Here is a 72,089-nt window from a genome sequence, read left to right as displayed (position 1 = left end):
ATGAATGGCTCCTGAGCTGAGGGCTCTGCCCTGGACATTCTAGTAGTAAGAACACGTGAGGTTCTGTATAAATCTCTCTGCTGGTGGGGGTCCCCTCATGTCAGTCAGAATCCTAACCTTGACTTCTATTAGTTCCTGGGTCTCTACCTCTGCAGAACTGGGGCCACCCCAATTAGACCAAAGCCCTCCTCTCCCTGTAATGCTCCAGGTGGAAATGGGGATGCTCCTCGACATGACAACTCTCCTGTGAGCTTCCCAAGTTACTAGCAGGGGTGATGGTATTGTTTGGAGATTTGTGGGTCCTACTATGTTCTGGAGTGAGTGGTTTTCTCACTCCTCATTCACCATTCTCACCTTGACACCTGAGCATTTTAGTGTCAGTCTCAATCTTGGGCTGCCACTCTCAGCTGCTCCCCTTAGATCAAGATCCTCACCTTCCTGGGACCACCAACTTGGAAGTCAGTGTGAGAGAGCCATCCACAACTGTTCTAAATATGCAAGAGCAGACAACCAGGGTAGGACTCTATAGGACCCCATTGTTCTGGCTGGGTTCTTCCCTCATTCCGGATACTCCCTTTGAAGTCTATCAGAGGCTCACACTCCTCCCTCTATTGACCTTAAGTCAACCTTCTTAGAACAAGGCTGTGTTCCCGAGAACCCTGAAGAACAAATGGATGAGCAGCCTACCTGGAGACCTACAGGTCTGAGGGCAGCTGTGGGTTTGTCTCTTGAAACCATCTATATTCTAAGGTGTTGATTTCATTAGTCCTCCTACATAGGGATCCACTTTTTGGCTCCTGCTTACATTAAAGGCTCCCTGGGAAATGTTATATTATTGCAAGCTCAAGAAGTTTTCCTGCTGCAAGCATTGCAGATAGGATTGGTGTCACAGGAATGATGCCAGATGGGGAAGCTATAGTTCAAGACAAGAGAAAAAGTTAGCTGATCTCTTCCTTCTCTTCACCAATCAGGTTTAGCCTCGTACATAACTTTGGTTCTAATAGATTGATTTTTTTCTACAGGGCAGAGGGGGAGACCCATGATTTTGTGAGTCCCTATCTTTTCAGATGATCTGACATTGCACATGTAGGTGACAATATTGTCATCAAATGTCTTTCTCTTTCTTTCTTTATACCACCCATTTATTTATTTTTTTTTAATTTTAAATATTTTTATTGAGGTATTATATGTGTACATATCTTACCATTACCCCCCCCCACCCCACACCCACACATGCCCTCCCCCCCCAGAGTTTTGCGTCCATTGTCTATGCTTATATGCATGCATACAAGTCCTTCGTTTGATTTCATAACTCCCCCACCTTTCCCAAACTTTCCCCCTGTACTTTGAAAGTCTGTTTGATGCTTTACTGTCTCTGTATCTATCTTTTTGATCACCACTTTATAATGTTCTTTACTATCCCTAAATGAGTGAGATCATGTGGTATTTTTCTTTCATTGACTGGCTTATTTCACTTAGCATAATGTTCTCCAATTCCATCCAGGTTGCTGCAAATGATGAGAATTCCTTCTTTTTTATGGCAGCATAGTATTCCATTGTGTAGATGTACCACAGTTTTCCAATCCACTCATCTGCTGACGGGCACCTAGGCTGTTTCCAAATCTTAGCTATTGTAAATTGTGCTGCTATGAACATAGGGGTGCATATATCCTTTCTGATTGGTGTTTCTAGTTTCTTCGGATATATTCCCAGGAGTGGGATTACTGGGTCAAATGGGAGTTCCATTTTCAGTTTTTTGAGGAAACTCCATACTGTTCTCCACAGTGGCTGCACCAGTCTGCATTCCCACCAGCAGTGCACGAGGGTTCCTTTTTCTCCGCATCCTCGCCAACACTTGTTGTTTGTTGATTTGTTGATGATAGCCATTCTGACAGGTGTGAGATGGTACCTCATTGTTGTTTTGATTTGCATCTCTCGGATAATAAGTGACTTTGAACATGTTTTCATGTGTCTCTTGGCCTTCCTTCTGTCTTCTTTTGAAAATATTCTGTTTAGGTCTGTTGCCCATTTTTTTATTGGATCATTTATCTTCCTCTTATTGAGTTGCATAAGCTGCCTGTAGATGTTGGAGATTAAACCTTTATCAGTGATAGCATTTGCAAATATGTTTTCCCATGCAGTGGGCTTTCTTGTTGTTTTGTTGATGGTTTCTTTTGCTGTAAAAAAGCTTTTTATTTTGATGTAGTCCCATTTGTTAATTTTCTCTTTAGCTTCCATTGCCCTAGGGGCAGTGTCAGTGAAGAAGTTCTTGTGGCATATGTCTGAGATTTTGTTGCCTGTGGATTCCTCTAGTATTTTTATGGTTTCCCGTCTTATGTTTAAGTCCTGTATCCATTTTGAGTTTATTTTTGTGTATGGTGTAAGTTGGTGATCTAGTTTCATTTTTTTGCATGTATCTGTCCAGTTTTCCCAACACCATTTATTGAAGAGACTGTCTTGACTCCATTGTATGTTCATACCTCCTTTGTCAAATATTAATTGAGCATAGTGGTTTGGGTCGATATCTGGGTTCTCTATTCTGTTCCATTGATCAATATGTCTGTTCTTGTGCCAGTACCAGGCTGTTTTGAGAACAGTGGCTTTGTAATACAGCCTGAAATCTGGTATTGAGATCCCACCTACTTTATTCTTCTTTCTGAGGATTGCTGAGGCTAGACGGGGTCTTTTTTTATTCCAGATGAATTTTTGGAGAGTTCTTTCTAGGTCTGTGAAATATGCTGTTGGTATTTTGATGGGGAGTGCATTGAATCTGTAGATTGCTTTGGGTAGTATGGACATTTTAATGATGTTGATTCTACCAATCCAGGAACATGGTATGTTCTTCCATCTGTTTACGTCTTCCTCTATCTCTTTTTTCAGTGTCCTGTAGTTTTCTGCGTATAGGTCTTTTACCTCCTTAGTTAAGTTTATTCCTAGGTATCTTAATTTTTTTGGTGCGATGGTAAATGGGATTGCTTTTTTAGTCTCTCTTTCTGTAAGTTCATTATTGGTGTATAGAAAAGCCATAGATTTCTTGGCGTTAATTTTGTATCCCGCTACATTGCCGAATTCATTTATTAAGTCTATTAGTTTTTTGATGGAATCTTTTGGGTTTTTTATGTACAATATCATGTCATCTGCAAATAAGGACAGCTTCACTTCTTCTTTTCCAATTTGGATGCCTCTTATTTCTTCTTCTTGCCTAATTGCGATAGCTAATACTTCCAGTACTATGTCAAATAGAAGTGGTGAGAGTGGGCATCCCTGTCTTGTTCCTGTTCTTAGGGGAAATGGTTTTAGTTTTTGCCCATTGAGTATGATGTTTGCTGTGGGTTTATCATAAATAGCTTTTATTATGTTGAGGTATGAGCCTTCTATTCCCACCTTGTTGAGAGTTTTTATCAAGAAAGGGTGTTGGATTTTGTCAAATGCTTTTTCTGCATCTATTGATATGACTATGTGATTTTTATCTCTCAATTTGTTTATGTGATGTATCACGTTTATTGATTTGCGGATATTGTACCATCCTTGCATTCCTGGAATAAATCCTACTTGGTCATGGTGTATGATCTTTCTGATGTACTGCTGGAGCCGATTTGCTAGAATTTTGTTGAGGATTTTGGCATCAATGTTCATGAGGGATATTGGCCTGTAATTCTCTTTCATTGAGTTGTCTTTATCTGGTTTTGGTATTAGGGTGATGCTGGCTTCATAGAAGGAGCTTGGAAGTGTTCCTTCCTCTTGAATTTTTTGGAATAGTCTGAAGAGGATAGGTTTTAGTTCTTCCTTGAAAGTTTGATAAAACTCTCCTGTGAAGCCATCTGGCCCCGGGCTTTTGTTTGCCGGAAGCTTTTTGATGACTGCTTCAATTTCTTCCATAGTTACTGGCATGTTGAGCTGTTTAGAATCTTCCTGATTGAGTTTTGGAAGGTTGTATTTTTCTAGGAATATGTCGATTTCCTCTAGGTTGTCCAGTTTGTTGGAATAGAGTTGTTCGTAGTATTTTGTAACAATCCTTTGTATTTCGGTGGGGTCTGTTGTTATTTCACCTCTTTCATTTCTGATTTTGTTTATTTGGGTCCTCTCTCTTTGCTTCTTGGTGAGCCTGGCTAGAGGTCCATCAATCTTGTTTATCCTTTCAAAGAACCAGCTCTTGGTTTTGTTGATCTTTTGTATTGTTTCTTTGGTCTCTATGTCGTTTATCTCCGCTCTGATCTTTATTATTTCTTTCCTTCTGCTTACACTGGGCTTATCTTGTTGCTCTCTCTCTAACTCTTTGAGTTGTTGGGTTAGGTAATTTATTACCATTGTTTCTTGTTTTTTGAAGTAGGCTTGTAGAGCTATGAACTTCCCTCTCAGGACTGCTTTCATTGTGTCCCATAGATTTTGGATTGTGGTGTTTTCATTGTCGTTTGTTGCCATGATGTTTTTTATTTCTTCCTTGATGTCTTTGGTAACCCAGTCATGGTTTAATAACATGCTGTTTAGTCTCCAAGTGTTTGATTTCTTTGGGTTGTTTTTATTGTAGTTGATTTCCAGTTTTATGCCACTGTGATCTGAGAAGATACTTGATATGATTTCTATCTTCTTGAATTTGGAGAGACTTTGCCTATGTCCTAACATATGGTCTATCTTTGAAAATGACCCATGTGCACTTGAGAAGAATGTATATTCTGTGGCTTTGGGGTGAAATGTTCTGAAGATGTCGATTAATTCCATCTGTTCTAGTGAGTCATTTAGGATTGATGTTTCTTTGCTGATTTTTTGTTTAGAGGATTTGTCCAATGGTGATAGTGGGGTATTGAAGTCTCCTACTATGATTGTATTACTGTCAATCTCTCCTTTGATATCTTCCAGGAGTTTTTTAATGTATCTTGGTGCTCCTGTATTGGGTGCATATATGTTTACCAGAGTTATTTCTTCTTGTTGGATTTCTCCCTTTAGTATTATGAAGTGGCCTTCATTATCTCTTGTTATGTCCTTCACTTTGAGATCTAATTTGTCAGATATAAGTATTGCAACCCCAGCTTTTTTTTCATTTCCATTTGCCTGGAAAACCTTTTTCCATCCCTTTACTCTCAGTCTGTATGCATCCTTTTTTTTGAGGTGGGTTTCCTGTAGACAGCAGATATCTGGGTTTTGTTTTCTTATCCAGTCTGTTAGCCTGTGTCTTTTGATTGGGGCATTCAATCCATTTACATTTAAAGTTATTATTGATAGGTACTTATTTGACGCCATTTTTATTCTATACCCCTGTGTACCTTCTTTGCTTCCTATTTCTTTCTTTTTTTTACAGCAGACCCTTTAGCATTTCTTTCATTGCTGGTTTGGTGGTGATAAACTCCCTTAGTCCTTTTTTGTCTCTGAAGCTCCTGATTTCACCTTCAATTTTGATTGATAGCCTTGCTGGGTACAGTATTCTTGGATTTAGACCCTTCCTTTGCATGACTTGGTATATTTCATTCCATTCCCTTCTGGCCTGATGAGTTTCTGTTGAGAAATCAGTTGCTAGTCTGATGGGGGTTCCTTTGTATGTAACTGTCTGTCTCTCTCTGGCCGCTTGTAAGATTCTTACTTTGTCGTTGGTGTTTGCCAACTTAACTATAATGTGCCTTGGCGTTGGTCTTTTGGGGTTCATTTTGCTTGGAACTCTGTGAGCTTCTTGGATTTGTGTGGGTTTTTTCTTCCCTATATCAGGGAAGTTTTCTGTTATTATTTCTTCAAACAGGTTTTCTATTCCTTGCTCAGTTTCCTTTCCTTCTGGCACCCCTATTATCCTGATGTTGTTTTGTTTTGTATTGTCCCGAAGTTCCCTTACGCTCTCCTCAATCTTTCTAATTTTTGTTTCTAGAAGCTGTTGTAATTGGGTATTTTTTTCCATCTTGTCTTCTAGCTCACTTATGCGGTCCTCTGCTTCATCTAGTCTACTCTTGATGCTTTCTATTGAGTTCTTTACAGCAGCGATGTCACTTTTCATTTCTTCTTGGTTCTTCTTCATTTCTTCTTGGTTCTTACTCATATTGTCGAATTTGTCTTCCATCCTTTTCAGCCACTTTATGACCATTTCTCTGAATTCTTTCTCTGATAGGTTGTTTGCCTCTAAATCGTTTACTTCCTTTTCTGGTGATGCCTGTTTCTCTTTCCTGTGGGGGCTGTTTCTTTGTCTCCCCATGGTCTCTCTTCTCCGGATGTCTGGTTATATAGATTTCTCTCTCTGGCGTTGATTTAAAGGTATAAAATACAACACAACCAGGCACAACAGACAAGGCACTGAACAGAATTGTATTCACGATATTAATAACCTCCAATAAAGGTAACCACCAGAGAAAGACAAATTAGGGAATAGGAGTGGAAGAGGGAGAGTAAAAAGAAAGAACAACAACAAAGAAAAAAACAACAACAAAGAGTGTGAATCTGAACTTGGGAAAAGAGCAGAAAGAAAGAAAAGAAATAACAGAAAAGAAAAAGAAAAGAAAAAAAAAGTAAGAGAGACAAGAATGATACTAAGAGAGAAAAGGGGAACAAACTATATATATGGGGAGTAAACTCCACTAGAACAACCACTATTCCCAGCAAATTCCAGCAACACGAGCCTGGAGATTAATACAAACTGCAACAGCAGCTAATATCAAGTGAGGCAAGGGAAAACAAAAGTAAAAAACAAACAAAAACAAAGCAAACAAAAGAACCAACCAAACCAACAAAAAGAATAATCTAAACAATCTCATAAAAAAGCATAAAAATTCAATCTAATCAACATTCAAGCAAACAACAACAAAAGGCCCGAGAGAAAAATAATTTTTTAAAGGTAGCGTAGAGAGAGGTTTGTATGAATTTGGAGCAGGGGGTTGGGAATTAGATATATAAGTAGGGTGAAGTTTTAGCAGGGAGTAAACTGAAAAAGTAGGGAAAATCTAAAGCCAGAAAGGGTTAAGATAAACTGGGACCAAAAGGGGAAAGGTTAGGAGAGTGATGGCATAATGTTAGCTTTGAGATAGGGTAAAGCGATTGTAAGGGAAAGATGCAAATCGAATGTAGGACACTAATCCAAAAATAAAAGAAAGAGAAAATCAAATGACATTAAAAAAAAAAAAAAAGTAAAATAATAGTAATAATAGTGCTGATTGAAAATAAAAATGTAATAATTAAAAAGGTGAAAATCAAGTGAGGAAAAAGAAAAAAATATTAGTTTCTTAAGTAAAAGATGCAAAAAATGAAAATAAAAAAATATGAGAATAAAAAATTTAAAAAATTGAAAAAAGAATTGAAAATTAAAAAATAGGAAGACTAAAATGTGCAGTAGCGGCTGTCATTCACTTCCTCTATTATTCTGTTTGGTACGCCTTTTTCCCAGTCTGGGCGGTATTTCAGTTCAGCTTCATTCCAGGGCTCCTCAGTGTTGGAAGCCAGTCCTGCTTTTTAAGCCAGCCCTATCTTAATTTCTCGTATTTATTTTTGATTACACCAGAGACAATTAGCGTTTCAGCCCCTGGGTGGCAGTGTTTCTGAATTGACTTCCGGGCCTCTCTAGCTCTTTTTTCTTTTTTTTTTTTTTCCCCTTCTATGGCACTCACTACCGGTTTGTGGAGATGTGCGCCTCAGAGCTGCCTCTCTGATGGTCACACGCAGCTCTGGCCCCAGGTTCCGAAAAAAACACCTTCCCCCTGCAGTCTTTCAGGGTTTCCACCTGGGTTTGCCTCTGTATTGGGCTTAGCAATCAGAGTCGGAAAGAGCCCAGGTGTGCGGACCGTGGGTCTGTGCACCAGGCTAAGGAGCCTGCACTCCTTTGAAAATTCTTAGTCTGACCCTCCTCGTCAGATTAAAATGAGTTGCTTTCAAGAGGTCACTTCTGTTAGCAGCTCAGAAGACCCCCCTCCTCATTCACGGATCAGGGCAGTTCCAACTGCCGCTGATTTTTCTAGGCACAGACCTCCCGGCTCCTGCCGGTCCTGCGGCTGCCGCGCTTCCCTCACCCAGCGCCTCCCTCACCCACCGCGGGGATCAGAAACCGCAGCTTATTTCAGACAAAATCTGACCTTTCCGTGGTGCAGTGAAGAGTTTCTTTGAATCCAAATGTTTGCGCTGATAGGGGACCGGTGGTCTGGTGCTCCCAGCAGTTCAGTGTTTGCAGTTGTCTCGGAAAGTCAGGTTTCCACTAAAATCCTCCTTTCCTTGCAAGATGGCCAGGCGCCCGGCGAGCCCGCAGCTCCAGGAGGGGACCCAGCCCCTGTGGGTGCTGCGCGGTCAGAGGAACACTGCCCAGCACTCCCCCGCCTTCTCCTGGAGTTTAGCTGTCCCTTGGCTTGCCCACATACACTCCCTCTGCGAGCCTCTGCTGCTCCGACTCTCCGCCCCAGGAACAGACTCCAAACCCGACTCTATTCCGTCGCCATTTTCCCTCAACTTCACCACCCATTTATTTTGATATTTTCATTGTTCTGGCTGTGTATTCCAAACAAGTAGTTAGTGCAGAGCCCTCTTTTTATTGCCTGAGAAACATCCCAAGTAGTAAAAGGACATATGAATTATGACATACAATGTCTGCATCAGGCTGGGAGAAGTGGGGTAGTGTGGGCTCTAAATGAGTACAGACCACAGGTTTAGTACTGGCTCTGCCACTTACCAGCCATGTGAACTCAGGCACATTAGCAGTCCATGACCTTCAGGTTCTTCATGTGTGAAGCAAGTTTGCTAGGTCCTGAATTTTAGGACTTGCGGGTGTATGGAATGCATGTTGCGAATAGCACAGTGTCTGGCAGGTATTGAGATTTAAAAAAAAAAAAGGTAGTTATTACCATGATTATTTTGACATCAGATGATACCACGTACCACACTGGAATTTTCTTTTTCTAATTGCGGATGGGCCAGAGAATATGCAATGTTCTAAGACTACCCCCCGCCCCCCCCGCAAATCAGCTGCTTAGTAAATAAAACTAATTAATATTTCCCCATTATGATCAGTCATTTGATGTGGGCATGAGGTAGACTTCCCCAGTTAAATGCACTGTGAAGCTACTAAAGGTATGCAAAGGACCAACAACCTTCCTCCCCCACACCTGCCCTTGCATTTCACCCATCTCCATTTTCATTCATTCCACCACCACCAAAGATCTAGACCTCGCTTAGAGTTTGCCACATCACATAGAAGAGTGTCATATTTAGGCTCCCTTTTAATGGAATTGTCTAGGTCCCCCTCTCCCCCACCCCCCACCTCCAGGCCCGGACAAAGTGGGCCAACCCAGTGACTGCTGAATATCAACCTTACTTTCAGAAACTCTGGACACAAAGTACATAAAACACACAGTTAGCGCACTGTATCCACCTGCACGGGAACAGAGCACAGGAGTCCTTCTAATCCTGCCCCGGGTGAGTGAGGGTTTCTCTTGGGTTCACCACGTCCCTGAAGAACCGTGAAGACCAGTTTTCTAGTACAGGCATAGTCTCTCCACTCAGACCCACCATCTGAGAGAGCTGAGAGCCTGGCCCTTCTCACCATTTTAACAACCTCATCTCACCTCCGGTGCAGCCAAAGTTAAAATTCCCCCCATGGAGGTCTGGCAGTTTTCTACCTTCCCAGCCTGCCTTGTATTGGGGCGTTTATGCTGGACTGCTCTTGTCTGGAACCTCCTCCCTCCTTATCCCTTCTGCTTATTGTCCTTCAGGGCTGAGTGTGGATCACATCATGCTCCTTACATGACAGCTCCCCCTGGGCTCTACAATGTTATTGGCAGGGACTAAGCCTTCTTTGTCCACACATCCCCAGAACTAGCGTGACACCTTCCAAAGAGCAGACACTCAATTCATGTTTGTGGAACAAAAGAGACAGTGCACCAGATTGCTAATTTATGATGATTTAATTTCTCCCATACTCTTGAATAAATTAAACAGTACAGGTATATGTATCTTTTAATTTCACCAGAAGAAAGAATAAAAACAATGAGGAAAATGAATTAACCACCTTTTACTTTTATTTTTCACCATATCATTACCCCAGCTATTTAACTGTGGGGTTCTTTCACATTTTCAAGAAAATGCCTATCCAATGCGCTGTGTCCTGGTACTGGACCACAATAAAAGATGCCAGGATTTTTCAAAATACAAAACTATTACTCTCAAACAGCAATAAATGTGTGAGCCATATTATTCTAACCTTAGATTATGAATCTAAATAAGCCTTTTTTAAGGGAACACATTGGAAAAACAAGGAAAGGTAAATCTGTAAGTTTATTATGAAAACAGAACACAAAGAAGGACACACCGTGCTCTCTCGAGCTCCACCTTGCCCCCACTACTTAGAAGACTGACAGCCCTTTTCAACTTCAAGGTGAAGACTCTGCCTCAGACTTCACTAGCGCTGCTGGCAGGAGCTGGTCATGGCTCTGGAGTGGGCCCTCGCTGCTGCTCTGGCTCGGGCTCTCTCTTCCCCATCTCTCAAAGCTTCCTCATACTGGGTCTGGAAGGTGGTGGGGATGGTATTATTGATTTTAGCCCAAAACTCTAAGACTTTCATCTTGCTGGTTTCAGCGTAGGCTTTTGGGCCCCACAGGAATTCGTAGCGTGGAGGATCACTGTGGGGCACCTGACGGTACTCCAGGAACTTTTGCTGCACAAAATCTACGGTGATGAGCTTCCTGGGCTCCCCGAAGATGAAGTGCCTCCTCCCAGCATAGACCCCCATCGTATTCAGGAATTCCCACATCTCTTCTTCAGTGGCACGATTGCCATTCAAGAAGATCACACCCAGGAGAGGCATCAGGAGGCCATTCTTGGGAAGGTTCCTGCCACCATCACTCGGACTCTTTTCGTTGTGAAGATCCATTTGGCTGACAAGGATATAACAATGACGACTGGGGTCAACTTCTTTCAGGTCGAGGCCAAAGGTCAGCTCCATGCGCTCAGAGACTCTCTGGAGGATTTCAGGAAAGTGAGCCTTATACCTCTTGTTGATAATCTTCAGCATTTCTTCCTTTGTAATAGGCTCTTTCATTTCATACTTGTGCAACAGAGCCCTCACTAACATGCCTACTTTACTGGCCAGAAGATCTTCCCAAGCGCTCCCTGAGGAGGGCGGGGCCTGGGAGGAACTTGGCCTTTCCTTCTTTTGGCTCTTGGCACCTTCACCAGAACTCGCACAGGAAACGGTTGCAGCAGGAGAATTGGAGGCCGGGCCGCTCTGAGACTGCTGGGGAGTGCCTGCAGCAGGGGAGCTGGGAGGACTACCCTCCACCGTAAGTGAGGGGGATGAGGGTGACTCTTCTTCCCCTGCTGCGGTGGTGTGAGCAATCCCATGACCCTGGTCTTCACTTTGGGCCTGGCGGTGGCGTTTCTCACGGGCACGATGCTTACTCTTCTTACCACGAGGCATGGCTGTGGTTAGGGACAGAAGGCAGGAGCGTGACAGGCAGTTACGTCACACAATCACCTGGAGGAGGAGGATAAGAGGGTGTGAGTACCTTCCACAGGGAGATGCCACGATGGCTTTACGAATGCCCCTCTGGAATAGCCTGTGGAAAGGTGTGGTAAGGAAGAAACTGAAAGCTCTTTCTAACGGGAACATAGTGAGTGAGGCAGAAAGGTCAGGAAGAGAAATGAGGCTGGAGGGGTCACTGGGGGCCAAACCACAAGGGATTTGGGGTAAGTTAAGGAATTTTGATTTTTCTCTAAGCTCTAAGGATACTTGAGAACCAGAAGAAATTTTGAGCAGGACATCCTATAAAGATTAGAGAATTAGGGAAATGAATCAGGTGACTGTCATTATAATCCAGGCAATGGACAATTTTTGACCAGCAAAGAGGAGTGCCAGTGGCATTTCTCCTGGGAGGTAGGACTTTGAGATCATTAGGGGGAGGGAGGAACCCACCCGCGATGACATTTGGGAAAACTGAGCAAATGATAGTCATCTAAGAATTGAAAAGAGCAAGAGAATTACCTAGGTGATGTGTATAATTTACAGAAAATTATGAAAACAGCAAAAGACCACCACCACTAATAATAATAATAATAATAATAATAATAATAATAATAGCTCTAGCTGGTGGTGGATAGAGCGTTGGCCTATGGACTGAAGGGTTCTGGGTTGATTCTGGTCAAGGGCACATGCCTGACTGCAAGCTGATCCCCAGGAGGAGGTGTGCAGGAGGCAGCCGATCAATGATTCTCTCATCATTGATGTTTATAACTCTCTCTCCCTCTCCCTTCCTCTCTGAAATCAATAAAAATACATTTTTTTTAAAAAAAGGAAGAATGTAAGGGGGAGAGATTAACCAAAAGACTTGTATGCATGCATATAAGCATAACCAATAGACAGAGACAGCGGGGGTGGTGGTGAGGGCATTTACGGGAGTGGGGTGGGAGGCATTGGGGGGATAGGGGCACATATGTAATACCTTAATCAATAAAAAAAGAAAAAAGAAAGAAAATGAATGTTGCAGGGGGCAGGGTCAAGTTAGAAGGGGTCAATGGGGAAAAAGGGGGAAATCTGTAACACTTTCAACAATAAAGATACATTTTATTTATATTTTTCCCATTTTTTATTAAGGTATTATATGTGAGCATATCTTACCATTGCCCCCCCACCCCACTCCCATATATGCCCTCACCCCCCACCCCAGTGTCTTGCATCCATTGGTTATGCTTATATGCATGCATACAAGTCCTTGGGTTGATCTCTTATCTCCCCCACCTTTCCCTAACCTTCCCGCTGTAATTTGACAGTCTGTTTGATGCTTTACTGCCTCTGTATCTGTCTTTTTGTTCATCAGTTTATAATGTTCTTTATTATCCACAAATGAGTGAGATCATGTAGTATTTTAAAAAATCAATAAAAAAATAAAAAAGAAAGAAAATGAATGTTGCAGGGGGTGGGGGCGAGTTAGAAGGGGTCAATGGGGGAAAAGGGGGAAATCTGTAACACTTTCAACAATAAAGATACATTTTAAAAAGTAAAAAAAAAAAAAAAAAAAAGAAGTATGCCCCTTTGTAGGTGTCCTGTTTGTCACTGTTATAGGACTTCACAGGACTCCTGTTCTCCTGGCCATCCTGTCTCCTGAGGACCCTATGGAGGAGTCAGAGTGCACCTCAGGCTGGAAACTTACAAGCAGAAGTCAGTCCCACAGCTCTGCTGGGATTTCTCAGAGCTGGAAAGAGGGGAGCCCTGGGTGGTTCTGTGTCAGCTCATATTCGGAGTCTCCCCCTTTACACTTGACTAGTCCTAGAAGTCCACCGTCAACTGACTGGATTTGTGCCCCACAGACCAAGATCGTCACCTTCTGGGTGAGTAAGTCAGATCCTGGCCAAGACTGCACAGGACCTCCAACGGCTAACTGCCGGCTAACTGCCGAGGCTGTATAGGGTCTGAAGTTCTAGCATCAGAGGCGGGACTGTTTGGGACCCCACTGACATATATCAAAGCGTGGGACTCCTCCTTTTATTGATCTGGCTTCGTCAGCCTCAAACCGGAACTCTTCTTTCAGTCACTAGAGAAGAAATACGGGAACACTACCTTTGGCGATCCCTGCCTCCTACTCTCAGTCCTGGTCACCCCTTCTTTTGGAGGAGAGGGACCCTCCTTAACACTCAGGGTCTCCTCACCCGGAGTCCAGGTTTCCTTCTTCAACAGAACTATAGCCGCCCCAGTTAGATTAAAGCCCTCCCCTCCATGATGCCGTCCCCACAAAAGCGAAATAATTGTTCTGGGGACTCGTTAACGGTAGGGCAGGGTTTTGAGGAGCTCACTTGGTGACGGGCAGGATTGTCACTTCAGTTCACATTCAGGGTTCTTATCTTGATACTGACCAGTCCTCGAATACCACTCTCCACCAACCAGAGGTTATGTCTGTCAGAGCAAGCGCGCGGGCTTCGGGAAATTTCCAAGGCGGAAGTCAGCGAGCCACATCCGGGTCAAGGTTGCTAGGTGTCTCGAGGGCTGTTAGGGGGCGTGGTTCTACGGAAGCTCAAAGGTAACAATCCAAGCTAGAGTTCGCTGATCTCACACCCTCTCTGAGTCCCTAGAAGGGAAAGACAGGGCTCATTATATCTGACTACTCCTGCATCAGCCTCCCACGCCTGATAGCAGGGGTGGGACTCTGAGCCACCTACTCTTCCAGTGGTCGACAAACTCGTTAATCAACAGAGCGGCAAACCGCGGCTCGCCAGCCGCAGTTTGCCGACCACTGCAGCCGAGAGGTCTTCTCTTTAGTATTATGAGTCCTCACCTGAAAGCCAGTTAGGGCTTGAACTCCTCCCTCTGCATAACTGGATTGGTCTCTTTCTAATCAGGCCCTCGATTACTAAGACCCTCCAGGCAGAAATGAGGGGCCCCTGAGCGGAGTACTCTGTTTGTCTTAGACTAATCACAGAGCGCAGGGAATGTGTGAACCTCTCTGCTGGTGGAGTTCCTTCATGTCACTGGTTCTCCCCATTGAAGAATTGGGGCCCACACCCACTACACCAAGGCTTTCCTCTCCCTGAAACCCTAGTGGTGGAAATGAGGGGGCTCCTCAACCTGACAACTGTGCCTGGACCTCCCAGATCAAGAGGAGGGGGCAGAACTTTGTGGCGCCTGCTCTGATTATTGGTAATTTCCTCATTCTTCCCTAAAAATTCATCACCTTTTCACCTGACTGGTACCAGGATTCCACTCTCGGAGGACCTGAGGCTACACCCCTCAGATCAATGTCCTCACCCCCTACTACAGAATGAAAAGTCAGTGTGAGCCGGATAGAGCCACAACTGTTCCATACACCCATTGGTGGACAGCCCAGGCAGGACGCTATAGGACCCCATTGTTCTGGCTGGGTCCTTCCCCCATTCTTTTTTTTTTTTTTTTTTTTTTGGCTAAAACAGAGATTTTGTTTTCTCACAATTCTGGAGACTAGAAGTCCAAGATCAGGGTGCCACTCTGGTTCTGTTCTGATGAGAGCCTTCTCTGTCCTCACATGGTGGAGAGAGGGAGTCTGATGTCGCTTCCTCTTCTTACCCTTCTTATAAGGGCACTAATTTCATCAGGAGGGCCCCACCATCCTGACTTCATTATCTAAATCTAATCACCTCCCCAAAGGCTTCATCCAGCTCCACTGGGGTTAGGGTTTGGGGAAAAACATTCATTCCAGAACACCATTTAAACAGGTTATCATCTGGATTACATTTCTCCCTCTTGACCTTAAGGCTGTGAGAGTCTTCATTAAGTCTTCATTAACTTTGGTTCTAATAGATTGATTTTCTACTGGGTAGGAGTGGAGACCCATGATTTTTTGAGTCCCTATCTTTTCAGGTGATTTGACATTGCATATGTAGGTGATCATGTGCTTACCAAATATTATTATTTTTCTTTATTCATACTCCTCGTTTATATTGGTATTCATGTTGCTCTATTACTGGATGTATTCCAATCCAGTAATTAATATCCAGTTTTTCTTCTTACTGCTTGAGATACATTTTAGAATACAGAGAAGAAAAATGAATTAAGAGATACAAGGCTGGGATGAGTGGGATAGAGAGAGTAGTTTTGCTTTAAATAAACCATTTTGGGAACTGTGCATGAGAAAGTTTACTTTGTGCCTGCATGTCTTTTTTAAAAAAAATCTTTATTGTTGATATTATTACAGATGTCCCTCTTCCTCGCCCCCTCCCCCCATTGCCTTCTTCCACCTGGTTCCCACCCTGCCCCAGTCCTTCACCACCCTATTGTCTGTGTCCTTAGGTAATGCATATATGCATATAAGATCTTTGTTTAATCTCTTCCCACCTCCCTATCCCCTTCTCTCTGAGAATTGTCAGTCTGTTTCATTTCCATGCCTCTGATTCTATTTTATTCACGTTTATTTTGTTCATTAGACTTCTTATTCATTTATTTTGATTTTTAGATCCAATTGTTGATAGGTATGTATTTGTTGCCATTCTGTTGTTCATATTTTTTCTTTATCTTTTTCTTCTTCCTCTTCTTAAAGAATACCCTTCAACATATATAATACTAGTTTGGTGGTGATAAACTCCTTTAGCTTTTTCTTATCTGTGAAGCTCTTTATCTGACCTTCAATTCTAAATGATAGCTTTGCTGGGTAGAGTAATCTTGGTTGTAGGTCCTTGCTATTCATCACTTTGGATAGTTCTTGCCACTCCCTTCTGGCTTGCATAGTTTCTGTTGAGAAATCAGCTGACAGTCATATGGGCATTCCCTTTTAGGTAACTAACTGCTTTTCTCTTGCTGCTTTTAAGATTCTCTCTTTGTCTTTTGCCCTTGGCATTTTAATTATGATGTGTCTTGGTGTGGTCCTCTTTAGGTTCCTCTTGTTTGGGACTCTCTGTGCTTCCTGGACTTGTAAGTCTATTTCTTTCACCAGGTAGGGGACGTTTTCTTTGCTATTTCTTCAAATAGGTTTTCAATATCTTGCTCTCTCTCTTTTGACACCCCCATAAAGGAATGTTGGTATGCTTGAAGTTGTCCTGGCTCCTTACATTATCTTCATATTTTTGGATTCTTTTTTTCTTTTTGCTTTTCTAGTTGGGTGTTTTTTGCTTTCTCATATTTCAAATCTTTGATTTGATTCTCAGAATCCTCTGCTCTACTGTTGAATTCCTGTATATTATTCTCTATTTCAGTCAGTGTATGCTTAATTTCTGACGGGTCCTTTTCCATGTGTTTGTCATTCTCACTAAAATCCTTGAAAATCTCACTAAATCCCTTGGAGGGTTCTAGAAGATTCTTGAGTAACCTTATAACTGTGTTTTGAACTCTATATCCAGTAGTTTGCTTTCTTTCATTTGTAACATGTTTTTTGTTGTGTTTTTTTGTCTCTGCATTTTGGCTGCTTCCCTGTGTCTTTTTCTATGTATTGGGTAGAGCTACTATGTCTCTTTGAGTTGATAGAGTGGCCTTGTGTAGTAGGTGTCCTATAGGGCCCAGTGGCTCAGCCTTCCCAGTCACCTGAGCTGGGAACTCTAGGTGCACCCCTTTGTGGGCTGTGAGCACAGTTTTGTTGTAGTTGAGACTTGATTGCTGTTGGTGTCACTGGGAGGACTTGACCTCCAGGCCAATTGGCTGTGAGGATCAGCTGTGACTACAGTGGGAGAGCTGCTGTGCAAGAGATACCCCTATGGAGCAGGACTTGCTTCAGTGAGACTTTAGTGCTCATTGATTCTGCCCCTTGAATGTGTCACTTATGGATGTGTAGAGTTGTAATCTGGTATGGTCTGACACTGACCACTGGTTTACATTGGCTCTTGGGTTTCCAGGGAGGTGCAAAGTCAGCCACTGCCTGGAGCCACCCAGCAGGAGCTACAGAGAGATCTGCAGATTCCTCCTCTTTGTGTTGGGTTTGGAAGTGCCCAGATGAGGCCCAGCTTTGAAGCAAGGCAGGCTGGTGCTGGTGTTGGGTCTTGGGCCTTTTATTGATAGGTTTGGGGCTCCCTGAGCCAGCTGCAGCTTGTTTGAGATTTTCAAGGACAGGCCATTCATATGCAAAATCCACTGCAGGAAGCCTGGTTGGGGTTGCAAATTGGATGAGGCGGGGTCTCAGGGAATCACCAGGGCAGAGCAAACAGAAATGGCTGCCAATCAGCCCTGCAACCAGGGAGGTCCCAGCATAGGAACAATGATCCCTGAGAGCACCTCCCTCTGGGAGAAAGCCACCCCCAGTTCCTGCCCTTATGCCAAACAAATATGTCATCAAGAGCCTGGACCTTGTGCTGGAGCTTAGAGGAAGCAGGACCTTGTAAGTTCAGTTTGTGGTGCTGGCCTTTTAAGAGGAACAGCTGGGTCTCCAGCAGCCTCTGTTTCACTGAGCTCCAATCTGCACTAATTTTTACAGCCCATAGTTAAGGAAACTTCTTTTCTCAGCTCTGGGACCCTGGGCTGGGGGTCTGGTGTGGGGCTGGGACCCCTTCCTCCTCTGGGTGGCCCCCACAGAGATGATCTCCCTCCCCATTAAAAAAGCAGCACATGTGGGTACCAGACCAGCCTGTTCCATGACTCTGCATCTCCTACTAGTCTCTGCATGCTTTCTTCTTTACTTCTCTAGTTGTAGGACTTCCATTCAGCTAGCTTTCCAGCAGTTCTGGATGGTGGTTGTTCTGTATTTTAGTTGTAATTTTGATGTGGTTGTGGGAGGCGATGAGTACAGGTGTTTACCTACGCCACCATCTTCTGTGGCTGCATGTCTTTTAAAAAATATGTTTTTATTGATTTTTAGAGAGAGAGATAGGAACAGTGGTGAGAAAGATACATCACTGATCCACTGCCTCCTGCATGCCCACCACTGGAGATCAACCCCACCACCAGGAATGTGCCCCAACCAGGAATCGAACCATGGTTTCTGGGTCAATGCTCAACCACTGAGCCACACTGGCTCGGCTCTGTATGTCATTTGCCAGCATATTCCCTACTTAAAATGAACCCTTATGCCACAGACTGAATGTTTGTGCCCTCCCTCCCTTATTCATATGTTGAAATCCTAGCTCCCAAGGTGGTGGGGCTTTTGGGAGATAATTAGTTCCTGAGGGTGGGGTCCTCATGAATGGGATTAATGTCCTTATGAAAACAGCCCCAAAAAGCTTCCTAGCCCTTTCTACTCTGTGAGACAGAGTGAGAAGGTGCCATCTCTGAACCAGGAAGTGGTCTCTTACAGATACCAAATCTGCCTGTATCTTAATCTTGGACTTCCCAGCATCCAGAAATGTGAGAAATAAATATTTTTGTTCATAAACTACCCAGTTGATGGTATTTTTGTTATACTAGCCTCAATAGACTAAGACACCTTAAATGAAGTTTGACCACCCACAGTAATGGATGTACATTAAGGAGGTCTCAGAAGGCTCACCTGTCTGTGATTATAGGTCGGGAAGCCATGTCTTTCATTCATGTCTGGAGAAGACATACTTTTAAAATAATGGTGAATGATGTCAACATTAGCCGGTGCTGCTAGTCAGGGTGAGAAAGCAGTTTGGGTTTGCAAAGTGGACAGCTGCCTCTTACAGAAACTGACCTCTATTCAGATGCTTGCACCTTATAAATCTTCCCAAGATGCTCACCAGCCCACATCATTGTAGAAGGGAATGCATTTCCAGTTGGAAAATTAGTGCTGGCACAGAATGCATTTTCATTGTTGGTGAGTGACCCTGTGTACTACAAATGGAAATTGTTTGACAATTCTATTCAGAATGACAAGTAAGGTAAATATTAATAGATGCCTAAAAGGCAGAATTGATAACTTGTCACTGAATACCTTTCTATGCTTTCAGTTTTGAACCATGAGGATGGCTCACTTATTCAAAAGTTAAATACATATTTTTAAAGTTTAATTAAACAAAACTAGTGTTCTAAGGAATCACCTGAGGTGCTTATTTTAAAATGCAGATTTTTAGGCCACACCCTCCAGATGTTCCAAGTCAATAAGGAATTGGGAAATCTGCATTTTGCAATAAGCAGCCTGGGTGATTCTGATGTAGATGGTTTCAGAACCAAGGAACTGTAGGGCAAATGACCACAGACTACATTTATGCAACAGATATATCTTTATTGAACACTGAATTCATGCATCTGTCCATTTCATAAATTATGCTTTATTATATTAAAATATAAAACACGTTTTCCGTCTTCTATGACTTGAATATTGAGCTTACTACACTGGATTTGACTTAATGTCGACAAACCATGTACAATGTGATAGAAACATTGGAAACATTTCTTGAAAACTAAGAATACAATTTGTGAGCACACTTCACAGATAGAATTTTAGATGGTCACAGAGTTAAGTTCGCATATTTCAAAGGATCTGAATCATTCATATTAATATTGTGAATTTCTTATAAATTATTCATTAGTGTAAGCTGTCTAGGCAAAGCCAAGCCATGACATTATTTATACTAAGTACCACACCTGGAACTTGTTCTGAGTTATTTAATACAGAGCACATTTTTAATGCAATAAATATTTATAGTTAATAGTAACAAGTACAATGATAATTTACAAAATATGGGTCTAATATTTAAAACAGAACATGACATTAAACAACTTTGTACCATGTATTTTTACAACTCAATGAATTTTTAATTTCAACAAATTTTATTACCTATAACCCTGCTGACTTGGGTGCAAGAAAGGTCATGCTTGAATCAGTTAAGCGAAGTTACAGAAAAAATTTTTTTAAAAGAAAATTAGTTTTATCTTCTTAATGTTGCACATTATCAATATTGTCATATCAATATCAATAGCTAAAACTGAAGCAAAGTAATGAAAATATTTGGATTCACAACATGCCCAAATTATATAAGGTACCTTGAGCACTGAAATCCTGAGTTATACCAAAATTTTCAAGCTTGTCTGGGAATTAATGAGGTGTTGAATGTGTGAAGTTTTACTGTCCATTAAAATGATCATTGTAAAAGACCATAAAATTATGTGTGTCCTTCCATGTCATTATATGGCTCTGGGAATTAAAAAAAAAAAAGGAAAATAATCTTATCTTCTAGAGCATGAATATAGAGAGGGCAGAGAGATGATGGTGTCTGGGTTTATCATGGGGCACTTTGGGCTAGGCACTCAAACCTGAGCTCATGATTTGGTCCCTTAGACCAGGAAAGATTTTACTGTTAGAAGCTATTCAGGTAGTTTGGGTCTCTAGGCTCTGGGAAATCATTCACTGTCATATCTTACTATTTGGGGGTGGGGGGAGGGAGAGTAGGGGGTGAATGTCTCTACCTCTTCTTGACCTCTTTTCACCAACTAATCCTGATTTAAAGGACTGACTGTTCTCACTTGGGTCCTCCCTCTGCACAATATATATCTTTTTCTCATGGGTTAGTCATAATGGGGGAACTTTTTCTCAGGGCTTCCGGTTGCCAATAAATTGTATCTCTGGCGGTAACTGAGCTAAGGGATTTACTTGCCCACCTACTTCATGCCTCATTTCAGCCTCTGCCTTCAGTGACTGCTTAACTTAGGTGCTTAGAAACATCTTTTATGCCCTTTGTATATATTCTTTGACTTTATCACTAGTTCAAGCCTTATGACAAAATCTATAGTAGGAAATGGGACTATTAGGTATTGTGCACTTAATTGCTCACATGGGCTGGATTTGGGAAGCAATACTGAGTAACGGAATGAACTTAAGGTCCACATTAATGCTCTGCCATTCAACTGTGCCATGTAACCTTGAGATCATGAAGTAACCTCCCTGAGCTTCATCGTCTGAATACTCTTCAAGGTGCTTGTGGGGATGAATAGCAATGTGCTTAGTACTGCATTTGGCTTGTCATTGGTGCTTGGTGAAACTGAGCCCCTTTCTTCCAGCATCTCTAGAGCCACAGAACTCCATTCAGGTTTCAGACAAATACCATATGTTTTGAAGCTTGTGTTTTTGCTCCCAAGGACTCCGCCCTTCTTATCTTAGCCTTCTACTTCATTGTGACGCAGAATGCTGTTCCAACTAATATGCCTCTCTTGGGGCAACCAACAATGACACCGTTCATTCCTTTGTGCCAAGTTAAACAGGCTTGCTTTGGGGATGACAGACTATCCTGTAACTGGGAAAAGCAATGATTAGTTCTGTTCTTCAATATCACAGAAGGAGCCATGAGAATGAATGCAATCAGATTAAGTTGAATCATATGAAATCACCTTTTTGTAGGTCAAATGTAGCTCAATATCTGCAGTTTCACATGCTTCAGCCTTATAATTTGATAGGAATTTTAATCTAATAGTAGATGGTCACTAGTAAATGTCATTTGCAAATTTCCATGGTCAGTGATGTAAAGCAGCTCTTTGATCAGCAGGGCAGGCTTGGATTACATGAGGCAACGAGTATAAAAGTGCTGTATAGGCCATGAACACTAGTTAAATGCAAAGTATTTTTTGAATTAATTGTAGACATGTAATATTTTAACCCAGGGGTTGTTAAACTTTTCAAAAATTTAGATAAATTCCAGTAACTGCATTTTTAACATTAAGTTTCACAAGAGAAACAAGTCTCTTTTTGGTGTGCTATTTGTTGATTGCTCTAGATGTGTTCAACTGGAATACTAGTATACCCAGAGGAATATACATCCAGGTGAGGGCTGAGAGGAATGACCATCCAGATACAGAATAAAGTAGAGCTTCTTAGGGCTTGGTTTCATTGAATAGCTCATACAAAGCCTGGTCCCAGGAGAGTAAATCATTCCGTCGTCAGCTGTTAATCCATTTAGCCAAAAATTAGACAAATGTGCAAAATCTGTTCAATCCCTCCCAGGAACCCAGGGTTAATTCTAAGCTACTCTCTAACAGTGGCTAACTCCTGGTATGGATGTGAGGGGCCCAAATGACAAGAAAGTTTGCATCCTTCCCAACTCATCACAACACAAATGCATACTATTCATTCTACTCTCATATAATCAGGTTCTTCGGGTGATCATCTCTATTTGGCTTCTGGGAACGGTGACTTAGCCATTTTTTAATCCACAAATTGAGGATGTCATTCAACACGTAGTCCCTAAACAAAGCTAATCTCTATTACGGAAGCCATTTGGTGCATGAATCGACTTTGGAACCAATAACTGACTGCTACTTTTGGCATAAACAAAAAACTTTATAACTTAAGTGTGCCCGTGCCCTATGGACAAGTTCATTTATTTTTGTTCAATGTGCACTTTCATAACAAGCTGAGCTTGGCTCATGTGAGCAGCCTCTAAATTGTTTATTTACCTACGTGTTCTTCATTCTTCAAGATGACACCAAATTGTTTATAGGGTAAAGCGGGAAATCCAGGACTTGTTAATGAGGCAGAAGGCCAGGTTCAGTGGGGGATTGAGCGCACCCAGAACAACAGGGTTTAGTCATCCCCATTTATGGGGAATCATCAAATCAACAACAGGGAGGAGCCTTGTCTTCACCTAGCTGGGAGGATCATCTTGCTGTGGAATATCGCTCTTGCCAGCCACTGCCCCTTCCTTGCCAGCAGCAGCCATTGGTGGGAAGACTGCTTTGTTTATTGCTTAATCTATCACTATTGAGCTGCCTGCCTTAGGGAGGCTCAATTTAAGATAGATTGAAAGGTAGTGTCTGTCAATTGAATAAACACAGATGGTTTTCCACAGCAAAAATTGATTTTTTTCCTTGCCAACGACATAAGCGCTAAATGTGATTATCTTAGGAAGCCAGGCGTGAAATGTCTTAGTTCCAAGCCTCTGCCACACTCCACCCTAGAAGAGAGGTGATACTACATGAGAGTGTGGGTCTATCTCACTGTGATTTTTGGTTCTTGAAGTGAAATAAAAATTTGACTTCCCTAGAGAAGGGTCTGATTAAGTTCACCCCAATTAGCTTTGAGTCAATCTATCAGTTGATTCGTACAATAGTTTTACCAGTCTTAGGTCACTGGCTGGCAAAGGCCTCCTCCAACCCTTTAAGTCTCAAAGACATTATAGGATTGTCTAAAGACACACAACTGAACATAGACTTCATTCTCTTCACTGTTTGGCCAAAAGCTGGGAAGAGACCAGACACAATCCATGCCATGAGAGTAACTAAGGGAGACATTAAGATGAATCCTACTTCCAAAATGTCTTTGGAAGCAGGTAGATCAGAGATGCTTGAACAAGTTATGCTAGGTACCCAGAATGCTACATATAGCTCCTTAACAACTACTTAGGAATGAAGTCACTTACACTCAAGAGTTTTGAAGAAAGCCAAGGGTAAAATTGTAGAGCAGTGGTTCAAGATAGCAGGTGCATGGAGATTGAAGGGTGAATAGGAAGAGTACCCTTTGTATAATGAGGAGATCGAGCAATTTGTTTTCTTATATCTCATCCAGCTCTAATTAATGGGACATCATTCATACAAATAATTCCAAGGAAACCCTGAAAATTATAAAACAGTGAGTCTCCTTTCATTTCATGAACGTGAACATGAATGTGGAGTGGCTGTTCAAGGATTTGCCAAGAGAAGTTGTTGCAAGGGTAGCAGAAGTGGGGAAGCTGTGAGCATGTGGGTTCCATAAATGCTTTAGACACAGAACTAGAAACAATGATGAGACTCAGAGGCTTTTAGCAATAGAAGGGAACTTAACACTGTCCTCTCATTCTAGAGATGAAAAAATGAGTCTAGAGAAGGGATATTGATAGCTAAGGTCATTTAGTTAGAGACAAAATTGGAATGTCAAGCTAAAAATCTTGGTTCTTTCAGCTACACTACCTGTCTTGATTTTGAAATTGTTCAATGTAATTGTGGACTACCAGGAAAGCAGGCGTGTCCAGTATAAAAGTTCATGCAGCAAACAGAAGTGAAGCAGTTTTACTTCAGCTAATATAACTAACTGTAAACACACATCTTTACAACTGTCTTGGTCCTAGCTTCTAAAGGTCTGCAGACAGTGAGTGCTTCCTTGTATCAAGAGACAAAAATCTTTTAATATATGTCATGTGCAAAAGAGATCTGATTGTTCTATCTCACCTGGATGGAGAAAATTAGAACTAAAATGATCTTGGGATGTAAGGGATACACATTAGGGCACATTTGCAGAATTTGGATTTATCATTAGCATGTTTGCAATCTGTCAAATTGGTCTGTCCTTGAATAAAAACAAACAGAAAAAACTTGATTCGAATTCCTAGAGTAAGATGGTCAAATCATTTTACTCACTTTGAAAAAGAGAAATATTTAAAGCCACTATTTTTATGCACATGGGCTGTATTGTGAATACTCTTAAGTAGAAACAATATATCTAATGTAGCTGTTTTTAATCAGTTCTTAAAGCTAAGTCCTCTGTAACTTTGTTGTACATATTCAGGTAGAAGTAAATATTACTGAACTTGTATTAATTTCTTCCCACAGACTACAGGTGAATCACTTGTTAAATGTAAACATGTTTCTACTTTCACTCAGATATGATCCTTTTTTCTCCTATGAAGCTACTGTTTCTATATAATCTAAGTAAGTACATTTGACTGAAAATCCTATATACCAAAAATAAACACTATAATTTATGCACTTATAATGTTTGATGAATTGATAGCATGATTAATTCCTCCCACCCCAAAAGGATTTCTTTTCTATGGTGGAACTGATTACAATTGGGCAACAACAAAAACTTCCATCAACTTAGAATTCAGAATGTGAGCTATTACTCCATAGCCACACATGGATCTTTACATGTTTCTATGTGTTTGCTTGTGTTTTTGCCTTAAGTGTTTCTCCTATGTCCTCAGTAATGTCCAATGCTTAGATTTGTCTTGAACCAGTTCCTAGTGTTATCAGTTTGGGAACTGTTTTTCATATATGGAACTCTTTCATACATAGGGCCAACTTTTCATATTAGTTTCAATTCTTTTTCTTGCTTCGTGGTTATAACTATTCCTGAAATATGACTCAAATATTGTTAAAGCACTATCTCCTGCTTAAAGAAATGACAAAGTGAAGTCTTCCATGGAGAAGACATTCAATGTATAATTTCTCTGCTATATAAATTTGGTTCTTCATATAGTTTCTATGAATTAATTGGCCACACCTGTATATCAGGGTTTGATGCTTAAAATAATAATTTTCTATTTGGTACCTTTTCTTAAAAAAAGTAAAGTTTGCTCTACAGTGGAAGTATTCACAAATTGAAATGGAAAAGGTACGCCTTGATGGGCCTTTCAAACATAACAGTGACCCATTTAGGCCTCTCCCCAACTGCCTGTATCACTCCTCAGCCTTACAAAGGGTCTTTAGAGGGTACAGAGATAACAACAGATGTGAGGGTTCTTTACCAGTGATAGAGCAAAACCAGGGGTCCCCAGCCGGGCAGGGTCAAGGGTCAGTCTAGACATACCCCTCATGACAGATGTTTCCATTGATAAGGCTGAAGGTGGCTGCAGAGGGGTTGGTACTCTTGAGGGAGGTCATGCAGGTGGTACTTCTGCCGGTGCTGTGAGACCGGGTTAATAGGCCAGGCTGGCAACAGAGGAGCTGGGTGTTGAACTGCTTCCTAAAACTCTTGCTCAGCAGGTAGAGGGCAAAAGGGTTGACACAGGAGTTGGTGAAGGCCAGGAGGCGGGCGCAGATACTGGTGACAAAGTGGAGCATGGAGGTGTCCACCTTGGAGTAGTGGTAGGAGCGGTACAGGTAGATGACATGGTTGGGGAGCCAGCAGAAGGCAAAGAGGCCCACAAACACTAGCACTGTCTTGGCAAGGCGCTTCCGGGATTCAATCTGAGGAGAGAGTCACACACAGAGAGGACAGAGGGACCAAGGAACAGAGTGGGAGGATTGCAGAGAAACAAAGATTTAGAGAAAAAAAGACAGGGAAAAAGAATTAGGGCAAGAGACAAGCTCATGAAGTCACGGAAAAAGAGTTTAATAGGAGAAAGGGGACAAGAGAGAATCACATAAATCAGAGAAAAGCAACAGAAACAGACAGAAAAAGAAAAAAAAAAAAGTCAGAAACACAGAAATGGAAATGCCAGGAAGCAGAAATCCATGAAGTAGAATACAGTTAGACCACGCCACTAAGAACAGATTTTTAACCAAAGTTGATTGTATGCTTGAATGGATTACATACTGAAATTTTAGTAAATGCTCTGCTTTTTCTCAGGAGGGCATTGGTACAGTTTATCAGTCATATGACTTCATGTCTTTCTCCACAGTTAAAAATTTCTTATTCCCTTTGATGCTCAAAGAACAATTAGCTTTGTTCTTCCTCAATGGCCAAACCAAGATAATTAGCCATTATTATTATTATTATTATTATTATTATTATTATTATTAAGTTATTTCTGGACTATGCTATACAGAAAGGGTATTCAGTAAAATGGGCTGAGCATCTCCTTTGGCTCCCTACTCCCTCTGCTACTGCAAGGGGAAGCATCTTTCTCATTGAAGAATTTGGGATACAATATACCAGGCGTCCTCAAACTAGGGCCCGCGGGCCACATGCGGGTGCTTTTGCAGTTTTGTTTTTTTACTTCAAAATAAGATATGTGCAGTGTGCATAGGAATTTGTTCATAGTTTTTTTTAAACTATAGTCCGGCCCTCCAACCGTCTGAGGGACAGTGAACTGGCCCCCTGTTTAAAAAGTTTGAGGACCCCTGCAATATACGTTCACTATTTAGAGGTCTTTCAAGTAGGGGGACAGTTTCACTAAGAACTGTCACCCTCCTCTTACAATTAAGGCCTTCCCCTCCCCCAGAATAAAACTATAAAGGATGAAGCCTCCAACTAAGTCAGCTATACATTGAAATGGATGGGGCACCTTTATGTTTCTCCATCATTAATACACTAGAGGCCCAATGCACGAAATTCGTGCAAGGGGCTGGCGCCCCTGTCCCCTCCCGCTCCCCCTCCCAGCGCTCTTCCCCCTGCAGCCACATCTACCTCGCCCCCCCACCTCCCCAACGTGGCTTCGTCTGGGAGGATTTCTGGTCTAATTAGCATATTTTGCTTTTATTATTATAGATAATCTATATTTGGAGTGGGAGGCAAGAACGGACAAAGAGGAGAAAGTGAGAGCCCATGGTTTCTACAATTCTTGCCTCAAGGATGAAATTATAGGGGTTTACATGGATGTGCAAGGGAGTCTAACATATATAGAGGGCATCCTGCATTCTGATCAGTCCAGGGTGTACATATGCTCTCTTTTGCAATCCTCCAACAGCCTTACAATATAGGGGTTATTACTTTATGCCATGCATAAAGGAATTGAGGCTCAGAGAGAGTAAGTCATAAAACCTGGATTTGAACTTAAATCAGTGTGAGCCAGTCTTAATAAAACTACTTCTTCTTTTTCAACAAGCCTCATCTTCCTGCCCCCTCTGCTTTTCTCCCTTGTGGAAATCCTCTTCCTATCCAAACAATGTGATTGGAATTTAAAGAAGCCACATCCCTGTGAGCCGCAATATTTTATTTTTTAAAACAATAAAACAACACCTTTTTCAGATAGTTCTCAAAAAGAAACCCATACTCCAAATCCTTCAGGTTCTCAACACTTCCCTAGCTTATAATAAGAGAACAAGATTATAAAGGGCACCTGGATTCCTGGGGCTTCTGTGGCTAGGAGTTTCCATTTACCATCTGGAAACTTGATCACCCATCTCCTCTAATTGCAGAATCAGGTGACAATACTGTACTGTGGAGTCCAAAAGAAATGCAAGGGATCAAACCTCCAAGGAGGAAATGAATCATTCCTAAGTACCTACCTGCTTCTTGACATGTATATTCCCTTCCACGGGCAGATTGTAAGCACTCTGGATCAGATTTTTGGCAATGAAGTAGTAGTAGACAGAAATAATCGACAGTGGGATGATGTAGAAGATCAGAAAGGAAGCCATGGAGTGGATTTTGGGGTGCAGCTCATTAGAGTGTGGGTATGGGGCACAGCTGATGAAGGTCTGATTGGTGCTTTCCTCATGGAAAGGATGCAGATCAGAAAACACAGCTTCTGGAATGGCCAGAAGCATGGAGATGATCCAGATCAATGCGGCTTTGAGGCAGATCTTCATCAGGGCATGAGAGGCCTGGATATCCATTGGCCGGACGATGGCTTTGTACCTGGGGCAGGAAAGAGGAAATGTTCTGTATAAGTTGCCTAATATTATGGATACTAGGGCCAGGACTAGGGTGAGGCAAATGAGGCACTTGGGTGCAATATCCAAGGAGGTGCTCACTCTCAGGTTCATGCAAGTGCCCACTCGGTACACAACCCTAACAGTGAGTGGCTACTTTAATGTTGCACCCCAAGTACCTCAGTCACCTTATTCTAGGCCCGGCCCTGAAGGATGCCTTCCCCTTTCTCCAGCAGTAACATTCTGCCCACATTCTCTCTTGATTTTAAGATTAATTCTAAGGAAAGATAAAGCTTCTTTCATTTTTCTTCTTAAATCATAGGACTTAATAGCAAAGCATGTTTAAAGGACACAGGGACAAGAAGGTTGGCCTTTTTTTTTTTTTTTTTACAAAGCCTTCATTTTGAGTATTCGAATGCAGTGTAGGGAACCTTAAATCATTGAGTATTTACATATATGTTTTTTTTTCCAAAGTATATAGAATGAATAGTCTGCTGAAAACATTATACACAGGAGCATCCCTATAATTATCAAAGTAATCTTTCCCCAGCCCTCCCACTTTCAGCCTCATCTTCTCTTGTAGTATTTAGATCCTTCCTCGTTCCTGTGCCACATGTGTCCCTGTCTTAGATCAAGTGTTTTGGAAGCAGACACTAAGATGAAGTCAAGAGGACCAAGAGTTTACTGGGGAGTAATACCTGTGAAAGGAAAAAGGGAAGGAAACAGGATTGGGCAGAGGGAGCTGTCAGACCCTGATACAGAGCTGACAAGGTCTACACCAGTCAAAGTGACCAACCATCTTAGCTTGCCTGAAAATTTCCCAGTTTTAGCACTGAAAGTCCTACATCCTGGAAAAATCTCTGAGTCCCAGTAAATTGAAACTGCTGGTCACCTAATACCAGTTCAGTGGGAAGCTCAGGAGCAAAGATTGTCCAATGGAGGAGTCCTATCTTGGATAGAATCACCAGGCCCTTGTATCACCACCTTGTTTAGCTGAGGTCGCACTCTTTTGGCCACCCCAAAAGAGTGTGACATCAGTTCCTATGCGGTTCAGTCACTGGGCAGGAACTGTCCAAGAAGAACATGACTATAGCTTGAAAGCTGAAGTGGGCCCTGGTTTAATTTCTTTTAACCAGTCTAGGTCCTGTTTCTAAATTCTCCATCCCTTTCCTATCTCCCTCCTTTCTTCATGCCCAATCCCAGAGTTTCCAGTCACCTGAGTCTTACCTTCCAAATTCCAGCTTATAAGTATCAACTTGATAAAGCTTTTGCCGGTCAATCTGGACCTCAGTAATTCCCATTCTTTCTCCTAACCTGTTTAATTTTATGACAGGATTATTGATGCTTCTCGTTTTATGCACTATGCACTATCTTGAATTGTTTTCCAGATTTCCATGGATATGTCTTTTTTTACCTGGCTTTCTCATAAGTTTCCTGAAGTCAGAAACTTATATCTTCTCCTCTTCTCTTCTGTCTATAATTCTAAAAATATTCCAGGTCCCTTGTCCTGCATACCACTTATTTCAAAGTAGAGGTTCAGCAAATACTTACTAATTGATCAATAATATGTGACTTGCAGATGTGTCTCTTATTTCAGCTCCTCACAAATGAGAGAGAACAGATCCACTTTTACATACTTAGTAAGCATCATTCTTCTACAGAGTGACAAATTCACTCCTGTGATAATTTGGGGCTCATGACAATTCTTTCCCACTTCTGAAAACATCTGTGCTTCATTTTTTAAATGCGAACATTGAAAAGGTCAAAAATGTTCTCTGCAACAAGATTAATGTTCGAAAGCTATTCTTGGCAAGTAGAAGTAGCTGGCTCCCACACCCACAGTTGGAAGGAAACCTTTGTCCACAGAAAGGTACGTCTTATTCAAATATGGGCAGTTTGTTTATTTTTAAGGATCCAGTATTTCAGCCCTTATTTGTCCATAATCACCTTCTGAAGTCTGTAGGAATTGTAGAACAATGCTTTTAAATGTCCATTACAATCCTAATGCACACTACCTAGAGAAGACTGAGGTGAAGAGAAAACCACATGAACTAAATGAATCTCTAGGGTAATTGATAAATTGTCAGCATTTAAATTAGAATTTTAATACCTAATAACAGTTGATGAGACTATTGAACATTGACTTTATTTTCTCCTGAGGATAACACCAATAACTTCTCTGAAGAAATGTGAGGCAATTATTAGCTGGCTTATAAAATGACTATAGTCCAGAGCAATGGAATCTTTTTAAAAAAATATATTTTTACTGGCTTTGGAGAGGAAAGGAAAGGGAGAGAGAGAGATAGAAACATCAATGATGAGAGAAAAATCACTGATCAGCTGCCTCCTATATGCCCCACATTAGGGATTGAGCCCACAACCTGAGCATGTGCCCTGACAGGGAATCGAACAGTGACCTCCTGGTTCATAGGTCAACACAACCACTGAGCCATGCCGGCCGGGCTAGAGCAATGGAATCTTGTCTCCCTTTGTGCCATTACTCTCCAAATGGAGAACTTGCTGATCCTGGGTAGCCATGAAATCATTGTCTTTAAGCATGTAACATATTACAGTCATCCTTTTCTGTTCTTCACTCCAGATCAAATAACTCCAAGGTTGTTTTTTTACTCCTTTTTAAAATACTCCAGTTTCCTAGGGGGTATAATATGGACTTGGGACCATACAGATCTGATTCTTAATGGTGATGCTACCAACTAGCTTTATGGTCTTGAACAAATCACATACTCTTTGCACCTCAATATTCTTATCCCTGAACCTACAGTGTAATTAATAACTGATTTAAAAATCATGAAACCAGCAAGGAGAGATTTTAGGGAACACGATATTCACATAGTCTCAAAGAGTCTCCCTATAGATTACTATCTAATTGCAAAGGGGAAAAATGTACCTTTATGATGGGGAAATCTGGAGGTCATCCCTTTTAATCAAATGGTCAAACCCAGGGTGAACTAACTTCTCCATCAACTAGAGTAGGCTTAAAGTCTGGGGCCCATAATGTCTTTAGGAGCTCAGGAAAATGTTTTAATTTCTTTTAAAATCAGAAGAGCAATAGATGGTTTGGCTCAGTGGATAGAGCGTCAGCCTGCAGACTGAAGAGTCCCAGGTTCGATTCCTGTTAAGGGCACATACTCGGGTTGCCGGCTCAATCCCCAGAAGGGGGTGTGCAAGAGGCAGCCGATCAATGATTCTCTCTCATCATTGATGTTTCTACCTCTCTCTCCCTCTCCTTTCCTCTCTGAAATAAATAAAAATATATTTTTAAAAACCAGGAGAAAAAATGAATTATATTAGTCCCTATGCCAATACAATTATAAAATATAATTCTTAATATTTTTTATGAAGAAAGGTCCCCATGAAGATAAAGTGCCAATGACCCATGAAATTCATAAAATGGCCCTGATCAAACTGAGCATCATCAATAGTGGGACAATCTGAGATCTTGTACCTCCTGATGCAATGCAATAGGAAGAACATAACATTGCCTATGCAGTATTCTTGCTCCCAATTTTTAAAATTTTATTTTATTTATTTTTAAATGTAATTTATTTTTCCATCACCGTTTATCCTCTCTATGCCCACTTCTACCTCCCCCCATTCCTCTCCCACCCGCCGCCATCACTCTCCACCCACCCCAAAACCCCATTCCCCCTGCCCTTCAACAGAGCTGCCTGCCTGCCTTCTATGAGTCTGTCTCTATTTTGTGTGGTAGTTCCGTTTGTTCATTAAATTCCACATATGAGTGAAATCACATGGTACTTGTTTTTCTTTGACTGGCTTATTTCACTTAGCATAATGTTCTCCAGGTCCATCCATGTTGTCATAAATGGTAAAATTTTCTTCTTTTTTATGGTAGAGTAGTATTCCATTGTGTAAATGTACCACAGCTTTTTTATCTACTCATCTACTGATGGGCACTTATTGCCCCAAATTTTTTTAAACTTGAGTCTAACTACTGAGGAAACAATCAGACAAATCCAATCCTGGCACAGTCTACAAAATAACTCACTTGTATTCATCAAAACAAGTCAACATCATTTAAAAAAAATTAAACCTCACCTGAGGATATGCTTTCATTGAGTTTTAGAGAGGAGAGAGAGAGAGAGAGAGAGAGAGAGAGAGAGAGAGAGAGAGAGAGAGAGAGAGAGAAAGAGAGAGAGAGAGAGAGAGAGAGAGAGAGATGCGCGAGAGAAATATCAATCGGTTGCCTCCCATAGGCACCCTGACCAGGGATGGAACCCACAACCTAGGCTTCTACCAATTGAGCCACCAGGCCAGTGCAGTCAGCATCATTATTTTAGAAGAATGCAAGGGAGCTATTGTTTTACCTTAAAAAGATTAAAGAAATATCATGAGCAATCCTTTTGCCAATATATACTTATATCAAATCATTATGTTATATACCCTAAATTTATCCAATGTTACTGGTGGAAAGAGAGATATAACAACCAAATGCAATGCATATGCTTTGATTTTAGATTTAAAAAAAAAAGCTATAAAAGACATTTTCTGGGACAATGGGGGAAATTTGATTATGGTTGCCTATTAGATGGCATTAAGGAATTATTGTTAATTTCATTAGGTATGATAATGGCATTGGGATTATGTAGAAGAGTGTCCTTGTTCTTAGGAAATACATACTGAAATAAATACTTAGGAATAAAAGGTCAGAGTGTTTGCTCCTTACTTTCCATAGTGTAGCAAAACAAAAGAAACACACACACGAGAATAAAATTCACCTTCTCGTAAATTGCAATTTCCCTTCCATTGTGTTCTCTCCCTGTAGGCACCCATTATCTCCCTGAGAGCAACCCTTGCTTTGGGAAGGTGAGTGCATATCAGTCATTTCCTCTTTAGTATGGATCAAAGTCAATGTGATCACCTTCCTGTATGTAAAGTCCTACCTCTAGTTACAATGTGCCAAAGAGATACATTTTGGGGTGCAAATTGTGCTCCCCTTCACTCATATTGGGATTAAGAAAGAAAACCAAATAAATAATCAGGATGCATGTTTTTCACCTGCTTTGGCCATGGTGAAAGTAGTGTGTTTCTAGGCAAACACAAAATTCCTGTTCTTCCTTGAGTCTTTTATACTAAATCTCCTGCCTCTTTCATCCCCATATATGCACTCTGAAGTTCAAATGTAGCCTCAGGCCTAGAGGGAGGTCTGGACTCTTTCATATATTCAGAGGCCTCAGGGCCTAACGAGGCCATGAGTGAGACCTTAGAGCCAAAGTAGAAAATGGCTTCTTGCAAGGGCTAGAAACCAGAGGCTGGAACGAGGCTAAAAAAAGAGCCACTGACATGGGGAAGGTATCAGAAATGCAGGTATTGGTTCTGGGATATGAGGGATATAGAAGCTGAGGTATAAGATGGTAAGAGAGATGCAAGCAATTGTTGGACATCTGATGGTGCTTTGGCAGAAGAAGTTGGGCAACTATTGAACCTTGGGCCCAAAATGAGTTTCAGCAGGATGATCTAATTCTAAAGCTCAGTGTTAATCCTGTAAGGGAGGCATCAGGAAGGGTCTAATCAGGATGAAATATTACAGTTTGCCAGTGGATATATTTAAAATGACAAAGGAGAGCAGTCACCCAGTTAAATTTCAGTAGGTGTGCAAACAACCTGGCACAAGTTGTTCCTAGGCCATTCCTCAAAAATGTTATGAAGGGAAGAACATATATTTATAACTTGCTGGACTTTTTTTTAGCAATTTATGAGCCAAAAAGTTTGAAGAATGTTTACAAATCCCATTTCCAAATTGTAGTTAGACATGGCCTGCATTTACTCTATTGCATAGCATAAAAGATACACAGAATGGGGAAAAATCACTCATGCTCTAGGGTGGAAGGTATAATAGCCTCTGAGTCATAAACTGTCTTCATAAATTGTCATTCATCTCCAAACAGACCCTGAGACAGGATTTGGGTGCAAGTAGTTTTTGGGGGGATGGGATCCCAGAAAGCATAGCGAGAAAATAGAAGGCAATAAGGGTGACCAATCTGGGCAACTTGAACACAGGCCTGCTAGGCAGCCCCCTGAGAGACTGTGGTGAGCTCATTCCAGAACTGTGTCATCAGGGGGCGAGGAGGCTGGGCTGTTTACCTATCAACTCCCATTGCTTTGGCCCAAAACTTCCATTGGCCAGATACCAACTCAGCTAAGAAAAACATAGGAAGCCCAGGTCCATTAGTGACCCCCAATGTGCAAGGGATACGCACAGACCACCAACAGCACCAACTATGTAAATTCTTCTTCCAGTCCAGGCAGTTAATCACACATATCTATAGAAAATGAAATATCAGAGATAATTTCAGTTTTTTAAAATGTCTTTATTGATTAAGGTATTACATATGTGTCCTTATTGCCCCATTACCCCCCAACCCCCCACTTATGCCCTCACCCCCCCTGGTGTCTGTGTTCATTGGTTAGGCTTATATGCATGCATACAAGTCCTTGGTTGATCTCTTCCCCTTACCCCACCCTCCCCTACCTTCCCTCTGAGGTTTGACGGTCTGATCGATGTTTCTCTGTCTCTGGATCTGTTTTTGTTCATCAGTTTATGTTGTTCATGATCCTATCTAATAGAAGAGTAATATGCAAATTAACCATCACTCTGCTACACCTATAAGCCACGCCCACCAGCCACGCCCACCAGCCAATCAGGAGCAAATATGCAAATAAACCCAACCAAGATGGCTACAGCCACAGAGAGCAGGAGGGAGGCTTGGGTTTCCCAGGCAATGGAGGAAGCCAAGCTTTCTGCCTGCCCTTGCCGGCCTAGGCCTCCACTCAAGGCTGCAAAGTTTCAATTATAGAAGGTAAACAAATCCAAACAGAAATGTTGGCAGCCACGGAGCTGGAAAGAGTGGGAGGCTAGGGTTGCCCCCAGCAATGGAGGAAGCCAAGCTTTCCGCACACCCTGGCCTGGCCCAGGCCTCTGCTTAAGGCTACAAAGTTTCAATTATAGAAGATACATAAACCCCAGATACCAGGGCCTCTGCTTGGGTCGACAGGGGGCATAGCCGGCCTGCAAACCACCACAGGCCCCTCGCCCAGGCCGCCCATGCCCCAAGGGAACTCCCACCCTGATCTGGGACATCCTTCAGGGCAAACCAGCCGACCCCCACCCATGCACCAGGCCTCTATACTATCTAATAAAGGAGTAATATGCAGATTGACCATCACTCCAACACACAAGATTGCTGCCCCCATGTGGTCAAAGATCCTGCCCCTATGTGGACACAAGATGGCCACAAGATGGCCAGCAGGGGAGGGCAGTTGGGAGGGACCCAGGCCTGCAGAGGAGAGCAGTTGGGGGGGACCAGGCCTGCAGGGGAGGGCAGTTAGGGGTGACCAGGCCTGCAGGGGCAAATAGGCTGGCAGGGGAGCAGTTAGGCATCAATCAGGCTGGCAGGGGAGTGGTTAGGGGGTGATCAGGCTGGCAGGCAGAAGCGGTTAGGGGCAATCAGGAAGGCAGGCAGGTGAGCAGTTGGGTGCCAACAGTCCTGGATTGTGAGTGGGATCGGGCCTAAACGGGCAGTTGGACATCCCTCGAGGGGTCCCAGATTGGAGAGGGTGCAGGCTGGGCTGAGGGACACCCCCCCTGCACAAATTTTGTGCACTGAGCCTCTAGTATTCTATAAATGAGTGCGATCATGTGATATTTATCTTTCTCTGACTGGCTTATTTCACTTAGCATAATGCTCTCCAGTTCCATCCATGCTGTTGCAAATGGTAAGAACTCCTTTTTACTACAGCATAGTCAGTTTTTAAATGTACTTCAAATGATTGGGGATAAAAAATAGAATTTCTGAATTATCTCAATGAAATGCTTTTTTTTTTCAAAATAAGAATCATTAAAGTTCAAAAATGCCATTATGGCATATGAATCACTGTGTGTAATTACAAAAATTTAACGGCACTATATTTAAAAAACCTTTTGTGAGAGGCTTAATACGTGGTAAAATCATGACTCAATTTTGTAGCCTATTGGGTCCTCTAGCCCAGGAGATTCATCCTGACAGTGTTGGGGAGGTATCACTGACTGAATGGAGACTGGGAGCCATGCATTCTGCTCCCATTTCCATAATTAGCTATTTTTGCATAAGCATGCTGTCTTGATTTCTTTTTATTCTATATTTAACAGAAACTTATATAGCACTTAACTAAGTGCCTAGTACAGCTCTCAACACTTTTCAAGAATTAATGTTTTGAATCCCTTAGAAAAATACTATGAAGTAGGTACTACTGTTGTCTTCCTCTTCTTACAGATGAAGAAACAGGCACAGAGAGGTTGCATAACTTTCTCAAGGTCACACAGCTATCAAGTGGCAGAGCTAGGGTCTGAACAGAAGTAGCCCGGCTCCTGTGTCCAAAGTTAAACCACAAGACTTTAATGCCTTCATTTTCTTCATCTGTGAATCAGACTAATGATATTAACCTTATTTGCTATGAAGACCAGCTAAATGAGGTGTTTCAAAAGTTTTTCGAAAACTAGGAAACACTATTTAAATATAAGGTTATTATTGCTTTTCCTGAAAAGGAATGACTGTCCACTAGAATGTCCAGTGGTCAAGATTTCAACAGTAGCCTCTCAATTCCCTTATGAACATAAATAACAATTATGCTAATGGTATACCCACTCTTTGATCAGGAATTCTAACATTTCATAAAGAATGTAACACACAAAGAAAGTCCACTGCATGGGAGAACATATTTGCCAATGCTATTTCAGATAAGGGTTTAATCTCCAAAATTTACAGAGAATTCATACAACTTAACAAAAGGAAGATAAACAATCCAATGAAAAAATGGGCAAAGGACCTAAATAGACACTTTTCGAAAGAGGACATACAGAAGGCCGAGAGACATATGAAAACATGCTCAAAGTCATTAATCATCTGAGAGATGCAAATCAAAACAACAATGAGTTACCATCTAACACCTGTCAGAATGGCTATCATCAACAAACAACAAGTGCTGGGGAGGATGTGGAGAAAAAGGAACCCTCGTGCACTGCTGGTGGGAATGCAGACTGGTGCAGCCACTGTGGAAGACAGTATGGAGTTTCCTCAAAAAATTAAAAATGAAACTCCCATTTGACCCAGTAATTCCACTTCTGGGATTGTATCCCAAGAAACCAGAAACACCAATCAGAAAGGATATATGTACCCCTATGTTAACAGCAGCACAATTTACAACAGCTAAGATTTGAAAACAGCCCAAGTGCCCATCAGCAGATGAGTGTCTTAAAAAACTGTGGTCATCTACACAATGGAATACTATGCCACTATAAAAAAGAAGGAACTTTTACCGTTTGCAACAGCATGGATGGAACTGGAGAGCATTATGCTAAGCGAAATAAGCCAGTAGGAGAAAGATAAATATCACATGATCTCACTCATATGTGGGATATAATGATCAACATAAACTGATGAACAAAAATAGATCCACAGACAAATGGCAGGGGAGGTGGTGGGGTTAGAGAGCAACCAAAGGACTTATATGCATGCATATTAGCATAACCAATGGACACAGACACTGGGGTAATGGGGGCTTGTCCTCAGGGGTGGGAGTGCCCAGGGGGTGTCAATCGGGGGAAAAGGAGACATATGTAATACTTTAAACAATAAATAAATAAAAATAAATGGATAAAAAGTGATTAATGTCATTACTAGTATATTCTAAGAAATTAAAATGATTTTCAAAATGCAAAAAAGAATGTGACACATTATTTCATTTCATTATTACAAAAATTACAACAGCACTATGATATATTAAATGTAAATATACTTATTCCCATTTTACAGAGCAGAAAACTAAGGCTTGTAAGGTGATTTTCCCAAAGTCTGATAATTAGAAGAATAAGGCTCAAACTCAGACACCCCTTCAAATTGAATCCCTTCAAATTTAATGCCTCATTATAAATAGTGCTCTATTAAATGTCACCTCCAAAAATTAGAGAGAGAAAGAAAGAGAAAGAAAGAAAGAAACAAAGAAAGAAAGAAAGAAAGAAAGAAAGAAAGAAAGAAAGAAAGAAGAAAGAAAGGAAGAGAAAAGTTATTGTTCAGATTGGGAAGATGAAAAATATTTTGGAGATGGATGTTGGGTGATTACTGTGCAACAATATGAATGTACTTAATGCCACTGAACTATAAACTTAAAAATGATTAAAATAATAAATTTTATGTTATGTATATCTTACCAGAATAAAATTAAGCAAGAGAGAGAGAGAGAGAGAGAGAGAGAGAGAGAGAGAGAGAGAGAGAGAGGAAGGAAGGAAGGAAGGAAGGAAGGAAGGAAGGAAGGAAGGAAGGAAGGAAAGAAGGAAAGAAGGAAGGAAGGAAGGAATAGTTTGTAAAGCTGTTACCATGCAACTCTGAGAGTATCTTAAGAACCAATTTAAAAAGTTTGCTTTGAGCCAGCAAAGACATCCACAAGGAAGGCAATTAATTACTTTGACTTTTTTTTTCCAGTTGAAAAATTTAGTATAAAAGTGCTATGTGGAATCTAAAGAACAATATAAACAAAACAAACAGACTCACAGATACAGAGAACAGACTTATGGTTGCCAAGGGGTTGGGAGTCTGGGTTAAAAAGGTGAAGGGATTGAAAAGTACAGATTGGTAGTTACCAAATAGTAATGGGGATGTAAAGTACCGCATGGGAAATATAGTAAATAATATTGTAATAACTATGTATGGTGTCAGGTGAATACTGGAAATATCAGGGAGAACATTTTGTAAAGTACTATGTAGTATATGATTGTCTAAGCACTATGCATACACCTGAAACTAATACAAAATAATATTGAATGTAAACTGTAATTGAAAAAAATCAGAAGAAATGCATAGAAATGCATAGACAACTGACATAAAATAAGGAAACTATGCTCAGATTTACTACATTTATATGTCAGTATTTTAGTGTGTTTTTTTAAAACATATTTTTATTGATTTCAGAGAGGAAGGGAGAGGGAGAGAAAGATAGAAACATCAATGATGAGAGAGAATCATTGATCAGCTGCTTCCTGCATGCCCCCTACTGGGGATTGAGCCTGCAACCCAGGCATGTGCCCCTGACCAGAATCGAACCCAGGACCCTTTAGTTCGCAGGCTGACGCTCTATCCACTGAGCCAAACCGGCTAGGGCTTTAGTGCTTTGGGTTTTTGTTTGTTTGTTTGTTTGAGTTTAAAATAACTGAAGCATAATATGGAGTTAATTTAATCAAAAATAATATTTACTAAAAATATTTCATAGTTCAAAAAAAAGTGCTAACAGCTCATTGTAAAAATGTAGACAGTAGAAAATTCTAAAAACAAAAAAAGAAGCAAATCATCCATGTCTTACATGTGATGTTTTGATATGTTTCTTTCCAACTTTCCTTTGTCATTTGTATCCTTTTAATCTTTTGTATCTTTTTAATAGGACCTGTAGTCTAAGCATTTCCATCTACACAGATGCCCATGACCTTCTAGCCAGCAGGCGGCGCTCTGCAGATGCCAGCCAGCCTCTCCGAGCACCATGTCCATTCAGCTCCAAAGAGCCCCAGTGGTCACTAGAGGGCAACGTCCGTGCGTTTACAGATTCTTCCTAGGATTAGCTCCAGACAACACATTATGCCTAAATGGAGCAAAACACCCCAACTCCTCAAAAACTAGCACATCTAACAACCAAAAGCATGTCTTAAGCACCTACTTTTGCATGGTCCTGTACTAGGTACAAAAGTGGTCAAGAAGCATAAGCCCTGGACACTCAGCAACATTTTCTCTCATTCCATCCTGGAAATTAAAAAGGTTCCTGCATCCTGGGTCACAAAACTCTGCGTTTCTTAAAAGTTGGGTCTATGGCTTATTCATTTTATGCCTAGTTCATTTATTGAACAAACATATAATTAAAACTAAGAATCTAGAACTGTGCACCCAATTTGGCCTGTAGAGTCTTACTTTCAGATAAGGAAAAGGGCTCAAGATCCTCAAGATAACCCATTCCTCCCTGCCACCCTCCTAGCCAAATACTCCTCTCATACCTACTTACCCCAAATCACTCTGGACATCATTATTTGGCCTTTTGCTAAGAGATGTCCCATGGCTTAAACACTTCCTATTTCTCTAACCATTTCAAGCCAGAATAATTCTTGGGGGTCCTGAGGAAATGATTCTCCCCGAGCACAGTTCCCCTTTTTAAATAATTTTAAGGTAAATTGCTTACATGAACCTACAATGAAAAGACCTTAGGAGAGGCAGCATTATGTGTGATGGTGAAACCTGGGGAGGAGGTAATGAAAAGTGCAGTGCCTGTTTACATCTTTATTGCCCCAAGAGCAACATGAAGGCTGTGTTCCCATGCCCACCACCCATGGGAGCTAGAATCCGGCTGAGCCTTGATTTAAAACTCTCTCATTTTTTTTTTCATCTAAACAACTGTTAGTATCACAGAGGACCCAGGGAATTCTGGAAGAGACATATTGCTTAAAGATGAGGACTTGACTCTCAATTTTTGGATGATCCTAAAGCTAATGTGCATGATATGACAGTGCCTCATATCCGAAAGGATCATACAGCTGAATGGTTTGTATTGATTATATTCCCTAGGAAGTCTCTCTAGGCCAAGCATGTCAAACCCAAAAGCTAACACGGGCCAAATAAACAAGGTTTAAGTTTCTGTGGACCGCAAAAAAGCAAAAGCTTCAATTTTCATAGAAACGTAGGTTTATTCTGATAGAGACATGCTGAATACAAGGGCTGAAGTAAATGAGTCCTTGTTAACATAAAATAATAGAACACTTTAATAAAAATTAATATTTTTCTTGAACATTAACTTACCAGACACTGAATAACTGCACAAATGAATAAGCATCACGCAAATAAACCTATTTTTCTCGTTCTCCGAAAGCGAAATATTTCCTGTTGCGCACACCAAACAAGTCAGTCCAAGACTAATGACATGGCCATTGGCTGCTAAAACATTCGCTGCTGGTATTAGTGGAGAGAAATGGTGCACCTGCACGTAAGGCACGTAAGGGAAATGAATGCAACACGATTATAGTCATCAGTCATTAGCAAACGTTGTAGTTTGTTGTTAATAATTATGTATAACAGGATATTGTAAAAACTAAGTTATGAAATTTTTATTAAAATGTTTATTACATACTGTTATATTGGCTGGGCTGCAAAAATATTCGTTGTGGGCCACATGTGGTCTGCAGGCCGCGAGTTTGACATGCTTGCTCTAGGCCAGTGGTCGGCAAACTCATTAGTCAACAGAGCCAAATATCAACAGTACAAGGACTGAAATTTCTTTTGAGAGCCAAATTTTTTAAACTTAAACTTCTTTTAATGCCACTTCTTCAACATAGACTCACCCAGGCTGTGGTATTTTGTGGAAAAGCCACACTCAAGGGGCCAAAGAGCCACATGTGGCTCATGAGCCACAGCTTGGCGACCACGGCTCTAGGCTAACTGGACAGGGCTCATGGATTTCCCTAGGCCCCACTTCATTAAAATAGGAAACTCTCACTGCTAAATGACCAACTCAGCACACGTCTCTATGTCAGGGACAGCAAACTAAGGCCCACTGGCCAGACCTGGCCCTCTGTCTGTTTTCATATGACCTATTAGCTAAGAATGGTTTTTACTTTAACTGATTGGGAGGGAGGAAATCAAAAGAATAATAATATTTTGTGACATGTAAAAATTATATGAAATTTTCACATTTCAGTGCCCATAAATAAGGTTTTACTGGAACACAGCCATTCCCATTTGCTTATATAAAGGCTATGGCTGCTTTTACCCTATAATGGTAGAGATAAGTGGCTGCAATAGAGACCTTATGGACTATAAAACCAAAAATATTTCCTGTATGTCCTTTTAAAGAAAAAGTTTATCAGCCTCAGACCTATGTGCTCTGAATGTGTGAACATGGCTAACATTTCTGTTATTCTCTGCCTGTCCACACCAAAGCTGTTGATTCCTCCTTTAAGTGGAGGAAAGCCCATCTGCCATTTCACACAGTTCCACCTGTTAGTCTTATTAATTTGTGATAATGAAGACACTAGGCCACTGACATCTGCCACTGGACTTCCAGAATTAAACCCTAATTGTTCAGGATCCTTAGCCAATTTATCAGCCCATTTAAGTACAGTACTAATTTAGTATCTCAGGCTTTGCTTGGCAGTATGGATATAAAAGACCCTGGCCATTAAGAATTTAAAATTTGATTGGGGAGGTGAAATATACTCAGGTAGATCCCTTAAAGAACAATAAAATGATACTTATATATGTACTAGAAGCCTGATGCATGAAGATTCATGCCAGAATGGGCCTTCCTTTCCATGGCTGCCAGCACTGCCTTGGCTCCCGGCCGGAGCTGCCTTTCTGCCCCAGGCTGGAGCCGCCTTTCCGCCTTCCTACGCTGCTCAGAGGCCTGGAGTGGCCAGGGGCTGCTTGCGCCTGTGTATGCAAATTAACCTGCCATCTTTGTTGGGTTAATTTGCATACTCACTCCTGATTGGCTGGTGGGCATCACAAAGGTATGGTCAATTAGCATGTTACTCTTTTATTAGGTAGATGTTCCTCTTTGTGAGGTACTCTTAGAAAAAATGATGCTAGGCAAGTATAGTAATGGTTGTCAGCATGGTACAAACAGATAAGTACATGTTTAATTACAAATCTACTTTACATATAACTGTACTAATGAAAGGGTAATATGCTAATTAGACCAGGAGACCTTCCGGACGTCCTTCCAGACAAAGCCATGGTGGTGGGGCTGAGGCAGAGGCTGTTAGGGGCAATCAGGCCAGGAGGGGAGGGCAGTTGGGGGTGATCAGGCTGGCAGGGGAGGCAGTTGGGGGTGAGCAGGCCAGTGGGGGAGGGCAGTTGGGGGCAAGCAGGCCAGCAGGGGGGGCAGTTGTGGGCAATCAGGCTGGCAGGCAGAATGGTTAGGGGCAATCAGGCAGGCAGGCAGTTGAGTGGTTAGGAGCCAGCGGTCCCAGATTGTGAGAGGGATGTCTGACTGCCAGTTTAGGCCCGATCCCACAGGACATCCCCCGAGGAGTCCCATATTGGAGAGGGTACAGGCCAGGATGAGGGACACCCCCCCCTCATGCACGAATTTTGTGCACTGGGCCACTAGTGGAATATAAAACTTAGAAGTCATCAAGTCCCATTTCTTTAACTTAAAGAAGGGGAAACTGGTGCCCATAGAGGTCCCATAGCTGGTTAGCTGAGAACCAAGACTAGAACCTAGATCCCTGGATCCCCAGCTCAGTTATATTTGACTCTATCACTTCAGATTCTCAGGTCTTTTAAAAGAACAAGTAAATAATGCTTAAAACTAAATATTTACTACATTTAAGCCATATTTTGAACCTTCCATTTCACCTCTGTTGACAGTCTAGTAAAGAAGAGATGCCAACTTCTGATTGTCCTGCTCTTCTGTGATGTTTCCAATCATTTAAAGTGGGAGCAGCAAACTTTGCAGGGGCCTGAACCTTCACCCGCTCTGAGGGAGGTCTCCTGCCCCCATGGCTGCTTTGCTTCCCATGCACAGCTCAAATTGGGACCCAGGTAACAAACAGAGACTTGGCCGACAGCAGATGCCCTCTCACTGCAACAAGACTTGTTTGAGATGTCTTGTAGCCATGGCGTGGGGAAGTAGGTCTTTGATATCCAAATCCAGCCTAGAACCAGGAATGCTCAGGGCCTACTCAAGAAGGCAAATAATCCTTTCCACTAATATACACAGGGTAAAATAAGATTGTTGTTAGAGTGTTGAGTTTGACAGTAGAATAGTAGTCAAGTCTTCAGAGTAATTTAAATTGACTAATTGAAACAAGCAAATATTCTAGAAAAACTGAATGTACTGTACCAAAAGCTGTTCTTAAAGAGTTAACAAAAATTTTGATTGGCAATTCATCTCATGGTAAAATTGCATAACACGTAATGAACCTAAAGCAGTCAGTCATATTTTAGGGCAAAAAATTAAAATGTAAAAGCTATCAAGACTACATTATAAAATTCCCAAAGCCTCCTAATATTTAAATTAAAAAAGGGGGGGGGGTGATAGTAGAAGAATATCATGTAAGGAAAAATGTCCTGTAAGTAAATTACATCTAGAAAATTTTTACTTTAGAAAATTAAGTTTAATCTGTAATGCTAACAGCAAGAAACCCATGAAAAACACACATGGTGTCAAAACAAGCCAGAGGAAAAGCAGGAAAAAAAAAAAATGAAAAAGGATCCCAAGTCAAATTTATAGAAAATATTCCTTTACTAACTTTTGGTCGAGAATATGTTTGTATATTTTCAGAAAATAACTCCAAGACCATGTGGATTCCTGCAATAGAGAGGAATTGACAGGACTGCTCCAGCCATGAAGACAGAAGAGAAACAGTCCAGAGATGGAAGACGCTGACAACGCCTTGCCATACTAGCAGACAGCAGTGGTGTGCCGGTGAAGGATGCCCAGGACCAAACCAGAGACGGTCGGACCTGCATCACTACCATTTGTCCACCACCCAGAACTGAAATATCATTGCTGACATGTACACATAAGGAACTGTTCGACATTGAAATTGGGACTCAAAAGAACTGTTGGCCCAGAAAGAAACTCACTACAGACTGATTCATTTGCCTCCCAGCAAATAACCATTATGGCTTGTCTCATTTTCGGTTCTTATAAGTGTATTTCTTGTATCACATGATCTCACTCATCTAAGGGAAATAATGAACAACATAAGCTGAAGAACAAAAACAGACCTGGTGACAGGGAAGTATCAACCAGACTGTCAAACCTCAGAGGGAAGGCAGGGGAGGGTGGGGGAAAGGGGAGAGATCAACCAAAGGACTTGTATGCATGCATATAAGCCTAACCAGTGATCATGGACAACAGGGGGGTGGGGGCATAAGTGGAGAGGGATTCGGGATGGGAATAGGGGGATGAGGACAATTATGTGATACCATAACCAATAAAGAAATTAAAAATAAATAAAAAATAAATAAATAAATAAATAAAATGCAGATTCCTGGGGGGGGGGGGGGAATAAAGTGGGAGCAGAAAAGATAATGAAAATCTTAAAAATCTATTTTGATCACCATTTATTTAAAAAGAAATAAGCATTTCCCATATGTTCTCATGGAGAAACTACTGTAATTTTGTTTTTACATTTTATATTGTTCTTAAATTGTGTTTAAAGTATTTCTCCTAACAGAGGCCTGACCGTGGTATGAAATTGCCTGACAATAAAACCACCACCAAAGGGAAAAAAGAAACCTTGAAGAGCTTAAAGTTGCCTGTAGTTATTCTACTTATATATAGACAGCATAAAGAAATAAGTGAGTCACAGGGACATATTATTATCACAGCAAATTCTTCTCAAACGGAAAGTACATTTTTTTATGTGTTGCATTTCTCATTTTCCCCTATTGCTTTCCTATGTAACTTTTAACTATCACTGCTCGTCAATTGGTTCAGACCAATTGACAATACAATACTAAAAGAGTCATAAAGAAGTGACATTTAAAGAAGGGTACCTTAGAAACATTTTAGCTCTTCCCTTCCCATGAAATTTCAGCTGTTATCAATTACTATACAACTAAATGTCGGCTTTAGCTCCTGCTTATTGAGGCTAAGAGACCTGGCCTAGTTGAAAGATCCCAGAGCTTTGATGTACCTATAACACTTGGCAGTGTCCACTACTACAGGCCTCGGCTGAGATTCCTGACTTACTCACTTTGAGTTTAGCCAGAGCTCAATTCTCTGAATCTAAATTGCTGAGATAATTTGAGGCTTTGAATGCTGATCCCACAGGTCTGACCAGGTAGTTCTGTCCTCCTCTTTAAAGGAGCTGGGATGTGGATAGCTTCGAGGGCAGCAGGTCAGGTCTATAAGAGAGGCGGTATAGGATTTTCCAGTTCTGATAATGGCAACCTAGCCTGTTGCTGATCAACTCTCCTGAAATGAAAAGCTCGAAAACCTCTTTGAAAACATCAGAGAAATACCAAGGCAGTAAGGATGTGAGGGGCCAAAATCCTGGAGAGAAGGGAAATGCAAAGAGGTGAAGCTGTTATTTAGCATCATTTTCCCCTCGAGGCATTTCCCAAATTTCAAGCAGCAGCGCAGAAACTAAGAGCTGAGCACAGCTTCTAGCAGTTTTAGGAAAAAGGAGGACAATAAATGGAGGTCAGAGCCCACCAAGGAGAGGAGTCCAGGTAAACAATCCAGGCTTTCAGTTGAAATGCAAAAAGAGGCACATCCTGGTAATAGGGGTGCAGAAATAGACCCATTCTCACAAAGACCCAAGCCCAGCCTCCAATCTGCTCCAGCCCTGATTGGTTTAGATATACGGTCACCTCCCAACTGCCTAAAAGAAGCAAAAGCTAATCTTTTCTGGAAGATAATACTATCCAGACCCGCAAATTATTTACAGTTCTTCGTATTCAAAATCAGGTAGTCAAACAAAAATTGCCTCTGATACCAGGAGACAAAACCAAATGACCAAAAAACAAGGGAAGAAAATATATAATAGAAACAGACTTAGAAAAGTTCCATATTAAGGTTACCAGAGAGGAATTTTACAGCATATTGGAACTAATTCAAGAAATTAGATGATAAGATGGAACCAAATGGAAATTCTAGAATTGCAGTATACTATAACTGAAATTAAGAAGTAAATGGAAACTTCAGCAGCAGACTAGACACAGCTAAAGAGAGGATTAGAGATCTGAAAATGGCCAGACTGAATACAATAAGAAAAAAGAATGGAACATACAGAAAAGGGAGTAGGAAATTTGTGGGCTACAGTGAAATGGTGAAATGAAATTGTGCTTAAAATAGTTTTCTGTAACAGAGGCCTGACCTTAGTATGAAATTTCCTGCCTCAATAAAGCAAAACAACCACATGGGGGAAAAGCTAGAAAAGCTGAAAGTTAACGTATTTATATGTAGACATACTAAAGAAGGAAAGGAAAAAAAGAATGGGGCAGAGGCAATATTTGAAGTTGTATGGTTGAGAACTTTCCAAAATTGACTAAATCTTCAAGCCACAGATTTAAGAAAAGCCATGAATCTCAAGCAGGAAAATACAAAGAAAACCACACCTAAATGCATTATAGTGATGCTGCTGAAAGCCAAAATAAAAGAGAAAAATTTTTAAGTCGGTCAAAGAGAAAAAAAAATCAATAATTTTAAAGGAGCAACAATAAAACTGACATCTGACTTCACAGTGGAAGTCAGAGAACAATACTTCAAAGTGTGAAAGATAAGAATGCCAGCTTAGAGTTCTATGCTCAGTGAAAATATCTTCCCCTAAATTACATGAAATAAAGACATTTTCAGACAAAAACAGAAAATGTATCTCCCTTAAATGTACACTAAATGAAATATGAAGGGCATTCTTTGGGCAGAAGTAAAATGACCTCAGATGGAGCCAGAGAAGCAGGAAGGAATGGAAAACAACAGAAAAGGTAAATACAGGAATAAGTCTAAATCTAAATGTAAATGTAAAGTATATAAAAACAATAAAGATAATATCCTGTGGGTTTTAAAATATAGAGAGAATTAAAATATAGAATAACAATAACCAAAAAAAGGGCAGAAGAGAAGGAAAATGAAGTTAAAGTGTTCTATTATCCTTACACTAGAGACTCGGCACACGAAATTCAAGTGTGGGTATGGTCCCTAGGCCTGGCCTGCAATCAGGGCCATCTTCCTTGGCTGCCCACAGCTGGCTCTGCCCCTGCCGCCACCCACCCCCAGTTTCCGTTCGCCATTGGGCCATTGGAGCCTGACTGCCGGGGGAAGACCGAGAGGTCGGCTGCTCGCTGGCCCTGCCCCCACTGCGGGTCGCCCTCTGTGTGTGGGGTGGCGGGTGGGGTGGGGGCCTTGGCCTAGTGTCACTCATGTCCCCTGCCACCCACCCCTGGTTCCCCATTCGTCATCAGGCGATCAAAGCCTGCCAGCCGGGGAAAAGGACTGAGAGGTGGTCAGTGTGCCTCATAGTGACTGGTCAGGTGGTTGTTCTGCCATTAGGGTCAATTTGCATATTACCCTTTTATTATATAGGATTGTCTGGGAAGTAGGAGAGTTCCGACTTATAGTAAATTCCAATTAATCAAGGATACATGTTGTAAACTCCAGGGTAGCCCCTAAAAGAATACTAACAAGAACTTGTATAATTAACAATCTCATGAAGGGATGGGGAATAAAATAATTAAAATATTTAATTAATTTAAAAGAAGGGAGGGAAAAAGGAGTATGAAATAGGTGATCACAATAAAAACCAAATAAAAAGATGGTAGATTTAAATCCAAATATATCAGCAAAATTGAGTTTATTATGTCTGTGTTACAGGCCAAGAACCTGTAGCCAAATTACAAATAGCAAATACATTTGTGTAAGGTCACTCATGTTTTGTATACCCTCAAAAATACCAACATTGATAAAGATAACTTAAAACTCAATGTGGTGACATTCATGGCATATAGGTTAATGGGTATTATCAATTAAATGAGTAAGATTACTCAAGGCACAAGAAAACTTGAAATGCTGTGAAATTTTACAGCTCATATAAGAAAGAAACTTGAGCCCTGGCAGGCATGGCTCAGTGGTTAGAATGTCGGTCCATGCCCGAAGGGTCTCAGGTTTGACTTCCAGTCAAGGACACAAACCTGGATTGCAGGTTCCATCCCTGGCCCCAGTGGAGGCAACCAATCGATGTGTCTGTCTCACATTGATGTTTCTTTCTTTATGTCTCTCCCTTTCTCTCTCTCTTCCCCCCTTCTCTTCCTTCCTTCCACTTTTTCTAAAAATCAATGGAAAAAATATCCTTGGGTGAGGATTAACATAAAAACACACCAAAAAACAAAAAAGAAAGAAACTTGATAATGACTTTGTAAAATAATCCTAAACATTTGATAATAATCTTAAACATTTATATGACATTATTAATAATGAGTTATGAAACTGAAAGAAACTTTTCTAAGCTGTCATTAATAAGCTAATCTTAATCAAGCATGATATAAACTGGCTTATCTTTCTAATTTCTCTATAGAAAAGGATATTTCCAAACCATTGTCATGAATTAGTATGAAGCCAAAAATGTTAATGAAAACAAGTATGATAGATATATATCAGGCAGTTAATAGATATCATGTTATTTTTCTGGATTTTGCGATGTTTGTGGAATTTATCAACTTATTTAAATTTGTAATTTATTATGATTTGTAAATCTAATATATGATTTCTAAATATTTTAATACATTCACTTCTCTACCTTTGTATTCATAATTTTATTTTTTCTGAAAATAATTTATTTATTTTTTGTCTTCTTTTTTTAAAAAATAAGTCTTTATTGTTGAAAGTATTACATATGTCCCATTTTACCCCTATTGCCCTCTCCCACCCCCCTCCCTGCAAGCCTTTACCACCCTATTGCCTGTGTCCATGGGTTAAGCATATATGCATATGAGTTCATTGGTTGATCTCTTCCCCCCTCCACCCTCCCCTGCCTTCCCTCTGAGGTTTAACAGTCTGTTCTATGTTTCTATGTCTCTGTTCATCAGTGTATGTTGGTCATTAGATTCCACATATGAGTGAGATCATGTGATACTTATCTTTCTCTGACTGGGCTTATTTCACTTAGCATAATGCTCTCTAGGTCCATCCATGTTTCCAAAAAAAGCACCCCTAAACAGTCCTCATGAAAACTGGATAAGGTCTTATCATCAAGAGTTGAAATCAGTGTTCCTACTGTAGTCACTCTGTTAACCATTAAAGGAAATAAATATGATTTACAGACCTTAACCCAATATTAAAGATGCACAATAAGGCCTACCAGAATTAATTCATTTTTTATTCCTTTTTTCATGTATCCATCCATTTGAGGCAGAATAGTAGGAAGTTTGGAAAATTCCTTGGCAAGTGATGGTGAAACTGAGACAGACAGCTGATTCAGACTGGCCTCATCCAGCACCCTGACTCGCCTGCCCTCTCCCTCGAATGTCAACTCGCTTAAGCATAAAGCCCGAAGGACAATGAGGTTCTGATAAGCATCAAATAATCTTAGGAACAAAGCCTCAGGTCTATTGACCACAGAGACAGAGTTTTGGTCAAACTAGAGATAACATGTAGGCTTTAGTAGTGTTTCAGCTCCAGGCCCAGAAAAGCAGCAAAACCAGATGAAGCAATGCCATGTTGGCATCAGGACCAGAGGCAATGACCAATAACCCCCTACCCTAGCACTGACCAATTAGTAGAGATCACAAACCTCACCCTATATACTCATTTTGATGAATCAACATATTAAAGGAAACACCTGGTAAGCTGATGATTATTCTATTGAGATCCTCCCCTAAAATTCTTGCCTTTAGAAAACAGATAAGAACCCTAAGACAAAGGACCCAGTACACACACTCTCTGGAGCACATCCAGGCCTTCTTTCTTCTGGCATGTATCTTTGTTTTCTTTCTCCTAAGCTCTAAAGGTCCCCATGAGACTTGCAACCAGGGGAACAGCAGACAGAGGCAACTGGTCCTGGACTAACCCCCTGAATCTGTCTCCAACGGTCCTTCTTTTGTTTCCTGAGTCCACACAGCCCAGCTGGCTTACTTCTTCTGCCTCTGTGACTTTCCTTCTAAAAGGCCAAGGCAGCTCTCTGAACAGCCCACTGGATTATTCTCTTCTTTTGCTTTGCACGCTAAATAAACTTCCTCGTGCTAGAATTTATGGCTCTGAATTCTTTCTTTGCCAAACTCAAGAACCAAGGACCCACATCACTGGTAACACATTCATGTATTCCATGAACACTAACCAAGCACCTACTACAGGTTAGAAACTGTTTTAGTGCCAGAGAAATAATAATGAATGACCTACCCTTCTATTTGTGGAGAGCTTGTATTCTAGTGGTGGAAAACAGAGAGTAAACAAGTGAACAAACAAATGAACAAAGTAATTATCAAGAAAATAATACTGGATATTTACCTAGAGAAATAAAGATAAACATCCATATAAAATTGTATGTGAATGTTCATGACAGCTTTATTAATAATCATCCAAAACTGAAACAAACCCTAACATCCATTAACTGAAGAATAGATAAACTGTAGTGTAGCCATGCAATGGAATACTACTCCATATTAAAAAAAAAGAACTACTTATATGTGCAACAACATGAGTTGAAGGAAGCCAAACTCAACTAACTATATACTATATGATGTTATTCATATAATATTCTAGAAATTATTAGAAGCAGGGGTGGAGGAAGGGGATAGACAATCAAGGACATGAAAGAATTTGGGGGATAATGAAAATGTTCTGTATCTTGATTGTGGTGGTAGTGGTTTTATGACTGCATAAGTTTATCAGAATTCATAGAAATGAAGACCTAAAATTTACTGAATGTAAATTATATTACAATCAACCTGAACAAATAAATTGGGTGATAAAATAGTGTTGGTCATTCCTTTGGTTTGAGTAGCCAATAAAGACTTCCTAAAGAAGTGACCTTTAATGTGTAAAATGAACCAGCAGCTTCTTAGCAGTTTTGAGGAAAATCAAATCATTTTAAGTAGTAGCAAGAATTTAAAAGATGACTGTAATAAAAAAAAATCTTGGGAGGTAGAAAAAGAGGAATGGAGAATTTTTTTTCTCTTATTCTGCAAAACATGTTTTAAGAGAGAATTTCTGCAAACCCCACATACCAGGAGGATTTACAAGTGCAAATATGCAAATTTAGTCTATTTTCAAAGGATGTTATTGACAAGCACAGTTCAAAAAAACCTCACCAGGGAGCTATGGTCTATGTCTCATGATCAAGTTTGTGTTTTTTTTTGTTTTCTTCCATACATATTAAGTTACCAGAAATGATAATTAATCACGTAAAAGTCTAACACTTTACAAGATAATATGTGAGAAACAAGGTCAAAGTTCTTTGCTGCCCTTCTCTCCACAGCAAAATTGAAAAGGCTCCAATTAAAAGAGCCTTTCTGGGAAACCCCACTTCCATTGCACCTGCCCTCTGAACACTCTCAGAGTCTGCCAGCAGCTGTGACAGATCCATCACTATGGGGAGACAGGAGTTGAATTTCCTTCCAAAGAGGCAACATATGCTTCAGAAAAAATCATAATATAGAGAAAGTATGAATTGGTAGCTCATGTAATCTCGCCAACAGAGGAAAAAGAACTTAAATTGTCTTCTCTCCCATCTGACTGTTTCTGAGTTATATCCTTTTATAATAAACTGGTAATCTAGTAAATAAAATGTTTCTCTGAGTTCCATGAGCCATTCTGGCAAATTAATTGAACCCAAGGAGTGAGGATTCTGGGACCCTTTGATTTATAGCCAGTTGCTCAGAAGTATAGGTAACAACCTGGATTTGTGACTGGTGTCTAATGTCAGGGGGAGGGGGTGGGTGGGTGTTACAGCCTTATAAGACTGAGACTTCAACCTATAGTATCTGATGCTATCTCTGGCCAGATAGTGTCAGAATTAAGTCAAATTCTCAGATAACCAGCTGGTGGTTTAAAAAATATATATTTTTATTTATTTAAAAGAGGAAGGGAGAGGGAAAGAGAGATAGAAACATCAATGATGAGAGAGAATTATTGATTGGCTGCCTCCTGCACGACCACCACTGGGAATCGTACCATGACCTTTTGGTTCATAGGTCCACGCTCAACCACTGAGTCATACCGGCCAGACAACCACCTGGCGTTTTGAGCATTGCTTGTTGGAGATGTGGGGACGCCCCCACCCCAATTGGAAATTGAGTCTCAGAACAACATTTTCAAGGATTTGAACTTTATTTGTAGCCATTGGACTTTATCATTTAGTTACTACTCAAACATAAACCAAGCTGTATTTATTATCCTCTTACTAGATGTAAAGTGGGTCTGGGTGTCGTAGAAGACATATATCCCATGGAGCTTCCCATATGATTAAGGAAGTAGAAAACACATCTATAAAAGGGACCTAGTAATACAAGATAGGTTCGTTTGGCATTTAATGAACAGGTAAAAACATCTTGGGAAGGGGGAAAAATCAGTGAAAGAAAAGATCAGGGAATGCTTCATAGAAGAGAAGGGATTTGGAGTGAGCCTTGAAGGATTGCTAGGATTTGGATAGATGGAGGAAATAAAGCCTGGCCATCAGGGAGGGGAAAATGAAGTCAGAGAGGGAAGAAGTCAGGTGGCACATCTGCGAGACAATGAGAAGCAGACTTTAGCTAGAGCAGTGTTTGTTCTGGTGAATCTTAGTATAGGAAGATAGGCAGACTGGGAGGTGTAAGAGGACCTGGCCAAAGAGAATGGAAGGATCAGACAGAAGTTCATAATGCAGATCCAGAAAGTGAACTCCACATGTATTATTCAAAAGGTCTCAAAACCTCATCAGTGGAATGCCTAAATTCTCCAAGCCTGTGGCTGGTGATTGTATTGGCCTGCCTGGTTTCTTCTCTCTTCGTTTTTGGGTATCTTCCAATAGAAAATATTTTTAAAGACTGGAAGAGCCTGTGTATCTGGGAGGCATTTGATATTTGCTTATTTGAGGAATTCCTGATATCCTCAATGAGTAGGAGTAGCTAACATGGATCTTAAGAGATTTGGACCCAAAGGCATATAGCAAACTCTCTTCTGTAGTGTCCAGTAGAACTTTCTGCAGTGATGGAAATGCTCTATAGCTGCACTGTCCAGTAGTCACATAGTGCTACTGAGCACTTGACATGTGCTTTGTGTGACTAGAGAATGAATTTTTAGTTTTATTTAAGCTAAATTTAAATAACTACAGCCCTAGTTGGTTTAGCTCAGTGAATAGAGCATTGGCCTGTGGACTGAAGGGTCCCAGGTTCGATTCCGGTCAAGGTCACATGTCTGGGTTGCAGGCTTGATCCCCAATAGGGGGCGTGCAGGAGGCAGCTAGTCAATGATTCTCTCTCATCATTGATGTCTCTCTCTCTCTCTCTCTCTCTCTCTCTCTCTCTCTCTCTCTCTCTCTCTCTCTCTCCCTCTCCATTCCTCTCTGAAATCAATAAAAACATATTTTAAAAAAATAACCACATGTGGTTAGTGGTTAGCATGTTGGGCCATCCAGCTTTAGGTGTCAGGAAAGGCTGAAAACTACATTACCTCATAAATCCCTGGCAATAAATTCAAAGAATATGCACTTCAAGAAGTCTGCATAAATGTAACATTTACCGATTTCTTTACACATTCCAAATCACAGCAGAAAGGGAGCTTATGAACAGTCTTCCATGGGATTGAACAAGGACCACATCCCAATGGAACTGATACATCTGTATGTCCTTAGGATTCATTCTGCCAGCTCCATTCTAGCAAAAATAACACTGCATAATAATACTGAAGCAAGCACAACATAACTTGGGCATTACTAGTATATGCTGCCAACCTTAAATCCAGCTTTAACCTTTTTGCTTACTGGAAAAGAAAACACAAACTCTACTTACCCTTTTCCTGCTGAGGGTCCAATTCAGGTCTTAAATTTCATTACACAATACTGAGGCACCTAGTACAGAGATGGGTATCTAGTAGGAAAGATCGTTATGTAAAAAATATATCCATCCATCCATCCAACCATTCACCTATCTATCCAACCATCTGTCCACCATCTGCCCATCCACTCATCCACTCATCCATCTTTCCATCTTCTCACCCATCTACTTATCATTCCATCTATCCAATTATCTATTTATCCCCAGAATCTATTCACTGACTCGCAAAGAATAAATTTTCTCTCATTTACCCAAATAACGAGAGCTTAATAGAGAGGAACAAATAAGAAGCAGGTGACTGCATGATGCATATTTCAGAGCATGCTTTCAGATACATTCCAAAAAATGGAGAAGAATAATAAGAATGAGAAGAAAAAGTATGCATTCATGAACCATAATTTTAATTGATAAATATGTATTGACCACCCATTTAATACAAGGAACTGTGTGAGGCACTGTGGAAGATACAAGATATATAAGAAATCCCTGTCCTCAACATTCTTAATAATCTACTTGAAAAGTTAAAGCAATGAATATATAAGAGGCTAAAAAAAGACAAATTAGTGAAGTATTTCAAAACAGCAAGGTGAAAGATGTCACAAGATAATAAGTCTCACATTTAGAAGAGGGTTAGGAAATCTGGACTAGAATTGTCCAACTTAGGGCTTTAAGGAGGAGGCTTGAACCAGATTCCAACTGATAGGCAAAATGAAAGATTTAAAAAAAACTCATAAGATTTTAAAATTTGGAGGGATCTTTGAAGTAATCTAGCTCAACTCTACTATTTTATGGATAATTCAACTAAGGTTGGAGAGTTAAATGACTTGGTCTGCCTCCCTCCTAGAGGAAATAATGGCAGAAAAAGGCCTAAAGTGCAGTGCTATCAATGCCCATTCCAAGCCATCCATTACATGGAATAGGGAGTGAAGTCTTCTATTTAGGAAAGGAGAACACATTCTTGACAGTGGATGAGACACAGCATAAACAAGGAAGCAGAGCCAGGAGCTCAGTATAACCACCGTGTATGAGGACATCAGTGTGTATGTAAAGGAAAGAAAGCATGGAAGGCGAGAGAGGGCAGGGACTAATATAAAGGAGTTTGAGTGCAAATCTGCAATGGGTTGGCCATACGAAAACCAGAATTCTGGTTTCTGGGACTGCTTTGAAGTCTCCCTTTGACGCAGTGGCAGCAGTAGAGACTTTTCTAGAAAAATGTTACTCTTTTCATGTTAACAAAGACTCAAGTTCATCTGGAGGGCTGCAGAAGGGAGGTTGGGATAAAAGTAATGACATTGCTGGTCAACCTAAAAGCAGTAGGGATGGATGATTATTACTGTGTGTGTTCACACCTCAGAAGGCCTGATTCAGTAGATTTAGGGTGGGGGCTAAGAATCTGTACATTTTTAAGCTCCCCAATAACTGTGATGATCATAAGGTTTGGAGGGTCTTCTGGTTCACCCATTTTACCAATCTATCCACTACAGACTACCACTTTAGAAAACTCTTTGACAATAATTACTAAGTATATGACTCTTATGATCTAGCTATTCTACTCCCAGGCATATACCCAAGAGAAATAAACACTTATATACCTCAAAAGGCATGAATAAGAATATCCAGAGTAGGTTATTATCAACTCTAAACTGGAAACAACCCAATGTCCATCAACATTAGAACGGATAAATAAATTGAGATATATTCATACAATGGAATACTACATGATGATTAAAAAGAATAAACCACTGCTATGTGCACCAAGATTGATGATTATCACAAACATAATGATAAGCATGAGAAGTAAGATTCCATTTACATCAGATTAAAGAACTGGGAAAAATAATGTGATAATTAAACTCAGAATAGTGATTGTCTCTTTATAGGGGTGGGTATTACCTGGAAAGGAGCATAAAAGAAACTCCTAGGGTGCTGGGACTGTTCCATATCTTCATTGGGGTTGTGGTTATGTTGTTATATCGAACTGTACACTTGTTCAGTTTACTGTATGTAAATTATACCTTATTGAGAAAAAATAGATATTGTGTATGTGTGGATATATATATTTGCCCTGCTAACCTCATGAGGTTGTTATAAAGCTCCAACATCTTTTAAAAATTTAATCAATAGCCCCAGCCAGTTTGGCTCAGTGGATAGAACATTGGCCCTCAGACCGAAAGATCCCAGGTTCGATTCAGGTCAAGGGCATATACCTCACTTCAGTTGCAGGCTCAATGCTCAATTCCAGCCCTGGTCAGGTTGCGCTCAGGAGGCAACCAATCGATGTGTGTCTCTTACATTGATGTTTCTTTCTCTGTCTCTCCCCCTCCCTTTCACTCTCTCTAAAAATCAATGGAAAAATATCCTTGGTGAGCATTAACAACAAAAATGAAATCAATAGATAAGTACACTCTTACATTATTTAAGTAGCTCAATCCCTATTCTTGTTGAACTAGGATAGATGCACTACCTGTGATTCAGATGATCCATCAGCCTTTTTAAGCCTTAGCAAAACACAAAAAGTTAGTTATATGAAAGTTCATAGTAACGTCTGGACTTGGGAAGGATGCACAGTAATTAACTATAAACTCACTGAAAATACAATAGAGCTGACAAAGCATGCAAACCAGCTTTGAAAGCACTCTTTTGCTGATGGTGAATTTGGTCTGCTTTGAAACTCTGGGGAGGGATTCTGTGCAGCTACATCTTTACACCCCACGCCCTCACTTTCCGCCCTACCCCCAACCCCACCCCCATCCCCAAAAGACAGTAAACATCATCTGTACCACTACACTCACAACTCAGAAACAAAGATCTCATCTTCCCATCAAGAAAATTCCCCTCATCTTGAGGTGTCCTCGGCTATTGGTAACGAGCCCCAGACCTTCTGCCTGCTCCAAAGTTTGCCTGCCCTGAATCAATACTTGAAACTACCTGTGGTCATTAGTACCTTGTGGGCAAATGTTCATGGTCACAGAAGGCTGGAGGTGAGGAGCGGGAATGGAGAGACCCTGCCCAGCCGGTGCGATGTGCAAACCTCATTTCTGGGCTGTTAGTTTTCAATCTTTGAAAATGCCGTGTGTGCTGAGCAGTGTACTTCAGGCAGCTAAGTATAAACACATGTCTACAAATACTGATAACATTATCTTATTTGTCCATTACTCAAAGCCAGATCACCTGAGGACTGTTTGTTCCTCTGCAAAATGAGAATCCAGCACCACATGTATTAAAATGTGGGACATTTTCTTTAGAGCATAAATTTTCAAGAGCTGCTTCTATGCCTTTCCTGGTACGCTTTCAAATCCTCAGGTATCTTTAACACCATAACATACAGTTGATTTTAAAATAAAAAGTTCTAGTCTTTGGTTCACTCTACCAATTTTTCTTAATTTGACCATCTGGTCTACGATGTGTCTGGAGTCTATTCATTAGTGTGTCCAGTTTCTAGAGCTCAGAAATACATAACATGCATTCAGCAATTTATGTGAGCATCCTGTAGGTATTTCCTGACTGGTTAATTCAAACAGGTATTCAAAGAGTGAGTATGAACTTTTAAGAATGAATAAATAGAAATTGTTAAGCAGTAGGTTCACACAAGCAATGCAGCTCACAAATATGTATATTTCCCAGAATAAAATATTGTACTGACTCCCCACCCCAAACACTCTAAATGCAATGTATATGGAAGTACATCATCAAAGATATTGGAATTCAAAATCAGACTTGAATGGAGCTTTCTCAAGAAAAAAAAAATCCAATAATGCTTCATGTCACTTAAGAGATTGTTAGAAAAAAAAAAAAAACAGCACACAAACTGTTCAGTTACAGACAGCCAAATACAAAATCAGCTGTGAGAAAAGTTCAACTGAGGAAAATGAATTTCAAGGAAACGACACTCATTTCCTCCTGTTGGTCATTTCTGAAAGAATATTTTGAATTCGAAATGCAGTGGGGCTTTTCTGAAGATTTTAAATTGCTTCTAAGCAACATTTGCCTGGGGTTTAAACCCTATTAGTTGTGATTTTTTTTTTCTTAGTGGACAATTAATTTTGCAGGGGGGAGAAGTTAGGGAAAAGCCATGCTAAATGGATTTGTGTCCAGAAAGTGCACCTCCATCTTAAGCTAATTATTTGTCTTTATTGCGCCCCCCCCCCTTTTTTTTGCCATCCATTCCTTTTTCTTTCTTAAACCAACAGGTAAAACTCCAGAAGTAATCCCCAGAACAAAAAAAAACATGCCCGGAAGGGAATCTGAGTTTGAGTCAAACTTCCTTTCCTGCAAACAGCTCTGTCTGTCCCAACGTGGTAGCTCGTTTACTGAGGCATCCACCACCCTCAGAGAGAATGTAACTGCCCCCCTGTACTTACCTGTCTGCGGAGAGAGCCGTGAGTGTGAAGACGGACACCCCCACCGAGGTAAGCTGTATAAAGGGGATCAGTTTGCAGCCAATCCTGCCAAACAGCCATCTGTCAGCCAGGTACCGGCTGGCATCCACGGGAGCACAGGTTACCAGGAGGAGTAGGTCTCCCAGAGCCAGGCTGGAGATGAAGAGGTTTGGCACATTTCGCATGGACTTCACGGTACAAAAGATCTTGATCAGGGTGATGTTGCCAATGAGGCCTATCAGAATGATGACCCCATAGATTGCAGGGATGACATAGAGGATCCCCGGGTGGAACCAGTCCTCACTCATGGGGAGCTCCACACTGTCATTAGAGATGTTGCAGGACATGCTCTGAAGCCAGCAATCATTTAGAGCCATCCTCTAGATTCTTTCCCCCACTAAAAAATGTCCTCAGCTGCCGTTCCTTAACTTTGGATTTTGCAGTTGGGTGAAGATGAGGACAAAAATCTCTGCTAGGCTCCTTATCTTCTTTAATAAAAATACTCGGAGTACATATAGACTATGGCATCCAAACCCTGTCACTATTTTGATGCCGGTACTGCTGTGGTCTTCACATGAACAATGCAACACAGTTCTAAATTCGGTCCAAAAAGGGCTTAGAATTAAACCCACTCTGGATCAACTCTTTCTACCTCCATTCCAGTCTGAGCCTCCCTCGCTGCAGTTAACTAAGAACTTTTGGTCTGCTATTTTCCCACGGCATTTCCTGTCTTTCCTGATACTTAGACCCTGAAGGTTTAAAGTGGGTAGAAAAAAACGGCACTGAGAAAGCCTCACATCCTATAGGCAGGATGCTTTGCACGTCACTGGCTTCACCAGCAAACGGCAGCTCTGCTGAGCCGAGGCTCTGAAGAGGAACCAGGGCTACTTATAGACAGAGAATGCCAGCCCCCTGCTGGACACTTCAATCACTGCCCAGCGCCTACTCTCCACCAGCAGCCTGCGGTTCCAACGCCCACGGGGCTTTAACAGATACCTTTGGCTTCTCACTTAAGATGCAGCACTTTTCGGTAGGTATTTTATGTGTTGCTAGCCCTTTGCAAAGGCACTGCAAATCTTTCTGATGCTATGCTCACGAATCCAGATGGAACTCACATCTATTTTGTCATCTTTTCCAATACATTAGAATGACATGTTAAATAAGGTTGCTCTAAAATGAGGTCTGTCTCTAAATGAAAATGCACACAGATGCACAGGGTGTCTGTGTGTAAGCTGTCCCACTCAGCCTTCCCACTGCCTTTTTGAACGGGGATACCAGTGAGGAGAAATAGGCACGGAACTCATGCCTTAAACCTTCAGTAACTGCCTCTGGGAAAAACCAGAAGCAGAACACACACATGTTCTTTCCTGTGGCTTTGCCAGGCCATCCTCATTCCCTCTACCAGGAGAAATTAAATCAGGAGCCAGATGTATTCTTAACTCTGAGATCTTTTCCAGAAAAAATGGATCTCTTCTCATTGGACCTAAAAATGACATGAATTTCCATTTTGATGCAATTATTTACTGAATGCTTGCCACATTTTATAGCAAATTTCCTCTTAGGTCCTGAGTGAGAAATGTACTGTCTGAATACTAAGGAATTGAGGTGTGGAAAAAATAACAGAGTGGACAAGGTGCCAGGAAAGGATTTGTTGAGGAGGTACTATTAGATTGGAGCTTAGACCGTTAGCCAACATTTATAACTCCATTACAAGGGTGTATCTTCAAGACTTATGTGGAACCAGCTCCCTCGCAGGAACATCACAGGAAGCAGTTACTAGCAGATGTTGCCATTGAAGGTTTGTTTTTTTCAGGGTCCATAGGAATAAAAGAACTTGCACTTATCACCATGCCAGGGCTCAGCAAGAAAGCCTCCAACTGCGTTGTCATGGAAATTTCCAGTGGGAGGTTACAATACTGAAATAGTCGATATGCTCCTTCCATAAGTCCAAAGGACCTGTGCTCCTCTCAGCCAGCAGTAGAGAGTTTGATGTTGCACTCCTGGAGGGGAAGAGCTTCTCAGTGGAGATCAGCATCACCAGTAATGAGCCAATAACCATGAGCCTAGTAATTAGTTGATAACAGTATACACTGAGTGGCCAGATTATTATGATCTCTGAACACATAATAATCTGGCCACTCAGGATTTTAGAGACCTAGTGCATGAATTCGTGCATGGGTGGGGTACGGCCAGCCTGGCCAGGGGGAAGGGACATGGGCGGTTGGCTGGCCTGCCTGCTGGTTGAACTCCTGGTCGAGGGGACAATTTGCATATTAGCCTTTTACTAGTGACCTGCTGCACAAAATTCATGCACATTAAAAGGGGATTAATTAGAGGAAATAATTTAATATTGCTATTTGCCCTTTCTCTATAATAAAAGTGTCAGAGATGAAAGAAAATTAGTAAAATGTATATGAAAACCTTCCTCCTGTCAGAGTCTGAGGCACACCACAGGACCCAGAGTCAAGTCCCCGCCCACCCACATGCACCTCAAAATCGCGTGAGACCCAGACCCGGCCGGCCCCCCACATTGGGCTAGATCCAGACCCGGCCAATCCCATCCTTGTCAAGCCCTGCCAGGCAGGGGGCATAGCCTCAGGTCCCCTGGCCCGATGCCAGGACAGGGGGCATGGCCTGAGGTCTCCCAGCCCAGATCGGGGCAGGGGATGTGCCTTGAGGTCCCCCGTCAAGCTCTGCCAGGTGGGGGACACGGCCTGAAATCCCCTGTCAAGCCCTGCTGGGTGGGGGGCATGGCCTGAGGTCCCCATCAAGCCCCGCCAGCAGGGGGCACAGTCTCAGGTCCCCCGTCAAGTTCTGTTGGGCGGGGGGGAGGCCTGAGTTCCCTTGACCCGGCACTGGGGGTGCACCTTGAGATCCCTCTTCAAGCCCCACTGGGTGGGGGGCATAGCTTGAGGTCCCCTGTCAAGCCCAGCCAGGCAGGGGGGGTGCAGCCTCAGGTCTCCTGGCCTGGTGCTAGGGCGGGGGGTGCGGCCTGAGGTCCCCCAGCCTGATGCCAGGGCAGAGGGCGTGGCCTGAGGTCCTCTGTCAAGCCCTGCCAGGTGGGGGCACAGCCTGAGGTCCCTTGTCAAGACCCATGGGGGCAGGAGAGGGCATAGCCTCAGGTCCCTGCTAATTGCTCGTTAAGGCTCCTTATGGGAACTTGGCCTCAGCTGTGGGTGCAGCCATCTTTATGATGGAGTGATGGTTAATTTGCATATTCCTCTTTACTAGATAGGATTATATAGGATGTACACTGAGTGGCCAGATTATTATGGGTTCAGAGATCATAATAATCTGGCCACCCAGTGTATATTAATGCAGTATGTGGACTCTGTGATTAAATCCTGGCTTCCTCATTTATTATCTTGGCAAGTTTTTGGTGTCTTAAGCTTTAAGCTCTTTATCTATAAAGTGGGAATAATTTGTGAACAAAATTATTCATATTAAGACTTCATAATATTTGGCACATAGTAAGTGCTCAATTAGTATTAGCTGATATTGCTATAACTATTATTGTTGTGACTTAGAGAAATTTTAATTTTAATTCTCTTTTTATTGTGATTTTACTTTAGGAAAGCCCAATAAAGTCAGAAGAGCAATTGACCTTGGATCAATAGGCAAAAGGGCCTACTCACACAGGTGCATCAGCAACTCCTACATTTACTGGAAACACATTTATCAAACATCTACCAGTTTTCAGGCACTGCAAAGGCTTGAGAAAAATAACCTGAAGATACATTTTATTATAAGATCCATCATGATCCCAACTTCTCAGCTCATAGTCAGAGGACTTGGTCTCAAAAATAACATAAAAGGGGTTTTCACATAGATTCTGCAAACGATTCTGTTTTTTTCTATACTGGGTTAATAATTTTGCTTCTCAAAATCGCTGTGGTGGCTTTCTTCTCTGATAATTTACCTCTCTTCCTCTCAATGACTATGATTGCTTCTGGCATTGTTTTTATTTTGTCGTCATTACTGGAGGGATAGCCTTATATGAATCATGCCAAAACTCAAAGGAGTTCACCACTCTTGAACTAGAAGAATTAGCGAGGCATTGAACTGCCCAAGGTCATCTTGAGAATTTTGAAACAGAGGTAGCAACAGCAAGCACCTGGCTGTGATATTATATTAAACCTGATATCTTTGAGCTTTTTAACCTTCTGAAAGTTCCTTGAGTATTATTTAAATAGAAATAAACTGGAGCTTCTTAAAAAAAAGTCACGACTTAGACCCCATCACCTCTCTGGGACGAAGCAACTACCTTTTCTCCAGAGAAGAGGACATTTGATCTTAAAGGTTAAGTGTTTGGCAGAACCTTTTGAACAGAGAAAATAGAATGTTCCTAGGGCACAAGCATAAAGGAAAGAGCATGGCATTGAGCAGGGGACAGCTACAAGTCCAGAAAGGCCGTCCAGATTGGAAGAGAGGGCGTGGGGAAAGAGCAGTGTGAAGTGCGACTAGAGGCAGGTTTGGGTGAGATTGTGATGGATCTTGTTTTTGTGTTAAGAAGTTTGGTCCAGAGGGCATATTTTTGCTTCACAAAGAGGACTTCTGGATGTTGTTTCTGTTATTTCTTTAGATACCCCTCTGTGTTGAGTCGGTCTTGCTTTTTAAATCCAACTAGGCCATTCGTGTTTCTTCCCATATAAGTTAAACTGATACTGATAGATATTTGTCAGGGCTGGTGTTAGCCTTATGTGTTCCACATCCCTAGAGATTTGTTCTAATGATATTTTAGGAGTGAAGATATATTGAGGTTCAACACCTAATATTTTCTGGGAGCAAGGATGTTTCAAAAAACTAATTAGAGAACTTTTATGTCATTTCAACTAATTGGCTGTAATGGCTCTTCCCCTCCACACTATTATGTGTCACCTTCCAGCAGATCACAAAAAATATTTAGACATTTGCTTAGCTTTTTATTTAATGGTGAGCATGAGATGCCTTTGACTTAAGAAAATAACATAGAACAAATATAATACAAAGTCCCTGTCCTCAGGGATTCCATTTTCCGAATAGAATTGGAGTGTGACTCAGCGTCCTTTCTTATGTGTCAGGGAAGGAGTGTCACTTCTCGTTCTATTTCAGTCAAGCAAGTCACATTTTCCATTCTTCCAGAAAAGTAGATTTTCTGTGGGACTTGAATATGAGGGGGCAATGACTTGGTAGAATTTGGGAGAATAGGCAGACTCGACAGGACCAAGGACAGTGGAGATAAAGTCTCTTCCCACCAGCTATGTGCACAGCACTGTGGCTTCCAGTAGTTAGTGTACTTGGTAGAGCGACAATGAGTGTATGTAGGCATCATAAATTATTATAGAGAGGGTAGAATTTGTAAGTGGAACCAGAGTAAAGAGAAGGGGATATTCTGGGTCTGTTTGAGAGACCGTCTGCCTTGAATAAGGGTTTTAAGGGGAGTAATAAATGAGAAATAAATGAGATTGAGTCAGTTGGGGAAGACTTTACATTAAGGTTTCAGTTGAACTTTTTAGTCTGTATGACACTGACTTCTAAAAAACTATTAAGATTGCCTGAGGTGCTTCTTTAAAATACAGATCCGGAGGCCCTACCCCAGACCTACTGAATCAGAATCTTCAGGGATGGAACCCAAGAATCAGTATTTTTCGGGAGGTCCCCAGGGGATTCCCTCACTCGTGTACAATGGGGACCAGTGATGCAGACAGTATGCGATCCAGAGATCACGACAACATGATAATGCCTGTGCTTTTCCTTCTGCAGAGGAAGAGAGTGAGCAAAGAAGACATCCAGAAGATTGCTGCTATGACCCCTTTCTACCCAAAGTATGGTCTTTGAGTCAGCAGCTTGAGCATCACCCGAGAGCTTGTTAGAAATACAGAACTTCAGGCCCCACCCCACACCTCCTAAATCATAATCTGCATTTTAACAATATCCCCAGGGATTCACATGAACATTAAAGTTTGAGAAGTGCTGATGTACACATTAGGGAGATCTGGCAGAAAAGGTTAAGAAACCAGGGCAGGAACTGGGGACAGATAAAAGACTGGAATTTCAAGTTCAGAATGGAACCAGCAACTGGACCAACATGAAATGGAATGAAGAGCCACTTGGGGCTTTTTATATCCCTGATAAAGGCTGGGAATTGTCCCAGATGGTGTGGCATGTAAGCTGTTTTTGCCATAATACCAGCACAAGAATCCCATTACAAGTGTAGGGAATATAAGCCATGGAGAAATCCAAGATGGTGCATTATTTTTTTAGGCTCATGACTCACAGAATCAAGAGCAAGGGCAAGAGGGAAGCCACTCTGGAGGGAAATTATGAATCTGGTTTTAGGCATATTGAGTTCACTATATGAACAAGGCAAAGTAAAGAAGTCAATGGAAATGAGAGCTGAAATCTGCAGGCAGAGAGGTAAATAATTAGGAGGAGTGCCTGAGAACCAGAAGGCTAAATGGTTTAACTGTATAGGGAAAGGCTAACCAAAGATCACGTGATGTTAGCCTTTGAGGAGAAAGTCGTACGGTGAGAGTCAGTGGGTACTGAGCATGATTTCAGTATTATATTTGTGACAGTGCTGTGGAGAAGCTGCTGAAAACATTGCCGCATCTCTTGCTTGAGAAGAATCACAGATGTTAAATTTTAGTGCTGCAGCAGGAACAAAGGAGATGGATGACTCTATCCAGACCCTGTAACGCTGGGATCATTTCAAATTCCCTTCTCTTAACACTCTGTGACTTTTCATGGGCTTGGGAACTTAGGAAAGAGATGGGGGAGTCTACTGAGAGAGTCACGTTTCATTTTGAGCCTCACCAAGCTGCAGGAGTAAACATAGATGCCCAGAAATAGCCTAGAGTGAAAGACAAACTCTCAGTCAGACCAAAGATTAAGAAAACACCTGGTATGATGGTTTTTAAATATATCCACAAGCTCTTGATATTCTTTCCTTCAAGAGGTGGACATAAATTTCCCTTCCCTTGGATGTGAGCTGCACTGAGTGACTGGCTCCTAACAAATACAATGAGACTGCAGTGACAATGGGTGACTTTCAAGATTAGATGACAAGGGACATTGCAACTTCCTCCATGCATTCTCGCTTAGATCACTTGCTTTGAGGAAAGTCAAACACTCAAGTGACTCTAGGACAGGTCCACATGGTGAGAAACTGAGACCTCCTGTCCACGGCTAGTATGTCATTTTGGAAATGGATCCTCCAGCCTCAGTCAAGGTCTCAGATGCCCAAAGCGCCGGTCGACATCTTGAATATAATCTCAAGAGACAGAACCACCAGTGAAGCCATACACAAACTGTTGACCCACAGAGACTGTGAGTTAATAAATGTTTTTTGTTTTAATCTACTATTTTATGGTAATTTGTTATGCAGCAATAGATAACACCTGGCAAGTAGAATGATGGAGAGGGGAAGAAGAGAAAACCACCAAAAGATATATAAAGCAAAAAAGAAATAACAGAAAACTGTTATAAACCAGAGTTGAACCTTAAGTGGTCAGACAGGATGCGAGAGAAAGGAAAGTGTGGCCAAATCTAGAAAAGTTATGGAGGCTGAAATAAAATATATGTATTTTTAAAGTATTATAAATGAGCTGAATTTTCTTGCCCAGCCACCATATACCTAGATTTTGGGGAGGAAAAACCATAGAGGTGAGGTGCTCTTCTCATCTTCTCATCAAGGGGAATTTATTACTTGCTTCTGTAATAAATTGCCATAAATTTAGAGGCTCACAACAACAGAAATTTATTCTCTTACAATTCTGAAGGCCAGGAGTCTGAAATGAGTCTTACAGGGCTAAAATCCAGGTGCTGGCAGGCCTTGTTCCTTCTGGAGGCTCCAGGGAAAATTGTTCCTTGCTTCTTCCAGTTCATGGGAGCTCCCACCATTCCGTGGCTAGTGACTGCATCACTCCAGTCTCTGCTATTGTCATCACATTGCCGTCTCTTCGGACTCTTGGCCCCATCTCAACTGCATCTGCGACGTCCCTTTTGCCACATAAGGTTTGCCATATAACATAGTCACAGGGATCAGGACATGGATATCATTGGGAGCTATTATTTAGCCAAATGCAGGCTGCATCATATCCACATGGTTTATCAGTAGTGATGTTACTTCGATCACTTGGTTAAGGTGGTGTCTGCCAGGATTCTCCACTGTAATGTTATTATTTGAGGGGAAAACTTCCTTTTTAATTACTAGAAATATGACTGCTCCCACCAAAAATAATGATGTTAACATTATGTAATGACCATTTAACACCACTTATATTAAGTGCTACTACCTGCCAGACACAGTTTTAGGCTCTGGAAATACAAAAATTAACAAGCAATGGTACCATCCTCAAGGAGTTAATTGGCTAACTAGGAAACCATTTTAAAGAAAGCCAGTTTATAAACATAAACAAGCTTTCCTTTTAAACAATCTGGACACTACTTCAGAAACGACCTTTGATTGTGCAGCCTTTCAGGTCATGTGAAAATGGAAACTGATTTTCTCATAGTTTCTGAAGTACAATTGGATTTTCTGTGACTATTTCTCACTTTTATATGCTCTCTTGGATTTTTCTCCCCAAAGGTGAAGTATCACCTCTCGGGTAGACCAATAAAAAAGCCATCAGGTTTCTCATGAGAAAGTCTGGCTTTTATTTTGTTTCCAGACAGCTTTATGGGACAAAAAAAGCTAGGATGCACTTCCAGACTCCGGGTACTGAAGTGCATCTCCACACCTCACATTTCACCCTTTTTCTTCAGCCTGTAAAATAATACACCATGTTCTCATCTAAGGAAGATTCTAGGAAACTGGTTTACCAGTAAGTAGATTTTTCTCCAGATGCCACTATAGCACTTCAAACTCTGAGTGGTTCCACGGGAACTCTTACTCAATATAAAAACTCTTATTTTTACTGCCTGAACAAGGCTCACCCTAAATTAACTCCAAGTCATGTCTGAAATATAGATCCCATACCAGGTTCTTCAAGTCAAATACTCTTGAAATGGAACAACTGAGAAATATACAGGGAATTTGTTGTTCACATACTGTAGAATTCAAACTTCTCCTTATCCTGCCACACTATAGTAGAGGCAGAATTTTATTCAAATTGCTTATTAGTTGCCTGTCTTTGATGAAATCACTTTAAAACTTTCTAGGCTTGCAGTTTTCTTTCTACTATAATAGGGATTTAAATGACATCAAAGTTTTCCTTAATGACACTGAGATTCAAGTGAGATAACAAATAAGAAGGTGTATTAAAAGGTATGACATCCTAAACAATTTTATGTTACTGTATAGTAAATTATTGTTAATTTTGGAGGTGTAATAATGCTATTTGTAGTTATGTCTTTAAAAGTCCCTATCCTTTAGAGCAAGGGTCAGCAAACTTTTTCTTATAAGGCAAATAGTAAATATTTCAGGACTTGTGGGCCATAGGGTTTCTGTGGGAAGCAGCCAATAGACAATAGGTAAGCAAATGGCCATGATGCATTGCAATAAACTTTATTTATAAAACAGGAGGTTGATTCCTAGGCCAGAGTTTGCCAACATCTGTGTCAGAGAAGCTTATTGAAATACTTATAGATGAAATGATATGATAGCCAGAATTTGCTTCAAAATCACATGGAAAGTAAAGAAGTAGGTAGAGACAAATGAACCAAACTTGGTACTAAGTTGATAATTGTTGAAGATAGGTGAAGGGTAGGTAGGGGTTCATGTTATGCATCTATTTTGTATGTTTTAAATCCTCCACTATTAAAAGCTTAATTTATTATTAACAGGATTAATAATGCCAACACATGTATCTTTGAAGCCTTGACTGGCTGGCATAAAGTGGAGCTTTCCAGAATGGTGGCCCCATCATTCTAGCCATTCAAATATTCATTTCCTCTTCTCCACATTAATCGGAGGCCCAAGTTAAAATGCCATGGAGCCCAAATGATTTGGGATGGAACCAATTTCACACTGGTCATCTGACTGTCAGTGTAGGAAAATGTGTCTTAGATTCAGCGGGGAAATGAACTGATTTGCTTTTTTTTTTTTTTTTACTACCCTCTCTCTCATCTATTCTTATTTCTCCTCATGGCCATACTAGTATATTTTAAGTTCTGCTTGTGTCCTACAGAAGCTAAAACATCTGAGGTCAATTTTTAGTCCAAATTCATTTTTAAGACTATGTGTGCTAAATGGGGCCCTTTATAACAGGTGTCAGAAAAATTAGAAACAGCTATGCTTATATCCTTAGTTTTCTGTATGAATTATATAGGCTCAAATAATGGTTTCAGAGCCTTACACAAAAATTCTTATACCTCAACAACAGCTAAATGTTCCATTCTCCCCCTCACCACCCCAACCAGAAAGCTACTATTAGCATTCACCTTTCTGTTTCTCTTAACCAATTTTTTCTTTCTTTTCTTTAAATTGCTAGATAAGTAGTACAGAATCCAGGGGAAGGGGTGAAGGCAGATGATATTATAATAGAAAGAACCAATGTTGGTTTAGATGTTTTATATGTTTTCCCTCATGGGGTACTTACAACCACCCTATGATATAGAACTATTTCATCTCTTTTACAGTTGAGAAAATTAGGTATAGGGCAGGGAAGCAACTGGCCTGAATTTACACAGTTAATAGTGTGTTCTGATAAGTGGATGCTTAACCATTAGACCACATTCTTCTCAGGATACAAATGGTAGAAGTAGAGAGACACTTATACCTTGGCGTTTTCCTGGGAGGTGAAATGGACAAATAGGAAACAGGAAAAAAAATGTGTTGAAACACAAGTAAGTAGAAGGTAGGGATAAATAATTAGGGAGCTGAAAGACTAGTGGGAAAAAACATGGGGAGTCCAGCAGCTGTGATTTCTATTTCTTCCTTGGCAATGGTGTCCTGTGTTTTTTGTTTTTCTGAGTTTTTATTTGTTTTTTGCCTCTAGGGAAGTAAACAGGATGCTCAGTTCCTGTTTCATGTCTACAGTCACATTTCTTTAATATCAAAGTAATTTAAGATGCAGAGTAGAGAGAACTCACTGGTTCCCAGTGGTGACAAGAGCTCAACTGTGCTTCCTTTTTTTTAATAAACAAGATGAAACATCCTCATGAAAACATGAGGCAAATTATGCACTATTTTGCTGAAAACACTGCTAGGCTTCAGTATGACTCTTAAAAACAATAAGCATGCCCCTGTTTCTGATCTTATAGCAAAGAGGCAACTCATAGAATCAGAGCAAGGCTTGATGCATTATATTTTATTTCCCTCATGTACTCCTATTCCCTGTCCTAATTCCACTCCTGTATCACTTTGCCAACAGTGAGGATGCCACCTTTCAAAATGAACAGCTAAACTCTTCTGTTGGAATTAGAAAGACCTCATGCCAGTCATTCAAAAACAACCACTGCTCTTTGGGTTTTGAACCATTGGAATCAATTTCCGAAACTCATTCTCTTTCCTTAGTCAAAGGCTTGACAATGTGGAAACCCTGCATTTGAGAAGAGATTAGTTAGACTCCCCCCACGCCTCCCCAGCTGTGAGGCTCACTTAAGGATGACACCTAATTATGGCTATAGCAAAGAAAGCCTAGTTGTCAAACATCCAAAATAAATAAATAAAAGTAGGGAAGTTAATAACTCTGAGCAGGCTGTGACAGACGATGATGTTTATGGACTTCGGAAGCATTTTGTTTGAGATTCAGTGACTTCAAATGGTCAGAGGAGCAGAACTCAATTAACAATTTTTAAAAAACCTTCAATATAAAACATTTTCAGGTGAAAACAATCAGATCATAAAAAGAATGAGGAGAGGCTCCTGTCAGTAGGCAATACAGAAGCAATGCAAACTGTACTCTGAAGAAAAATGCTTTTGACCCTTTCTCAGAAACGAGGATATACAAAAAGTAGAGCTAAAGTTTTTCTTTAGATATAACTGCTGCTGAGCATAACCTGGCCCCTTAAATTCTCACTCTCAGCTCCAGGTCCTTTCAAGAGTATTAACACATGGGAACATGTGTAGGTAGGGGATGGGAGTTTTAACTAGCATTTGCTGAGTATTCACTATATAGCAGGCACTATTCTAAATGCTATCTTCTCTTTCCATTTTGAACCCTATTAGGTAGGTACTAGTAGCCATTTCATTTTAAAGATAAGGAAACCATGGTCCAGAGAGATTTTATAATTCTCACAAGATTACACAATTAGCGCTAAAGCAAACTCAGATTTCAAACTCAGGCAATCTGGCCCAGCGTCCATGCTCTTAATACCACTGTAGTTCCATGGAATTTCTAAATAAGAATTCTTGCTTTCTAGATTCAAATATTTCTCAGATTTCATTAGACACGCACCCCCACGACCACACATACCTTCTTAGCTGAGAAAACTGAGACCCAGAGAGGTTGAGACTGTCACAGTAAACTAATGTTGCATGGGAGTCAGAAACCAGTCTCCTGTGAGCTTACCTATTCTCTTCTTCCTCCATCTTTCATCCATGGCACTCTTTTAGGAGACATGTCATCAGAGGAACCATGGCAATATGGAGATGCACTTTTCAGATCTTCCTTCTAGGAAAAATGTATTGTTCAGCTACAAGAAGTATGTTTAGTTGAAAACCTGCAGTTGTTAAGTGCCTTCAAGATCTACCTTAACTTTTGAGCTGAGGCCATACTCTTCCTCAGCCGTCCCCAGCCAAAGATCCAGCATGGC

General features: G+C 41.0%; 2 protein-coding genes across 3 annotated transcripts; both read right to left on the bottom strand.

Annotated features, from left to right (window-relative positions):
• Positions 1 to 10,265: 10,265 nt before the first annotated feature.
• On the bottom strand, positions 10,266 to 13,870 carry MAGEB17 (MAGE family member B17). 2 transcript variants are annotated; one of them, XM_008154957.3, is made up of 2 exons: positions 13,795 to 13,870; positions 10,266 to 11,422 (listed from the first exon to the last, which is right to left on the bottom strand). In XM_008154957.3, exon 2 carries the CDS (start codon positions 11,363 to 11,365, stop codon positions 10,349 to 10,351), a length of 1,017 nt encoding a protein of 338 aa, XP_008153179.1. In that variant the 5' UTR covers positions 11,366 to 11,422; positions 13,795 to 13,870; the 3' UTR covers positions 10,266 to 10,348. The 2 variants fall into 2 exon arrangements, with proteins under 2 accessions (XP_008153179.1, XP_054571529.1); XM_054715554.1 differs by lacking the exon at positions 13,795 to 13,870 and adding an exon at positions 13,735 to 13,780.
• An 11,901-nt stretch (positions 13,871 to 25,771) lies between these two features.
• GRPR (gastrin releasing peptide receptor) lies at positions 25,772 to 59,788 on the bottom strand. Its single transcript, XM_008154935.3, has 3 exons — positions 59,394 to 59,788; positions 28,145 to 28,496; positions 25,772 to 26,161 (listed from the first exon to the last, which is right to left on the bottom strand). The coding sequence occupies exons 1-3, from the start codon at positions 59,786 to 59,788 to the stop codon at positions 25,772 to 25,774; spliced, it is 1,137 nt and encodes a 378-aa protein (XP_008153157.1).
• Positions 59,789 to 72,089: the final 12,301 nt, after the last annotated feature.

Source organism: Eptesicus fuscus, chromosome 1 (genome assembly GCF_027574615.1).
Source record: "Eptesicus fuscus isolate TK198812 chromosome 1, DD_ASM_mEF_20220401, whole genome shotgun sequence".
NCBI lineage: Eukaryota > Metazoa > Chordata > Mammalia > Chiroptera > Vespertilionidae > Eptesicus > Eptesicus fuscus.
The sequence above is the reverse complement of the archived record's forward strand: the minus strand, read 5'-3'. Positions and strand labels throughout refer to the sequence as shown.

Excerpts from the sequence above, each read along its gene's own strand:
- MAGEB17 (XM_008154957.3), bottom strand. The coding sequence starts at position 11,365 with ATGCCTCGTGGTAAGAAGAGTAAGCATCGTGCCCGTGAGAAACGCCAC.
- GRPR (XM_008154935.3), bottom strand. The coding sequence starts at position 59,788 with ATGGCTCTAAATGATTGCTGGCTTCAGAGCATGTCCTGCAACATCTCT. Across the intron at positions 28,497-59,393 it reads ACGGCTCTCTCCGCAGACAG|GTACAAAGCCATCGTCCGGC; the intron begins GTAAGTACAGGG and ends TTCCTGCCCCAG. Across the intron at positions 26,162-28,144 it reads ATATACATGTCAAGAAGCAG|ATTGAATCCCGGAAGCGCCT; the intron begins GTAGGTACTTAG and ends CTCTCTCCTCAG.